Genomic DNA, 72089 nt, shown 5'->3' with positions numbered 1-72089 from the left:
AAGCAACATCTTGGACAGAGGTAAACAGATCGAAACTGGTCTCGTTGATTTTGTAACTCACCCGCCCTCCCGTTTGGATGCATATACATATCCGGAGGAGCCCATGGAGATGACGTTCGGGAGGTTCCACTTTCGCGTCGGGAAGGAAGTTATCGTCTCGAAATTCCAACCTTCTCGAAGTTTTCTGTGGAACATACTGAATCTTCGAGCTCGGCATCATCGGTCGAGTCAGGCGACGAAGAAGCATCCTCGCCACGCTTCGTCAGCACCAAGGCAAGCGAAAAACTCGCCAAGATCTTCAGCGACATGTCTTTCGAGTCGTCTGCGGACTCCTATATAAGCAGCGATTCTGAAAGCGTCGATAGCTTCAACTTCATCGACAAATCTGTCACCATTGGAAAGGTCTTCACCAATCTCTACGATGGTGTCACCGAATCCAGCAAGGCGCAGAATTCTAAATATCATCAAATTTACGTCATCGGAGAAGCAAGTCGTGAACAAGAGCAAACATCGGAGGCTTTCGACGATTTGGGAAATCCATACGTCGATCCCTCTGATTTAAGGCGAGGATTAGGCAACAAATACGTCGGGCCTACACCACGTCTGAGGGTTCAGTTGCCGCAAGCAGCATGGGACAGAGCCGCAAGAGCTATGGATAGTTCAGAACCAATGGCGACAACCGGCACGGTCGAGGAATTACAGGCATACCAACATAGACTTGCTCGAGCTGGAAGAGAATTAGAAAAACAAACAGAGGTTCTGAACAAAAGAAGGGAGGCAGCTTCCGCGTCAAGCAGGCGAAGGGCAGACCTCAGTCGACACTCGGGAACTTTAGGAGATAGTCACAGAGAAGCTCGGAACAGGGCAAGGTCAAGGCTGCAAAACATACCAGAAGCAGAAAGAGAGAATCTAGTTCAAAACCTCGACATGTCCTTTATGTCAATAGACACGAGAGGAAACATTATTCCTAAAACACCAGAAGCTGGGTATATGGCGACACAAGCCTTTATCCTCGCATCCAGGCCACCTCCTGGAGATCCAAGGGAAGCACTATATAACATGGCCATGGCAGGAGTTGGAGCCATGGGAACAGCGTTCGCATCGACGCCTCCCGAAGGATCAGCAAGGCAAAATAGTCCACGACCTGCGGTTGCAGCAGCAGCTCCCGAGAGAACAGGCGAAGCAAGGGACGCAGAAACCCAGGCAAGGGTAGACAGGGCACGACAACATAGAAGGGAACATCGACATTCTCCAGACTTAGCCGAAGAGGATATGTGTGGGCTACCATGCTTTACTAGAAGGGTCCGAAAAACTCGGGTACCTTCAGGGTTTAAGCTACCCGATAATTTCAAGAAATTCGACGGATTGCAGGATCCTGAGGATTGGCTGGTAGATTACCTCGAGACAGTAAAATTAATTGGCGGAACAAGGGCAACGGCAATGCAGAGCATTCAGGTGCACTTGAGTGGAGCCGCAAGATCTTGGATAAAGAAGCTTCCAGTAGGTTCCATCGACAACTGGACTGATTTCGAGGAAATATTCATCAAGAATTTTCGATCTACCTGCAAAAAACCTGCGACACTCGAGGAGTTGAGATCATGCCGACAAAAACATGATGAATCAATGAGGAAGTACATCCAAAGGTGGAACATCATCAAAAACTCGGCAGAAAACATATCTGATGAGAGAGCCATAGACGCGTTCGTTGCAGGAGTTCGGCGAGGAGATTTCGTGGAGGATCTGGGGAGAACCAACCCAAAAACAGTATCAGCGTTGATGGAGATAGCAAACAAGTGGGCAGATGGTGAAGACGCTGTGCACAATAAGCGACACAGGTCACCAGAGGAGGACCGCAGTCGAAATTACCAGGGCAAGCGACGATTCTCTCGATTCTCGAGTTACGATCCACCTGGCCAAATTTCGGCTGGGTTTAGATCAGGCACTGGAGGAAATAACAGAGATAACTACCAACGCAGCAGTGAACAGCGAGGTGACAACAGAGATGACTCGCGAAACAGTAGGCCAAACAACGGTCCTAGATTTCAAAGGCCCTTTGTGACCCCTGAGGATATGATGAACGGTCCATGCCAAATGCACTTCTTCGTCGACAACAACGGGGTATGGCAGTCAGGACATCTACAGAAAGATTGTCGGAACTTTCAAGCGATGATGAGGGTTGCCGCGCAAGCCCATGCTCAGGCAGCAAGTCGAAATCCCCAAGGACCTAGGAGTGAGATCCACTTGCCACCCCCCCCCCCCCGCAATCACGAAAGAAAATCGACACCAGCTCAGAATTGCGGCAACACCAGCACCACCACCATATGTCGATCCCAATTCCCATGGAGCAGTCTCGATGATTCAGAAAGGCAGACCATCGAATAGAGCTCAGAAAGTAATCTCGCGGTAGGTGTTCATGGCAGAGAAGATGCCTCCACCAACAGTCGAGTATCTCAATTGGTCGGGACAAGACATTGGTTTCACAGTTGCGGATCACCCGCAGCAAGTTCCTCGACCAGGGCAGTCAGCACTTATTTTGCCAGCAGTGATTGCAGGATTCGACGTATCGCGAGTTTTCATCGACGGAGGAAGCAGTCTAAACCTTATGTATGCAGATACTCTGAGGAAGATGAACATATCCTTGGCGAACCTCAAACCAACGGATACGCGTTTTCACGGCATCACACCAGATAAACCAAGTTACCCATTGGGAAGGATTAATCTCGACGTTCAGTTTGGCACTCGAGAGAATTACAGGATCGAAAGGCTGGAGTTTGAAGTCGTGGATTTCCCATCACAGTACCATGCTCTGTTGGGGCGCCCAGCATATGCTAGGTTTATGGCAGTACCACATTACACATATCTATTGTGGAGGATGCCTGGACCTAAGGGGCCAATCACGATTAAAGGAAGTTTTTCGCTTGCCGATAAATGTGATAAGGATTTTCATCGACTATCAGAAACCTTCGGGATGCAAGCAGAATATATGGAGTCAAAGCTCACGACAGACTATGACGTACTACCAGATGTGGGGAGGCCTAGCAAGGAGTCAACCTTCAATACAGCAAAGGATTCCAAGGAAGTACAGATCCACCCAACAGACCCGAAGAAAACGACGTCCATCGCAAATAACATGGACCTCGCATAGGAAAGCGCGCTCGTCGAGTTCCTCCGTGAGCACTGGAAAATCTTCGCATGGTGTCCAGCTGACATGCCAGGAGTACCCAGGGAACTTGCCGAGCACCACCTACACTTGGATCCAATCGCGAAACCAATCAAACAACCTCTGCGGCGTTTTTCGGAACCAAACCGCAAGGCTATGCTGTCGGAAATTAACAGACTCAGAGAAGCAGGTTTTATCAAAGAAATACATACAGATGCCACATGGGTAGCTAACCCAGTGCTGGTGCCGAAGAAAAACACGAAGGTCCTTCGCATGTGCGTCGACTTCACGTGTCTCAACAAACACTGTCCAAAGGATCACTTTCCCCTCCCAAGGATCGATCAAATCATTGACTCCACGGCAGGATGTGAACGTCTTTCCTTCCTGGATGCTTATTCTGGTTATAACCAGATTAGATTGAAAGAGGATGATGAGGTGAAAACAGCGTTCGTCACCCCTTACGGCGTGTTCTGCTATCGAACAATGCCCTTCGGGTTGAAAAACGCGGGAGCAACGTATCAGCGGATGATGCAGAAGTGCCTAGCAGAGCAGATAGGGAAAATGTACAAGTATACATCGGCGATGTCGTTATAACATCCAAAAAGGGCGACACCCTAATCGAGGACTTGAAAGAAACTTTCGACAACCTCAACAAGTTTTGCCTCAAGCTAAACCCGACAAAGTGCTCTTTTGGCGTCCCTGCAGGAGAACTTCTAGGGTTCCTAGTATCAGCAAGAGGGATCGAAGCAAACCCCGAAAAAATACAGGCCATCGTAACAATGAGGAAGCCAACAAAGTTGAAAGAAGTACAACAGTTAACCGGGCGAGTCGCAGCTTTAAGCAGATTCATCGCCAGGCTAGGAGAAAAGGCATTACCATTTTACGCCTTGATCAAACAGGGAGACAAGTTCCAATGGAACGAAGAAGCAGACAGAGCTTTTGAGGACCTCAAGCGCAAAATCTCGACACCCCCAATCTTGGTGGCGCCAAAAGAGAAGGAGCCTCTGTTGCTATATATTGCGGCCACACCCCAGGTGGTGAGCACGGTACTTGTCGTCGAAAGGGAGGAAGAAGGAAAACTCCATGGAGTGCAGAGGCCAGTATACTTCGTCAGCGAAGTTTTATCGCCCTCAAAACAAAGGTACCCTCAGTACCAAAAGCTAGCATATGGAGTATTCACAACCGCACGAAAATTGCGCCACTACTTTTCGGCACACCCGATCGTAGTGGTCAATGAAGCTCCCTTGTCAAATATACTAAATAATCCAGAAGCTACGGGTCGTGTCTCCCTTTGGGGAATAGAACTTTCCCCTCGGGACATCACGTATGAAAAAAGAAAAGCAATCAAGTCGCAGATTTTGCCAGACTTCGTCGCGGAGTGGATGGAGCTGCAAAACACAGGACCACCAGATTTATCGGGAACTTGGACCATGAACTTCGATGGATCCAAGAGATTGGAAGGAGCTGGTGCAGGAGTGATACTAGTATCACCAGAAGGCGACAAGCTGAAGTACGTTCTGAGGATGACGTTCCCAAACGCGTCTAACAATGAGGCAGAATATGAAGCCCTCATACGCGGGATGAAGATGGCGAAAGCTTGCGGCGCTACTCGACTAAAAATCTTTGGCGACTCATGATTGGTGGCTCAGCAAGTCATGAACCAATGTGACGCAGTCAATGATAGTATGATAGCATACAAGGAAGTCTACAACGAGCTCGAGAAGTTATTCGACGGATGTGAAGTAAACCATATCAGCAGATTGAGCAATGACGAAGCCGACGTTCTCGCAAACATCGGGTCGCAATGCCTTGCACTGCCGCCAGGAGTATTTTGTGAAGAGATAGCAGAGAGATCTACGAAGTCGACAAAACCAAAAAAGAAGGAGAAAAAACCCTCGGGGGCTACCAAGGAGGAGCAAGAGGAAGAAGAAGAAGATCAGGACCTGGTCATGATGATACAGACACCATGGATGCAGAAGTACATCTCATACATCCTGAAAAAGGAAATACCCGACGATCCAGTTGAAGCAAGGCGAGTTATTAGACGATCAAAGGCTTTTACCGTGGTCAAAGGGGAGCTATACAAACGAAGTATTTCGGGAGTACTACAGAGGTGCGTCACACCCGAGGAAGGAAGGATGATCCTGAAGGAGGTGCACGAAGGAATTTGTGGCCACCACGCGAGCAGCCGAGCTATTGCTGTAAAAGTCTTTCGAGCCGGATTTTACTGGTTGACAGCAATAGAGGACGCAAAGGAGATAGTACGGACCTGTGATGCGTGCCAAAGGTTTGCTGCAAAACCTCACTCACCGGCAGCAGAGCTGATGCCAATACCTTTGTCTTGGCCCTTTGCTCAGTGGGGCCTCGACATGGTAGGCAAACTACACAAGTCTTGGCCAGGAGGGAAGGAGTATATGTTGGTAGCTGTCGACAAATTTACAAAGTGGATAGAAGCGAAGCCGATAAACTCACCAGACGGGGCATCCGCAGTTAAATTTGTAAAAAGTCTCGTCTTCAGGTTTGGAGTGCCTCACAGCATCGTCACGGACAACGGCAGTAACTTCACATCCAATGAGTTCAAAGATTATTGCGAAGAAGTGGGTATCAAGCTAAACTTTGCGTCGGTTGCACACCCGCAAACCAACGGTCAAGTCGAGAAAGCCAACGGAATAATCTGTAACGGCATCAAGAAAAGCTTACTAGGGCCACTGGAGAAAGCTCGATACACCTGGCCAGAGGAGCTGCCCAGTGTATTATGGAGCATACGAACAACACCAAACACAGCGACACAAGAAACTCCGTTCTTCTTGGTCCATGGAGCGGAAGCAGTGTTACCAATTGAGGTAGAGCACGATTCTCCACGAGTCGTAGAATATGATGAAGAGGTGTCGAGAAAAGCTCTAGAAGATGACGTCGATGCACTCGACGAGGCTAGAGATGAAGTACTCTCTCGAGTAACCAAATATCAGCAGGACCTGAAGAATTATCATAGTCGACGTTTACGGCCAAGATCCTTTCAGGTGGGAGATCTAGTCCTTCGGCTCACGCAGAAAAGCCATGAAAAGCTCGAGTCACCATGGCTTGGACCCTACATCGTCACAGAAGTAATCGGAGGAGGAGCGTACAGGATAAAGGACAAGAAGACAGGGGTGGAGGAGCAAAACCCTTGGAACGTGGCGCAGCTCAGGCGGTTCTACGCCTAGAGTCGAAATATAGTCCTTGTAAAACTTCAATGTACTGAAACGCCCGCGAGTTTTCAGACGCACTCTTTTCCTTTTTCGGGGCACCGAGTGGGGCCGGGAAAGGTTTTTAATGAGGCGGGCTCGCGGTGCTGCAATATAGTAAAGATAGTTGAGATATACATTTCTTCGGCAGGTTCGGGGGCTTAGGCCTCAGACTTGCAAAATATAGTCCCGACAATATCCCGCCTTGGTAGAAAATACCTCGCGAAACAAACAAAGATACACGATAGCAATCAACAAAAATAAGGCACGGGGGCTAGTACCCGCAAATATAGCACGCTCAATACAACTCCGACGCTTTGGTTTAAAAACCTCGCGCATACAATAAATAAAGTCGACACCACGACACTTGAGGTACCAATGAAGGAAAAAATAGCTCATCAGCTATACAATATAGAACATGATTACAATATACAAGAGAGTTCTGAAAAAAAAATCAAAGGAAAAATTAATGATGGCCCAGTATGTTGTCTATGGTCATCCGATTTACAGGACGGGTACTATGTTCAGCATAGCTGCCCTTAACGAAGAATTCGGAGTCCATCCGAAGAAGTTCATCCATCATATCTTCGGCAACGGGAGTCACATGATCATCAATTTTACCGACATCCCTTTTCTTCTTCGCCATCTTGGCCAAACACTTGGAAACAATTTGGCTCATGTCAAATTTGGGATGGAAAATCTTGATCATCATCATAGCAAATCTAGCGCCAGCAGAAAGTTGCGCCCGAACAAATCCATGGATTTTAGGAGCATCTCGAAATTTCTCCATCAAACCAAGAAGTGTATCAGGTGCTTCGTTGCGAGGAAACATCGTCTTGTAAACAAGAGACAAGGTCCTAGTGCAGAAGTCCAAGAAGTCGCGAATCTGAGAGGCGCGGTCCTGAAACCTGACAATTTGCCGGGTCCGTTCTGGGGTAGCCCAGAACAGAGAACCATGGTCAAGGGAAAGGTTAACAAGGAGGTTCGTCCTAGCATTCACCCTCTCTTCTTCAGCAGCAGCATCAAGAAAGGAACCTATCAAGAAACGGTGCACGAGTTTTAAAGACAAAAATAGAAGATACGGCGAGAAGGCAGAAGGTGTCGCAAACGTATAAAAAGATGCGGCAAACATACCCGACATATCTGCGCTGGCTTAATTCATCAACTCGAGCATAAGATTTTCTCGAGCGATCGCTTTTTCAGCTTCAGAAATGGCGGTTTCCTTAGCAGCCATGGCTTCCTGCGCCTGCTGAAGCGCAATTTTTTCGGCTTCAGCGGCCTTGCGAAATTGCTCCATCATCACAAGCGTTTTTTTCTTCGCATACTGAAGTTGCTGCCGAAGTTCTTTCAATTCTTGCGACAAACTCATACCCAAAGAACCGTCGCTAAGCTCAGCATCAGCAGGAACTTTTCTTGATCGAGAAGAAAGAGGCAAAACATCGGAAGGAATAGGAGGTGGAGTATAGTTATCAAATATCAACTGAAATTAAAAGGAGGCGAGATCAATCATCAAGCAAGATAGAATTTCATTGATTTTTTGGAGTAATTACAAAACAGTACAGAGCTAGTGGGATAAGTGTCGCCAATAACTACTTTGGCGACACCATCAAAAAGAAGAAAGAAAAATAAAAAAAAAGAAGAAGGGGGAAAGAAAGAAGAGCATCTACTTGACCTCCGGCTTAGATGAGCTTGGAGCTGGAGTAGGTTTGAAGCCAAGAAAGGCAAGGATTTTCTTCGAGTTGGGCTTGGCAGCCTTAATCAAAGAAACCCATGTTTTTGTCTCCATCTTCGGCACATCTCCAACCTTGGCCCAGTCGACGTTTTGCTGGCTGCTAGCAACCAAAGCAATAGTACCTTCGACGCCAACCTTCAATCCTTCTTGGCGAAGATTGTGCCCAAGATCCTCTACAGCATTGAAGCACTTGGCCAGCTCGCCGAATGTCTTCGGCTCTTCTTTCTTCGGGAAGAAAAATGGAAATAGCTTCGCCAGCGCCGAGTCAGCATCTTCCATGCCTTGGCGTGCTTCATCTCCATGAATCTCGAGAAGGGAGAGCGTGTCAAGAAGAGCGTCGTTCTCGGGATTTTCAAGATCATAAGGTTGACGCGTCTTCCCTATGGGCGACAAGTATAGATCGTCAAAAAAGAGAAAGCATGACAGCAATCGAATAAAGAAAGGTCGAAGTACTTACTGACGAAACGGCGGCATTGCGACGATAAGCGAGTAATAATCTCATTCTCGCGTGCAGTTTGTTGAGTGATATGGTCACTCAGAGAAGTTTCCCTATTGGCATCATTTGCACCAGCATACGTCCAAAGGGGATTTTTGCGAGCCTGAAGAGGCTGCACCCTAATCCTAAGGAAGTAGGCGGTGATTTGGACACCAGACAGCTCCTTGCCTCGAGTATTTTGAAGTTGATGAATACGGGACATAAGGGCTTCTGTCGCCGTTTTTCTCTTCTTCGGAAGCTTCAGCATCCCAGGAGCGGCGGCGCAGAATTTTGGCACTTCCGTCAAAAGGGACTATGTTGTGCTCAACAGAGTTGGCACTTTCTTCGTGTATGTAGAGCCACCTTTTGCGCCACCCTTGGACAGAGTCGGGGAATTTGACATCGAAATAATCAACGTCAGTGCGGACACAGATAACAACGCCGCCTATGTTGTAGGTGGCGTTGTGGGAGCCATTGCGGCGGAGGCAGAAAATGCGCTTCCACAGAGCCCAGTTAGGAGGGACTCCGAGGAAGCACTCGCAAAGAGTGATGAAAATGGCGACATGAAGGATGGAATTGGGGGTCAGCTGGTGCAGCTGAATCCCGTAAACAAAAAGAAGGCCGCGGAGGAAATCGTGAATTGGGGCAGAAAGGCCGCGGATGAGGTGATCAACAAAACTAACCCGGTACTCCATTGGAGGGCTTGGGTAGCTTTCTTCGCTGGGAAAGCGAATGGCGTCTTCCTTCTTCATCAGGCCTAGCCTCTTCAGCATGTTGACGTCCTGGTTGGAGATCTTCGATCTCTCCCACTCAACGCCTTCAGCGGCCATCTTGGACTCTGGAGTACTGTGGCGAGTGAGGCGGCTGCGTGGTGGCATCAACGGCACCGGAGGAGCGAAGTTCGTGCGTAGGTGAAGCTCAGAGAGAATTGGGCGCAATAGAAGTTTTTGCAAAGGGGAGTAGAGGTGCGGCGCAAGCGAAGGTGCGAATGGAGGTTGAAGAAAGGTTTATATAGGAATTTGGCGAAGCAGCGCACCGTTGGATGAAGAAATCGTGCGGTGGTAAAAGATTCTGTAGATGAAGGGTAAATAAGTATTTCTACTGGGATGGAACGGAACAGGCGCTACAGTACGTGCGCCAGGAAAAGCGGAGGACGTGTGTCCCCCACTTGCACGACGTGTCAACATGGTGGAGACAATGGACCCACAAGGCAGAAAAATTGCGACTATTAACAGCGATGACATAACTTTGGCCAAGGAAGAAAAACTTCGACAAGAAAAATAAAAGAAGATTGGCGACAGGAGAAGTTATTGAATACTTCGGGAGCCTTTGATCAAATACAAGTTTTTGCCCAAATGCTCGGGGGCTACTTTAAAATAAAAAAATTCGAGGGTGACAATATAGAAATTGCGGGAGCCTATGATCAAACGCAAGCATTTGTTCATAGTCTCGGGGCTACTCCCATCGGGAGCACTGTTCGCGCACCCGAGAGATAAAAGAAGAAAATATCGAGAAAGAATGACAATATAGCGACAAGGTGCACTAGAATGTTGAGCCTACAACCAAGCACAAGTCCTTGGCTGTAGCCTCGGGGGCTACTCCCATCGGGAACGCTGTTCGCGTGCCCGATGAAAATTATCAAAAGAAAAAGGAAAGAGAGTAGAAGAAGGAAGAAGGAGCATATTTCAAGTTATAAAAATAACTCTACATGTACTCCCATCGGGAAAGCAGTATAAGTCAAAAAATTGACTCGATGAAATGTGCTATTCCAACAGCCGAATAAGCACTCGACAATATATTCTCAGAACGCCAAAAGTTGCGAATAATTTCTGAATGCTGCAAAACACTGCGAAGGTAAGACCCCAGATCCGTTCTGTGCGGCGTGGCCCCATCTCTGACGATGGTTTGCTACTTTTACCCGTATCAACAGATACGAAGAAAAATCCTAACGGACGCGTTAGGTACCCGATAAATTTAACTGGGACTCGACAGAATGGTAAGACCTTAAGCGGCACATGTCGAAGTTTACACCAGTATCCCGAGATCATGTCCAGGGACGTGATCTTGAAGTAGGTTTTTGCGGATTGCCACTAGAGCAGTTAACTAGTACCTGATCCGTGAGATGAACTAGCCCCAACTACCATTATCCCTGTACAATATAGAAATTCATGTGAACAAGTATAGACAAGTTAGAGTTGCCGAGAAAAAATAAACAGGGGAGATTTTCCCTGACTCTACGATTCAAGCAAAATCTCGGGGGCTACTGACATAGGCATCCCCAATGGGCCTGCCGAAGATAGTACCCAGGGTTTACCGAAGGCCCACTACATGAAGAATAAGAAGACTCGGAAGCCCAAAGATACTATTAAGGAAAGATAGAGTTGTAATAGGAAGTGTTGTATGTAATCTTGCGGGATGAGTTAGAAACCTTCCCGGACTCTGTAATTTGTACAATACGAATCCCTCGGCTCCGCCTCATATATAAGGGGGGGTCGAGGGACAAGAGAGATCATCGAATCATTGTTGAGCAAACCCTAGTTTTATTTCGTCGAGTATTATTCGGCTGAAACCTTCGAGATCTACTTGCCCTCTACATCGAACAAAACCCTAGTCTACTACTTGTAGGCATTGACAAGTTAATCCCTTGTCAATTGGCGCCGTCTGTGGGATTTAGAGGCGACAAGGAGCTGATCTCGATGGCACGTTCAGGATCGTCGACTTCATCGGCAGCAAGCAACATCTTGGACAGAGGTAAACAGATCGAAACTGGTCTCGTTGATTTTGTAACTCACCCGCCCTCCCGTTTGGATGCATATACATATCCGGAGGAGCCCATGGAGATGACGTTCGGGAGGTTCCACTTTCGCGTCGGGAAGGAAGGAAGTTATCGTCTCGAAATTCCAACCTTCTCGAAGTTTTCTGTGGAACATACTGAATCTTCGAGCTCGGCATCATCGGTCGAGTCAGGCGACGAAGAAGCATCCTCGCCACGCTTCGTCAGCACCAAGGCAAGCGAAAAACTCGCCAAGATCTTCAGCGACATGTCTTTCGAGTCGTCTGCGGACTCCTATATAAGCAGCGATTCTGAAAGCGTCGATAGCTTCAACTTCATCGACAAATCTGTCACCATTGGAAAGGTCTTCACCAATCTCTACGATGGTGTCACCGAATCCAGCAAGGCGCAGAATTCTAAATATCATCAAATTTACGTCATCGGAGAAGGAAGTCATGAACAGGAGCAAACATCGGAGGCTTTCGACGATTTGGGAAGTCCATACGTCGATCCCTCTGATTTAAGGCGAGGATTAGGCAACAAATACGTCGGGCCTACACCACGTCTGAGGGTTCAGTTGCCGCAAGCAGCATGGGACAGAGCCGCAAGAGCTATGGATGGTTCAGAACCAATGGCGACAACCGCCACGGTCGAGGAATTACAGGCATACCAATATAGACTTGCTCGAGCTGGAAGAGAATTAGAAAAACAAACAGAGGTTCTGAACAAAAGAAGGGAGGCAGCTTCCGCGTCAAGCAGGCGAAGGGCAGACCTCAGTCGACACTCGGGAACTTCGGGAGATAGTCACAGAGAAGCTCGAAACAGGGCAAGGTCAAGGCTGCAAAACATACCAGAAGCAGAAAGAGAGAATCTAGTTCAAAACCTCGACATGTCCTTTATGTCAATAGACACGAGAGGAAATATTATTCCTAAAACACCAGAAGCTGGGTATATGGCGACACAAGCCTTTATCCTCGCATCCAGGCCACCTCCTGGAGATCCAAGGGAAGCACTATATAACATGGCCATGGCAGGAGTTGGAGCCATGGGAACAGCGTTCGCATCGACGCCTCCCGAAGGATCAGCAAGGCAAAATAGTCCACGACCTGCGGTTGCAGCAGCAGCTCCCGAGAGAACAGGCGAAGCAAGGGACGCAGAAACCCAGGCAAGGGTAGACAGGGCACGACAACATAGAAGGGAACATCAACATTCTCCAGACTTAGCCGAAGAGGATATGTGTGGGCTACCATGCTTTACTAGAAGGGTCCGAAAAACTCGGGTACCTTCAGGGTTTAAGCTACCCGATAATTTCAAGAAATTCGACGGATTGCAGGATCCTGAGGATTGGCTGGTAGATTACCTCGAGACAGTAAAATTAATTGGCGGAACAAGGGCAACGGCAATGCAGAGCATTCAGGTGCACTTGAGTGGAGCCGCAAGATCTTGGATAAAGAAGCTTCCAGTAGGTTCCATCGACAACTGGACTGATTTCGAGGAAATATTCATCAAGAATTTTCGATCTACCTGCAAAAAACCTGCGACACTCGAGGAGTTGAGATCATGCCGACAAAAACATGATGAATCAATGAGGAAGTACATCCAAAGGTGGAACATCATCAAAAACTCGGCAGAAAACATATCTGACGAGAGAGCCATAGACGCGTTCGTTGCAGGAGTTCGGCGAGGAGATTTCGTGGAGGATCTGGGGAGAACCAACCCAAAAACAGTATCAGCGTTGATGGAGATAGCAAACAAGTGGGCAGATGGTGAAGACGCTGTGCACAATAAGCGACACAGGTCACCAGAGGAGGACCGCAGTCGAAATTACCAGGGCAAGCGACGATTCTCTCGATTCTCGAGTTACGATCCACCTGGCCAAATTTCGGCTGGGTTTAGATCAGGCACTGGAGGAAATAACAGAGATAACTACCAACGCAGCAGTGAACAGCGAGGTGACAACAGAGATGACTCGCGAAACAGTAGGCCAAACAACGGTCCTAGATTTCAAAGGCCCTTTGTGACCCCTGAGGATATGATGAACGGTCCATGCCAAATGCACTTCTTCGTCGACAACAACGGGGTATGGCAGTCAGGACATCTACAGAAAGATTGTCGGAACTTTCAAGCGATGATGAGGGTTGCCGCGCAAGCCCATGCTCAGGCAGCAAGTCGAAATCCCCATGGACCTAGGAGTGAGATCCACTTGCCACCCCCCCCCCCCCCCCGCAATCACGAAAGAAAATCGACACCAGCTCAGAATTGCGGCAACACCAGCACCACCACCATATGTCGATCCCAATTCCCATGGAGCAGTCTCGATGATTCAGAAAGGCAGACCATCGAATAGAGCTCAGAAAGTAATCTCGCGGCAGGTGTTCATGGCAGAGAAGATGCCTCCACCAACAGTCGAGTATCTCAATTGGTCGGGACAAGACATTGGTTTCACAGTTGCGGATCACCCGCAGCAAGTTCCTCGACCAGGGCAGTCAGCACTTATTTTGCCAGCAGTGATTGCAGGATTCGACGTATCGCGAGTTTTCATCGACGGAGGAAGCAGTCTAAACCTTATGTATGCAGATACTCTGAGGAAGATGAACATATCCTTGGTGAACCTCAAACCAACGGATACGCGTTTTCACGGCATCACACCAGATAAACCAAGTTACCCATTGGGAAGGATTAATCTCGACGTTCAGTTTGGCACTCGAGAGAATTACAGGATCGAAAGGCTGGAGTTTGAAGTCGTGGATTTCCCATCACAGTACCATGCTCTGTTGGGGCGCCCAGCATATGCTAGGTTTATGGCAGTACCACATTACACATATCTATTGTGGAGGATGCCTGGACCTAAGGGGCCAATCACGATTAAAGGAAGTTTTTCGCTTGCCGATAAATGTGATAAGGATTTTCATCGACTATCAGAAACCTTCGGGATGCAAGCAGAATATATGGAGTCAAAGCTCACGACAGACTATGACGTACTACCAGATGTGGGGAGGCCTAGCAAGGAGTCAACCTTCAATACAGCAAAGGATTCCAAGGAAGTACAGATCCACCCAACAGACCCGAAGAAAACGACGTCCATCGCAAATAACATGGACCTCGCATAGGAAAGCGCGCTCGTCGAGTTCCTCCGTGAGCACTGGAAAATCTTCGCATGGTGTCCAGCTGACATGCCAGGAGTACCCAGGGAACTTGCCGAGCACCACCTACACTTGGATCCAATCGCGAAACCAATCAAACAACCTCTGCGGCGTTTTTCGGAACCAAACCGCAAGGCTATGCTGTCGGAAATTAACAGACTCAGAGAAGCAGGTTTTATCAAAGAAATAAATACAGAGGCCACATGGGTAGCTAACCCAGTGCTGGTGCCGAAGAAAAACACGAAGGTCCTTCGCATGTGCGTCGACTTCACGTGTCTCAACAAACACTGTCCAAAGGATCACTTTCCCCTCCCAAGGATCGATCAAATCATTGACTCCACGGCAGGATGTGAACGTCTTTCCTTCCTGGATGCTTATTCTGGTTATAACCAGATTAGATTGAAAGAGGATGATGAGGTGAAAACAGCGTTCATCACCCCTTACGGCGTGTTCTGCTATCGAACAATGCCCTTCGGGTTGAAAAACGCGGGAGCAACGTATCAGCGGATGATGCAGAAGTGCCTAGCAGAGCAGATAGGGAAAATGTACAAGTATACATCGGCGATGTCGTTATAACATCCAAAAAGGGCGACACCCTAATCGAGGACTTGAAAGAAACTTTCGACAACCTCAACAAGTTTTGCCTCAAGCTAAACCCGACAAAGTGCTCTTTTGGCGTCCCTGCAGGAGAACTTCTAGGGTTCCTAGTATCAGCAAGAGGGATCGAAGCAAACCCCGAAAAAATACAGGCCATCGTAACAATGAGGAAGCCAACAAAGTTGAAAGAAGTACAGCAGTTAACCGGGCGAGTCGCAGCTTTAAGCAGATTCGTCGCCAGGCTAGGAGAAAAGGCATTACCATTTTACGCCTTGATCAAACAGGGAGACAAGTTCCAATGGAACGAAGAAGCAGACAGAGCTTTTGAGGACCTCAAGCGCAAAATCTCGACACCCCCAATCTTGGTGGCGCCAAAAGAGAAGGAGCCTCTGTTGCTATATATTGCGGCCACACCCCAGGTGGTGAGCACGGTACTTGTCGTCGAAAGGGAGGAAGAAGGAAAACTCCATGGAGTGCAGAGGCCAGTATACTTCGTCAGCGAAGTTTTATCGCCCTCAAAACAAAGGTACCCTCAGTACCAAAAGCTAGCATATGGAGTATTCACAACCGCACGAAAATTGCGCCACTACTTTTCGGCACACCCGATCGTAGTGGTCAATGAAGCTCCCTTGTCAAATATACTAAATAATCCAGAAGCTACGGGTCGTGTCTCCCTTTGGGGAATAGAACTTTCCCCTCGGGACATCACGTATGAAAAAAGAAAAGCAATCAAGTCGCAGATTTTGCCAGACTTCGTCGCAGAGTGGATGGAGCTGCAAAACACAGGACCACCAGATTTATCGAGAACTTGGACCATGAACTTCGATGGATCCAAGAGATTGGAAGGAGCTGGTGCAGGAGTGATACTAGTATCACCAGAAGGCGACAAGCTGAAGTACGTTCTGAGGATGACGTTCCCAAACGCGTCTAACAATGAGGCAGAATATGAAGCCCTCATACACGGGATGAAGATGGCGAAAGCTTGCGGCGCTACTCGACTAAAAATCTTTGGCGACTCGCAGTTGGTGGCTCAGCAAGTCATGAACCAATGTGACGCAGTCAATGATAGTATGATAGCATACAAGGAAGTCTACAACGAGCTCGAGAAGTTATTCGACGGATGTGAAGTAAACCATATCAGCAGATTGAGCAATGACGAAGCCGACGTTCTCGCAAACATCGGGTCGCAATGCCTTGCACTGCCGCCAGGAGTATTTTGGGAAGAGATAGCAGAGAGATCTACGAAGTCGACAAAACCAAAAAAGAAGGAGAAAAAACCCTCGGGGGCTACCAAGGAGGAGCAAGAGGAAGAAGAAGAAGATCAGGACCTGGTCATGATGATACAGACACCATGGATGCAGAAGTACATCTCATACATCCTGAAAAAGGAAATACCCGACGATCCAGTTGAAGCAAGGCGAGTTATTAGACGATCAAAGGCTTTTACCGTGGTCAAAGGGGAGCTATACAAACGAAGTATTTCGGGAGTACTATAGAGGTGCGTCACACCCGAGGAAGGAAGGATGATCCTGAAGGAGGTGCACGAAGGAATTTGTGGCCACCACGCGAGCAGCCGAGCTATTGCTGCAAAAGTCTTTCGAGCCGGATTTTACTGGTTGACAGCAATAGAGGACGCAAAGGAGATAGTACGGACCTGTGATGCGTGCCAAAGGTTTGCTGCAAAACCTCACTCACCGGCAGCAGAGTTGATGCCAATACCTTTGTCTTGGCCCTTTGCTCAGTGGGGCCTCGACATGGTAGGCAAACTACACAAGTCTTGGCCAGGAGGGAAGGAGTATATGTTGGTAGCTGTCGACAAATTTACAAAGTGGATAGAAGCGAAGCCGATAAACTCACCAGACGGGGCATCCGCAGTTAAATTTGTAAAAAGTCTCGTCTTCAGGTTTGGAGTGCCTCACAGCATCGTCACGGACAACGGCAGTAACTTCACATCCAATGAGTTCAAAGATTATTGCGAAGAAGTGGGTATCAAGCTAAACTTTGCGTCGGTTGCACACCCGCAAACCAACGGTCAAGTCAAGAAAGCCAATGGAATAATCTGTAACGGCATCAAGAAACGCTTACTAGGGCCACTGGAGAAAGCTCGATACACCTGGCCAGAGGAGCTGCCCAGTGTATTATGGAGCATACGAACAACACCAAACACAGCGACACAAGAAACTCCGTTCTTCTTGGTCCATGGAGCGGAAGCAGTGTTACCAATTGAGGTAGAGCACGATTCTCCACGAGTCATAGAATATGATGAAGAGGTGTCGAGAAAAGCGCTAGAAGATGACGTCGATGCACTCGACGAGGCTAGAGATGAAGTACTCTCTCGAGTAACCAAATATCAGCAGGACCTGAAGAATTATCATAGTCGACGTTTACGGCCAAGATCCTTTCAGGTGGGAGATCTAGTCCTTCGGCTCACGCAGAAAAGCCATGAAAAGCTCGAGTCACCATGGCTTGGACCCTACATCGTCACAGAAGTAATCGGAGGAGGAGCGTACAGGATAAAGGACAAGAAGACATGGGTGGAGGAGCAAAACCCTTGGAACGTGGCGCAGCTCAGGCGGTTCTACGCCTAGAGTCGAAATATAGTCCTTGTAAAACGTCAATGTACTGAAACGCCCGCGAGTTTTCAGACGCACTCTTTTCCTTTTTCGGGGCACCGAGTGGGGCCGGGAAAGGTTTTTAATGAGGCGGGCTCGCGGTGCTGCAATATAGTAAAGATAGTTGAGATATACATTTCTTCGGCAGGTTCGGGGGCTTAGGCCTCAGACTTGCAAAATATAGTCCCGACAATATCCCGCCTTGGTAGAAAATACCTCGCGAAACAAACAAAGATACACGATAGCAATCAACAAAAATAAGGCACGGGGGCTAGTACCCGCAAATATAGCACGCTCAATACAACTCCGACGCTTTGGTTTAAAAACCTCGCGCATACAATAAATAAAGTCGACACCACGACACTTGAGGTACCAATGAAGGAAAAAATAGCTCATCAGCTATACAATATAGAACATGATTACAATATACAAGAGAGTTCTGAAAAAAAAATCAAAGGAAAAATTAATGATGGCCCAGTATGTTGTCTATGGTCATCCGATTTACAGGATGGGTACTATGTTCAGCATAGCTGCCCTTAACGAAGAATTCGGAGTCCATCCGAAGAAGTTCATCCATCATATCTTCGGCAACGGGAGTCACATGATCATCAATTTTACCGACATCCCTTTTCTTCTTCGCCATCTTGGCCAAACACTTGGAAACAATTTGGCTCATGTCAAATTTGGGATGGCAGATCTTGATCATCATCATAGCAAATCTAGCGCCAGCAGAAAGTTGCGCCCGAACAAATCCATGGATTTTAGGAGCATCTCGAAATTTCTCCATCAAACCAAGAAGTGTATCAGGTGCTTCGTTACGAGGAAACATCGTCTTGTAAACAAGAGACAAGGTCCTAGTCCAGAAGTCCAAGAAGTCACGAATCTGAGAGGCGCGGTCCTGAAACCTGACAATTTGTCGGGTCCGTTCTGGGGTAGCCCAGAACAGAGAACCATGGTCAAGGGAAAGGTTAACAAGGAGGTTCGTCCTAGCATTCACCCTCTCTTCTTCAGCAGCAACATCAAGAAAGGAACCTATCAAGAAACGGTGCACGAGTTTTAAAGACAAAAATAGAAGATACGGCGAGAAGGCAGAAGGTGTCGCAAACGTATAAAAAGATGCGGCAAACATACCCGACATATCTGCGCTGGCTTCATTCATCAACTCGAGCATAAGATTTTCTCGAGCGGTCGCTTTTTCAGCTTCAGAAATGGCGGTTTCCTTAGCAGCCATGGCTTCCTGCGCCTGCTGAAGCGCAATTTTTTCGGCTTCAGCGGCCTTGCGAAATTGCTCCATCATCACAAGCGTTTGCTTCTTCGCATACTGAAGTTGCTGCCGAAGTTCTTTCAATTCTTGCGACAAACTCATACCCAAAGAACTGTCGCTAAGCTCAGCATCAGCAGGAACTTTTCTTGATCGAGAAGAAAGAGGCAAAACATCGGAAGGAATAGGAGGTGGAGTATAGTTATCAAATATCAACTGAAATTAAAAGGAGGCGAGATCAATCATCAAGCAAGATAGAATTTCATTGATTTTTCAGAGTAATTACAAAACAGTACAGAGCTAGTGGGATAAGTGTCGCCAATAACTACTTTGGCGACACCATCAAAAAGAAGAAATAAAAATAAAAAAATAAAAAGAAGAAGGGGGAAAGAAAGAAGAGCATCTACTTGACCTCCGGCTTAGATGAGCTTGGAGCTGGAGTAGGTTTGAAGCCAAGAAAGGCAAGGATTTTCTTCGAGTTGGGCTTGGCAGCCTTAATCAAAGAAACCCATGTTTTTGTCTCCATCTTCGGCACATCTCCAACCTTGGCCCAGTCGACGTTTTGCTGGCTGCTAGCAACCAAAGCAATAGTACCTTCGACGCCAACCTTCAATCCTTCTTGGTGAAGATTGTGCCCAAGATCCTCTGCAGCATTGAAGCACTTGGCCAGCTCGCCGAATGTCTTCGGCTCTTCTTTCTTCGGGAAGAAAAATGGAAATAGCTTCGCCAGCGCCGAGTCAGCATCTTCCATGCCTTGGCGTGCTTCATCTCCATGAATCTCGAGAAGGGAGAGCGTGTCAAGAAGAGCGTCGTTCTCGGGATTTTCAAGATCATAAGGTTGACGCGTCTTCCCTATGGGCGACAAGTATAGATCGTCAAAAAAGAGAAAGCATGACAGCAATCGAATAAAGAAAGGTCGAAGTACTTACTGACGAAACGGTGGCATTGCGACGATAAGCGAGTAATAATCTCATTCTCGCGCGCAGTTTGTTGAGTGATATGGTCACTCAGAGAAGTTTCCGCGTCGTGAAGCCTCTTTCGAAGTTCTTCGACAACAGTGGCGCTGGATTCAGCTTTCTTGCGAGCCTTTTCGCTCTGCTCCAATTTTAGAGCAAGAGCATCAGCACGTTTGTTGGCTTCTGCAAGACCAGCTGAAAAATAATCAATAGCAAACAAATTGTCGCGTTAGTGGAGATAGTACAGAAGGTGCAATCAAGAGAAAAAAGGGGGGCAGCATAGTACCTTTCAGCGAGTCCGAAAGATCACGGTACCCGACGAATTGGGTACCAAGCCGAAAGAACTCTTTCATTAAAGGCTAAGGAGAAAACCAGACAAAGGAAAATCAGATAGTGTGAAACAAAAAGGGGGATGAAAGATACAAGTCAAAATACAGACGTGAAAGAGAACAGGGAAGAGACTTACGTTATTTAATGAAGAAGTCGTGAAACCACCACCAAGTTGGGTGGGTTCTTCGACTGGTTCAACCCTTGCTCTTTTTGGTGAAGGGGCTCGGGGGCTTGCAGCTGGAGTGGTAAGCTCGACACCCCTTTGAGGCGTTGAAGTTTCATCTCCATCTGGCTGCGCTTCCGAAACAACCAAAGTGCGAGACGTGCTCGTGCGAGCAGTCACATCAATGGCGGGATTATCCCCTTCTTCATCACTGCAACAAGCAAGTTATAGCATAAAGAGACAGTATAGTAAAAATCTCGAGAGCAAATAGAAAAAGGAAACTTATGAGCTGACAAGAGCAGCGTCATAAGGATTTAAAGTTGACCCCTCTTCAGTAGGAGCAACTTCTTCGGCAGCCTTGGAGGTACCAGTATCAACGGCTTCAGACCTTTTCCTTTTGTTCCCTGGGGAAACAGCGGGAGGAAGGGATTGCGTCGATTCGCTGGCGTCAGATTCAACTTCTTTTTCAGAGGAAGCCGCAGATTTGTGAGAACCTGCGACTTCACTCTCAGGGAGAGAAGAACCCTGGTTGTCTTCAGCGACAACAGCTTGTTCTTCGACCTCTCCATCCTCAAGAAGAGGAGGAAGAGAAGCCAAAGTGGGATGGTTCTGCAGAAAAATAGCGATAACGATTATAGAGATCAGTAAAATCGACAAGTCGAAAAAAGCAGGGAAAATTCGGAACAAGGCAAAAAATTCGGGAAGACAAAAATACCTGAGGGAGAGGATTGGCGGCACTGTATGGTTCCACGCGGCAAGAGGAGGGAATAGGATCCTTCTTGCTGAGCGAGGAAATTCTTCGAATAAGCTTCTCCAAGTCCTTCACAGAAAGATCCTTGGAGAGCCTATTGGCATCATTTGCACCAGCATACGTCCAAAGGGAATTTTTGCGAGCCTGAAGAGGCTGCACCCTAATCCTAAGGAAGTAGGCGGTGATTTGGACACCAGACAGCTCCTTTCCTCGAGTATTTTGAAGTTGATGAATACAGGACATAAGGGCTTCTGTCGCCGTTTTCTCTTCTTCGGAAGCTTCAGCATCCCAGGAGCGGCGGCGCAGAATTTTGGCACTTCCGTCAAAAGGGACTATGTTGTGCTCAACAGAGTTGGCACTTTCTTCGTGTATGTAGAGCCACCTTTTGCGCCACCCTTGGACAGAGTCGGGGAATTTGACATCGAAATAATCAACGTCAGTGCGGACACAGATAACAACGCCGCCTATGTTGTAGGTGGTGTTGTGGGAGCCATTGCGGCGGAGGCAGAAAATGCGCTTCCACAGAGCCCAGTTAGGAGGGACTCCGAGGAAGCACTCGCAAAGAGTGATGAAAATGGCGACATGAAGGATGGAATTGGGGGTCAGCTGGTGCAGCTGAATCCCGTAAACAAAAAGAAGGCCGCGGAGGAAATCGTGAATTGGGGCAGAAAGGCCGCGGATGAGGTGATCAACAAAACTAACCCGGTACTCCATTGGAGGGCTTGGGTAGCTTTCTTCGCTGGGAAAGCGGATGGCGTCTTCCTTCTTCATCAGGCCTAGCCTCTTCAGCATGTTGACGTCCTGGTTGGAGATCTTCGATCTCTCCCACTCAACGCCTTCAGCGGCCATCTTGGACTCTGGAGTACTGTGGCGAGTGAGGCGGCTGCGTGGTGGCATCAACGGCACCGGAGGAGCGAAGTTCGTGCGTAGGTGAAGCTCAGAGAGAATTGGGCGCAATAGAAGTTTTTGCAAAGGGGAGTAGAGGTGCGGCGCAAGCGAAGGTGCGAACGGAGGTTGAAGAAAGGTTTATATAGGAATTTGGCGAAGCAGCGCACCGTTGGATGAAGAAATCGTGCGGTGGTAAAAGATTCTGTAGATGAAGGGTAAATAAGTATTTCTACTGGGATGGAACGGAACAGGCGCTACAGTACGTGCGCCAGGAAAAGCGGAGGACGTGTGTCCCCCACTTGCACGACGTGTCAACATGGTGGAGACAATGGACCCACAAGGCAGAAAAATTGCGACTATTAACAGCGATGACATAACTTTGGCCAAGGAAGAAAAACTTCGACAAGAAAAATAAAAGAAGATTGGCGACAGGAGAAGTTATTGAATACTTCGGGAGCCTTTGATCAAATACAAGTTTTTGCCCAAATGCTCGGGGGCTACTTTTAAAAAAAAAATTCGAGGGTGACAATATAGAAATTGCGGGAGCCTATGATCAAACGCAAGCATTTGTTCATAGTCTCGGGGGCTACTCCCATCGGGAGCGCTGTTCGTGCACCCGAGAGATAAAAGAAGAAAATATCGAGAAAGAATGACAATATAGCGACAAGGTGCACTAGAATGTTGAGCCTACAACCAAGCACAAGTCCTTGACTATAGCCTCGGGGGCTACTCCCATCGGGAACGCTGTTCGCGTGCCCGATGAAAATTATCAAAAGAAAAAAGAAAGAGAGTAGAAGAAGGAAGAAGGAGCATATTTCGAGTTATAAAAATAACTCTACATATACTCCCATCGGGAAAGCAGTATAAGTCAAAAAATTGACTCGATGAAATGTGCTATTCCAACAGCCGAATAAGCACTCGACAATATATTCTCAGAACGCCAAAAGTTGCGAATAATTTCTGAATGCCGCAAAACACTGCGAAGGTAAGACCCCAGATCCGTTCTGTGCGGCGTGGCGCCATCTCTGACGATGGTTTGCTACTTTTACCCGTATCAACAGATACGAAGAAAAATCCTAACGGACGCGTTAGGTACCCGATAAATTTAACTGGGACTCGACAGAATGGTAAGACCTTAAGCGGCACCTGTCGAAGTTTACACCAGTATCCCGAGATCATGTCCAGGGACGTGATCTTGAAGTAGGTTTTTGCGGATTGCCACTAGAGCAGTTAACTAGTACCTGATTCGTCAGATGAACTAGCCCCAACTACCATTATCCCTGTACAATATAGAAATTCATGTGAACAAGTATAGACAAGTTAGAGTTGTCGAGTAAAAATAAACAGGGGAGATTTTCCCTGACTCTACGATTCAAGCAAAATCTCGGGGGCTACTGACATAGGCATCCCCAATGGGCCTGCCGAAGATAGTACCCGGGGTTTACCGAAGGCCCACTACATGAAGAATAAGAAGACTCGGAAGCCCAAAGATACTATTAAGGAAAGATAGAGTTGTAATAGGAAGTGTTGTATGTAATCTTGCGGGATGAGTTAGAAACCTTCCCGGACTCTGTAATTTGTACAATAGGAATCCCTCGGCTCCGCCTCATATATAAGGGGGGGTCGAGGGACGAGAGAGATCATCGAATCATTGTTGAGCAAACCCTAGTTTTATTTCGTCGAGTATTATTCGGCTGAAACCTTCGAGATCTACTTGCCCTCTACATCGAACAAAACCCTAGTCTACTACTTGTAGGCATTGACAAGTTAATCCCTTGTCATCTGGGCCCACCTTGGGTCCAGCTGGCTCCCCCTTTGGCTTCCTTCGTCATCTGGAAAAATAGGATTTTTGGTATAATTTCCTTCCACAGTTGATCTTCCGAAATATTGCATTCTGACGGTGCTTTTTCCAGCAGAATCCTGGCTCCGGTGCTTGATCCTCCAATAATGATGAAACATGCAAAATAGATGAAATAACATAAGTATTGTGTCCCAATATGAAATATATCAATGAATAACAGTAAATTATGATACAAAATAGTGATGCAAATTGGACGTATCAACTCCCCCCAAGCTTAGACTTCGCTTGTCCCCAAGCGAAACTAAACTCAGTAAACAGGACCACATGTTTATGGAGTGAAGAGTCGATAAATAAAATACGGACAAGAAGCATCATATTCATTCACACAAATCATTATAGTAAACAACTTCCTCATATAACTCAACTTGAAACAAGTATAAGGTAATCGCAAATAAAGGTACATAAGAAATCATAGTTGGTGATGGCAAACTTCGTTCTTGGTCAAAGAACAGTTAACAGGTTATACTTATCTATCGAGCAGCGCTCTTATGTTAAAGTTTATATGGCACAACTTGCATACTCAATCATAATAACCTCCTCATGATCATTAATACTTTGCAAAGCTACATTCATTCAGATAAAACTTATACTAAACAAGGAAGCATAAAAGACATGATAAAGTAAATCACAATATAGATGGTTTGATCACAACAACTCAAATGCTTGCATAAGATGGAGGGAAATAGGTTTACTGACTCAACATAAAGTAAAAGATAGGCCCTTCGCAGAGGGAAGCAGGGATTAAATCATGTGCTAGAGCTTTTTCAGTTTTGAAATCATATAAAGAGAATGAAAGTAACATTTTGAGAGGTGTTTGTTTTTGTCAACGATTGGTAGCGGGTACTCTAACCCCCTTGCCAAACAGACCTCCAAAGAGCGGCTCCCATGAAGGATGTCATCTCTACCAGCAAGGTAGATCATCCCTCTTCTCTTTTGTTTACACATGTACTTTAGTTTATTTAAGGATGACACTCCCCCCAACCTTTGCTTACACAAGCCATGGCTAACCGAATCCTCGGGTGCCTTCCAACAATCTCATACCATGGAGGAGTGTCTATTGCAAAATTAAGTTGCTTACTGATGAATCAGAGCAAAACATGTGAAGAGAATTATTAATGAAAGTTGATTAATTTGGGGCTGGGAACCCCGTTGCCAGCTCTTTTTGCAAAATTATAGGATAAGTGGATGAAGCCACTAGTCCATTAGTGGAAGCTGCCTAACAAGACTGAAAGATAAAACACCACATACTTCCTCATGAGCTATGAAACATTGACACAAATAAGAAGTAATAAGTTTTGAATTGTTTAAAGGTAGCACATGAAGTATTTACTTGGAATGGCAGAAAATACCATGCAGTAGGTAGATATGGTGGACACAAATGGCATAGGTTTGGGTTCAGGTTTGGATGCACGAGAAGCATTCCCTCTCAGTACAGGTCTTTGGCTAGCAAGGTTAATTAGCAAGCATAAGAGTTGATGGAAACAAACAAATATACATGTGATAGACATAATCATGCATCTTCCTTGTAAGCACAAACAATTTTAACTTCAGAATAATAAGCTATGAGCTAACAAGAAAGAAAGACAATGAAGCAACTACATGTATTTCTCTTTTCTACTTAAACCTCAAAGTGTTGTTGCTATTGACCAATGCTAAGTTTGCCAAAACCAAATAGATTTATTCAATGCTCCCAAAGTGATACCAATACTAACAACAAGGTAAATCATATAATAGAGATTGCAAACTAAAATAAGATGTGCAATATGTAAATGATAAGACTTCTCATTAATATTCCATAACGATAACTCACACCAAGGGATACATAGACAACCAACTAAAGGAGAGATACTTCCATACTGCAACCCATCTTATATGATAACTTCCCTACTCATGATATGACACTACTTGATAGTAAAAAGTAAAAGATAGTGATAATGTGATACCGCGGCACTCCCCCAAGCTTGGAACAAACCAAGGGGATGCCAATACCGATGATGAATCACTCCTTTGGCGATGGTGGTGGTGAACTCCCGTCATCAAACTTCCAGGGAAGAGGCTCTCCATCAAGAAACGACATCTTGGTCTCGGGGATCCTGAAACTAGCAGCACGGCTTATGCGTTTAAACCTGTTTTCATACTCACAGTTTTGATTCCGAACGTCATAGAGTTGAGCTTGGAGTTGGTTGGTGGTGTCATGAAGTGAAAGGATGTCGTCCCAAAGCTTTGCAGTTTCCTTCTCGTGCTCAGCAATGAGTTCAGACACAATCTTGTGGAAGATATCCACCTCACGCTCAGCCATCTTCTTGTATTTGAAGACCTCTTGTTCTAGCTTCTCCATCCTGTCTTCCAAGCTTCCTTCTCCTTTAGGACCCTAAACATCCTTGATCTGCAGTTTTCCCTCGACGAGCGTCAACTCCTTTGGGTGCATCCTCAACTCCTCCATGTACAAGTTGTCAACGTCCTTGCAGGAGCTGCCCTTCGGAGTTTCTGACGAAGACATGATGGATCTAGATCCAGAGCAGGACCTGGCAGAAACAGCTCAAAACAAAACACATCGAGAAAACGATATACGGACCTCCAGGGGTCCGGGGGATTATATAGAATAAATTTTTACGACAAACGGAAAGTACCAGGTCGAACCAGAGTCGGAGAGGGACGACAAGGCGGCCAGACCATAGGGCGGCGCGGGCCCAGGCTAGGCCGCGCCGGCCTATGGTGGCACGCCCTCGTGCGTCTTTTCCACTACGTTTCGATCTCGTAATTTTTCATATTTTCCAAAAACAGCAAAAATATTATTCGGAAAGTAAATTGCAAACTTTTTATTACCAGTACTGTTACCTATTCAAAGTCGAGTTCTGGCGACCTGTCAATTTGTCCTTTGATGAAAGCTTCCGGTGTTTCCACTTGAATAATATCAACATCAACATTATAAGAATCGCCTGAGGTATAATGCTTGAGCCTTTGTCCATTCACCACTTGCGTAGCATTGCCTTGGAGAGAGCTAATTTTAATTGCTCCTGAACGATACACCTCCTCGACAACATATGGTCCTTCCCATTTCGAGAGTAATTTCCCTGCAAAGAATCTGAGACGAGACCGATACAATAGGACTTTATCCCCAATATTAAATTCTCTTTTGATAATCCTCCTATCATGCCATTTTTTAACTTTCTCTTTAAAGAGTTTAGCATTTTCATAAGCTTCACTTCTCCATTCATCTAGAGAACTCAATTGCAACAACCTCTTATTACCGGCAAGTTTAGGATCTTTATTTAATTCTCTAACAGCCCAATAAGCTTTGTGCTCTAATTCTAAAGGTAAATGACAAGCTTTTCCATAAACCATTTTATAAGGTGACATTCCCATGGGGTTTTTATAAGCAGTTCTATAAGCCCATAATGCTTCCTTCAATTTACTAGCCCAATTCTTTCTAGTTTTATTAACAGTCTTTTGCAATATAGATTTAATTTCTCTATTTGATAGTTCTACTTGCCCACTTGTTTGAGGATGATAAGCAGAAGCAATTCTATGATTAATACCATATTTAGCAAGAGTTTTTCTAAAACCACCATGAATAAAATGAGAACCTCCATCAGTTATAATATATCTAGGAACTCCAAATCGAGGAAAAATAATATCTAAAAGCATTCTTAAAGAGGTCTCACCATCAGCACTTTTTGTAGGTATGGCTTCCACCCATTTAGTAACATAATCAACAGCAACAAGTATATGAGTGTTACCTTCTGAAGAGGGAAAAGGTCCCATGAAGTCAAATCCCCAACAATCGAATGGTTCAATAACAAGAGTATAATTCATAGGCATCTCATTGCGTCTGGAGATATTACCAACGCTTTGGCATTCATCACAAGATAAAATAAACTTCCTTGCATCTTTGAAGAGAGTTGGCCAATAAAAACCTGATTGTAGAACCTTTTGCGCGGTTCTATCTCCGGCGTGATGTCCTCCATAAGCACTCCCATGACATTTACTCAATATTTCCTGCTGTTCATATTCGGGAACACATCTTCGCAGAATACCGTCCACTCCTTCTTTATATAAGTGTGGGTCATCCCAGAAATAATGCCTCAAGTCATAAAAGAATTTCCTCCTTTGCTGAGCTGAAAAGGTCGGAGGCAAGTACTTGGAAACAATAAAGTTAGCATAATCAGCATACCAAGGGCTGTCTCGCGTACTCACCTTTATTGCAGCCAATTGTTCATTTGGAAAACTATCATTAACAGGAACAGGATCATAAGCAATATTTTCCAATCTAGACAAATTATCAGCAACAGGATTATCAGCACCTTTCCTATCTACAATATGTAAATCAAATTCTTGCAGCAGAAGTATCCATCTAATAAGCCTTGGCTTAGCATCCTTCTTTTGCATAAGGTATCTGATTGCAGCATGATCAGTATGAATAGTAACTTTTGAATCAACAATATAAGATCTAAACTTATCACAAGCAAAGACTACAGCTAACAATTCTTTTTCAGTAGTAGCATAATTTCTTTGAGCAGCATCAAGAGTTTTACTAGCATAATGAATAACATTTAATTTTTTATCTATTCGCTGTCCAAGAACAGCGCCTACAGCAAAATCACTAGCATCACACATAATTTCAAATGGTAAATTCCAATCAGGAGGTTCAACTATAGGAGCAGTTGTTAAGGCTTTCTTTAGAGTTTCAAAAGCTTCCTTACAATCATCATCAAAAACAAAAGGTACATCTTTTTGAAGAAGATTAGTAAGAGGCTTTGAAATCTTGGAGAAATCTTTAATAAATCTCCTATAAAACCCAGCATGACCAAGAACACTACGAATACCTTTAACATCCCTAGGATAGGGCATCTTCTCAATTGCTTCCACTTTAGCTCTATCAACTTCAATACCTCTCTCGGAAATTTTATGTCCCAATACAATTCCTTCATTAACCATAAAGTGGCATTTCTCCCAATTAAGAACAAGGTTAGTTTCTTCATATCTCTGCAAAACTTTATCAAGGTTCCGCAAACAATTATCAAAAGAATTCCCATAGACAGAAAAATCATCCATGAATACCTCTACAATACTCTCGCAAAAACCATGAAAAATAGCAGACATGCATCTTTGAAAAGTAGTAGGAGCATTACATAAACCAAAAGGCATACGTCTATAAGCATAGGTTCCATAGGGACAAGTGAAAGTGGTTTTCTCTTGATCCTTAGCTTTAACAACAATTTTGTGAAAATCCAGAATAACCATCAAGAAAACAAAAATGAGTATTTTTGGATAACCTTTCTAACATTTGATCAATAAAAGGCAACGGATAATGATCTTTCTTAGTAACTTTATTAACTTTACGAAAATCAATACACATTCTATAACCTACAACTACTCTTTGAGGTATGAGCTCATCATTATCATTAGGCACAACCGTCATTTCTCCTTTTTTAGGAACACAATGCACAGGACTAACCCATCTACTATCAACAATAGGATATATAATACCAGCTTCAAGAAGTCGTAATACCTCATTTCTTACCACATCCTTCATATTAGGAATTAGACGACGCTGAGGTTCAACAACAGGCTTCGCATCATCTTCCATATTGATGGCGTGTTGGCAAATAGAGGGAGAAATCCCCTTCAAGTCATCAAGAGTGTAGCCAATAGCACCTCGGTGTTTCTTCAATATTTCCAATAACCTTTCTTCTTCAAACTTTGTAAGTGTAGAACTAATAATAACAGGATATATTTTCTTATCATCAATATGAGCATATTTAAGATTATCAGGCAAAGGTTTTAAATCAAAGACAGGATCTTCCTTTGGTGGCGGAGTTGTACCCAAATCTTCCACCGGTAAATCATGCTTAAGAATAGGTTGGCGAAGGAAAATTTCCTCAAGCTCATCTCTTTCTTTCCTAAAAACTTCACTCTCGCTATCTCCAAATGTTGCTGCAAAGGATTATTAGGAACAAGAAAAATAGATGCGCACTGTTCCATTTTAAAATCATCATTAGGCGGATCAATTTTATAAGGAGTTTTGGTAAATTTAGAGAAGTTAAACTCATAAGATTCACCAGCAAATCTAGTCAAAATTTTCTCTTTCTTGCAATCTATAATAGCTCCACAAGTATTTAGAAAAGGTCTACCAAAAATGATAGGACAATAATCACTAGCAGCAGAACCAAGAACCAAAAAGTCAGCAGGATATTTAATCTTACCACATAGAACTTCCACATCTCGAACAATACCAATTGGAGAGATAGTTTCTCTATTAGCCAGCTGAATAACCACATCAATATCTTCAAGTTCACGAGAACCAATTTCGTGCATAATCTCCGTGTAAAGCTCATAAGGAATAGCACTAATACTTGCACCAATATCGCATAAGCCATAATAGCAATGATCACCAATTCTAACAGATAGCATAGGAACACTAGCTTGCTTGGGTTTATTAGGATGTGAAACAATATTAGAAGCATCTTCACAGAAAATAATATGACCATCCTCTACATTTTCAGTCACAAGATCTTTAACTATTGCAATAGCAGGTTCAACTTTTATTTGTTCTTCAGGTTCTATAGGTTTCTTTTCACTTTTATGAACTGCACTATTTATAACAGAGTACTCCTTCATTTTAGCAGGGAAAGGAGTTTTTTCAATATAAGCTTCAGGAATAACATGATCCATAGTTTCAACTACAACACATTTATTTATAGATGAATCAATTTTATCTTTATACGGTTCATGAAACTTATCAAAATTCTTCTTAGGCAATTCATAATGAGAGGCAAAAGCTTTATAAAGATTTGCAGCAACTTGAGAATCAAGACCATAAGTAGCACTCATATTACGAAATTTATCAGTTTCCATAAAAGCTTCAATGCATTTGTAATCATAATTTATACCTGATTCTCTTTCTTTGTCGATTTCCCATCCTTCAGTATTTTCCTGGATCCTATTAAGAAGGTCCCTTTTAAACTCTTCCTTATTGCGCGGGAATGATCCAGAACAAGAAGTATCCAGCAAGGTCTTGTCTTCAAAAGAAAGTCTTGCATAGAAATTATCAATAATAACATTACCAGGAAGCTCATGAATGGGGCATTTGAGCATTAAAGACTTCAATCTCCCCCACGCTTGGGCAATACTCTCTCCATCATGAGGCCAAAAATTATATATGCGGTTCCGATCCTTATGAATTTCACTTGGAGGATAGAACTTAGAATAAAACCGGGGCACAATATCATTCCATTCTAGAGAATCCCCATCATCCAATAATTTATACCAATGCGCCGCTTTACCAGACAGCGATATAGAGAATAGTTTCTTCCTCACTTCATCCATAGCAATACCTGCACACTTGAATAAACCGCATAATTCATGTAAGAACAGTAAATGATCTCCAGGGTGGACAGTTCCATCCCCTGTATAACGGTTATCCACTACACGTTCAATAATTTTCATAGGTATTTTGTATGGTGTCTCTTCCTCACCTGGCGCCTTATCCACTACCTTTGCAGTAGTAGTAGATTTCCCAAATAAACATTCGAGAGAAGATCTCTCCATAATGAATTATAGCAGCAGGCAGAAATAAAATCAGCACTAACAGTAGAAATTTCCCTTACCAATTCCACTTACCAATAGCGCTTCACTCCCCGGCAACGGCGCCAGAAAATAGTCTTGATGACCCACAAGTATAGGGGGTGTATCGTAGTATCTTCGATAAGTAAGAATGTCGATCCCAACGAGGAGCAGAAGGTGTTGACAAGCAGTTTCGATGAAGGATTCACTGTAAATGCTCACAGACAAGTATTCAAGGGGTTTTGATGTAACAGATGAATAAAGTATGAGTAAGTAAAGTGCGAGAGTAACAATTGCTGCGAGTGGCCCAATCCTTTTTAGCACAAAGGACAAGCCGGTTTGTTTACTTATAATGACTAAACGTTCTTGAGGACACACGGGATTTTAGTCTAGTGCTTTCGCTACATATAGCTGATTAATGTTCATTGTTTTGATAAGTGTTGTGTGGGTGAACCTATGCTAATGTACCGCCCTTCCTAGGACTAATACATACTTGTGATTATACCCCTTGCAAGCATCCGCAACTACAAGAAAGTAATTAAGAATAAATCTAACCACAGCCTTAAACTCTGAGATCCTGCTATCCCTCCTGCATCGATATACTAACGGGGGTTTAGGTTTCTGTCACTCCGGCAACCCCGCAATTAGCAAACGAGTACGAGATGCATTCCCCTAGGCCCATAAAGGTGAAGTGTCATGTAGTCGACGTTCACATGACACCACTAGAAGAATAACACCACAACTTAAATATCATAACATTGAATATTACCCAACATACTTCACTACTAACATTTAGACTTCACCCATGTCCTCAAGAACTAAACGAACTACTCACGAGACATCATATGGAACATGATCAGAGGTGATATGATGATGGATAACAATCTGAACATAAACCTTGGTTCAATGGTTTCACTCAATAGCATCAACAACAAGTAGAAATCAATACCGGGAGAGTTTCCCCTATCAAACAATCAAGATCAAACCCCAAATTGCTACAGCGGTGACGAGGTGCTGCGGTGGAGATGGCGGTGATGATGATGAAGATGATGGTGATGGCGGTGGAGATGATGTCCAGCTCGATGACGGTGACGATGGCGTCGATTTCCCCCTCTCGGGAGGGAATTTCCCCGGCCGGAGAGCTCTTTTCTCTCTGGTGTTCTCCGCCCCGCAGAGGCGGCTGTAACTCTTCGCGAGGTATCCTCTGTGGCTTCGGTCTTCGGGACGAAGGGTTTCGCGAAGAAAAGGAGGCGAGAGGGGCTGTGGGGCCCCCACACCACAAGGTGGCGCGGCCAGGCCATGGGCCGCGCTGCCCTATGGTCTGGGCCCACCTTGGGCCCAGCTGGCTCCCCCTTCTGGCTTCCTTCGTCATCTGGAAAAATAGGATTTTTGGTATAATTTCCTTCCACAGTTGATCTTCCGAAATATTGCATTCTGACGGTGCTTTTTCCAGCAGAATCCTGGCTCCGGTGCTTGATCCTCCAATAATGATGAAACATGCAAAATAGATGAAATAACATAAGTATTGTGTCCCAATATGAAATATATCAATGAATAACAGCAAATTATGATACAAAATAGTGATGCAAATTGGATGTATCAAGAGGCCAGCTGCAACTTTTGCCGGTGGAATGTCGAGGTCTTGTTCGACGGGCAGGGCAAAATGTACATGCACACGGCGTGGGACAAGTTCGCCCGCGACCTCGAGCTCGAGCCCGGCTGCCAGCTCACCTTCCTCTACGAGGGTGATGGCGAGATGATCGTCAAGGTGTTCGACGACACAGCATGCCGCATGCACTACCACACCGGCGAATCCGGCTCGGACACCAATAGTTAGAATTTAGAGTGTTCTTTCTTTGCAGCGAATATGGCTACGAGCCAATTGAAACCGCTAGTGGAGATTTCTGGTTGTTCTTCCTCGAATGAACCAACAGGGCCCCCGTCACCAGCTGGATTTTCCAATTTGGGTGACTGGGTGTGCCCTCGAATGTTCTTTCTTGGCAGCGAATATACGATAATCAACACAACTGATTTCTTTTTTTTAAATGTTTTATTTATATCAACCATGGTTCAAACTATGTATTAGTTTGTGTAAACCATATTCCAAACTATGTATTAGCTTGTGCAAAATCATGTTCCAATATATAATATTTAGAACTATGTTTAAATGGAGAAGAGGAAAAAAAACAAGTAAAAAAATGCATCGCCCCACTGGAGCCACCCTAGAAGTAAACGGACGCGCGGACAAAAACAGTCATTTTAGCGTCCGCGGCGTGACGCAAACGGATGCTGGCGGATAATAAAATGCGTCGCGCCGCTGGAGATGCCCTAACCGAATAGACCGAACTGATCGAATTTTACGTAAGATTGTCCCAATCTTTAGATTTTGTGATATGTGTGAGATGTGATATTGTTGAATGTTCATAAAATTCTCTAGTGTTGTTATATTTTTGTTTAGATTGTTGAACATTTATTCGTACCAATTGATAATAATATATGCAATAAAAAACATCTAAAATATATCTAAAATGTTGCCAACATTTTACTAAATAATATCTAAGTTTTGCCTTGACAACGTCAGTCACACTGTTCGGTCATGACCGAACCCGAACCTGAATTGTTGGATACCCAAATTTATCAGGTAGTAAAAGTAACAAATATATTTCGGTTTTCATTTTTTTCTGACCGAATTTGAAATAGATCGAAAAAGAAAAACCTTTGTTAAGTTTGAAGAGGAGCGGCGGGGTCTTGCTTTTGTGGAATCTCTTTGCAAGGTTCTAGACAAAGAGGTAATTGTCATATTCCCCTTTTTTATGAAGGCACTTTGCGAGTTGGAAACGAGGCCATCAATAATGGGCGCTAAGACGTAGAATCATAAACCATAGAAAGAGTGACATCCTGCATTCGTACGTGTTGTTTTGTGCTTATGCAGATCACTTTTTTTTTGAAATGGGGATGACGCCCCAGCTTCTGCATCATGATGATGCACATAGCCATTTATTAAAATGATTCAAATTCAGTATTGTGTTACAAAACAAAGCAACGCCAAAGATTGATACAAAAATCGAAGAGCGAAAAAAGCATAAACTACTCTGAAACCACTTCAAAGTAGTCTCCTAGTATGACACCATCCAGCCTTGGACCAAATATCTTGAGCGACTATCTGGAGCCGTGTGCATTCAGAAATCATAGCATCCCGTTGTCCCTCCGGCGATAGGAGAGCCTAAAGATGTACCCAATGAGACACCATGTGGATAACCTGTAAGAAGTGAAAAGATTATTTTTTTTATTAAAGATAATATCATTTCTGACCCTCCATATAGACCAACACAAGACAGACACCTCAATACGGATAAAAGCCTTAGATTGCCTATCTACTCCTTTCAACCAATTACCAAACATATTAGTAATATTGGTTGGAGATGGAAGATCATATATGTGAAATTTACTATGCGCCAAAGAATCTTAGCTAGAGGACACATAATGAAAAGGTGTTGAATAGTTTCCTCATCTTCACAGAAAACACATTTCGTACACTCATTCCATTATCTTTTAGCTAAATTGTCCTTAGTTAATAAAACTCTATTACTCAGAAACCACATGAAAATCTTTATCTTGAGAGGAATTTAAACCTTCCTGAGATACTTTCGCAAAAAAGGGTGTGATCACTCATAAGATTATACATAGATTTAACTATAAACAAATCATTTGATGAGAGGTTCCAAACAAAACGATCTTTTTCGTCATTTAAATTTACCGTCATTAATTTGCGACACAAATATAACCATGAAGATCACTGTGTCCAAGAGAAGGAAAAACAGATGCTTATCACTCGTAGCTGGTGCCGTATTAGTTGCTGTTCAAATTCTGTTGCTGTTTAGTACTGTTGCTGTATATGCGATCGATTACTGAAGTTGTATTATGATACTGTAGTACTTTTGTGGGTTTTCGATTGTTGCAGTCCATGCTCCACTGATGAGCTGAAGAGCTATAGATAATCGACCGCTGTTGCTGTACGGCGGTGCGTTGGAGACAAAAGAGAAGCCCTGAAGCCTGGATGGTGGATGCTGACAAGTGTCGCGCGGCAGTTAAACACGTGCCGCCCAAAACCTGGGAACCCTGCCGACAATTGCATCGCACCTCCTGATGCCGGAACAGATGTCCCAGCCGCGTGTAGTACCCTCTGCTCCACGAACACACACGCCTTTCACAACCTGGAACACTCGACAGCATGCTACAGAAAGAGAATCATACTAAACCATAGAAACAGCGACATGTGCTCCAGCATCAGATAAAACTTTGACACGACTTTGTGCCACGTCAAACTCCATTAGCAGTTCTTAATTTGCAACCTAGTAAACGATGATAATTTGGACTAAACCATTAGCTGGCCAGAACCATGGGGCAGCCACAGTTGACGAGACAGATACTACTACGGAGAGGTCTTCTTAAGCTACTAACTAAGGTTGGAGTAGGATATAATGTACACGTCATTTATACCTAGGATAAGATTACGGCAGTAAGCTAGTGGGCGATTAAACAAGGGAGTGGGTCGCCGTCGCCCGCCGGTCAATCAAGGTGTTGTGATGTCGTGGATGCTCTTGCGCTTGGAGTCCCTGGTGCCGGCGTTGGCCTGGCGGATGAAGTACTTCTGCGCGTGGCTGGCCACCTGCGTGGGCGTCCGCGTCCTCACCGCGAAGCGCGAGATGTTCCGCCAGTCGCCCCTCCCGTACTTCTCCAGCCCGTCGAGGAACAGCCTGCGCACGCGTCAAGGAAGAAGAGTCAATTTTACAGGTAAAGGCGGCTGCGGTTTTGGGTCGCTGGCAGGGCGGGCCCGCGTCGCGCCAGCTGGAAAGGGGCGGCGGAGGAGGAGGAGTTGGTTGGCTTTCTCCGCGTGAACGAACGAACGAACCAATGCGGGAATATCGCCGGAGGAATCTGGAAGAGGGGAAGGGGGTTACGTACTTGTGCTCCTCCTCGGACCAGGGTATGCCGCGCCGGCGCTCATCGCCGCGGGGCTTGCCGGCGCGGCGGTCCGTGGCGGCTGACTGGGTGTCGTCGTCGTCGTCGTCCCAGCAGGTCGGGATGTCGATGGCGCCGCGCTCGATGAGGTCGACGTCGGCGACGAGGGCCTGGTAGTGGTCCCAGGCGTCCTGCGGGGTGCGGCCGGGCAGCACCCCGGCCACGCGGTCCCAGCGGTCGGGGGCCTGCTCCGGGAAGGCCACCAGCGCCGCCTCGAACGCCTTGTCCTCCTCCTTGCTCCACGGCCTTGTCGTCCTCGCCGGCGCCGGCGCGGGCTGGTGCTGGTAGTAGAGGTCCATGGCGGCGGCTGCCTCTGCTCCGGCTCGACTCGTTCTCTCCTGTGGCGACACGTTGCCCCGGTGCCAAGTGAGGATGATGAGGGGGTTGCGTTTGCGTGTGCCCGTGGACGGCCGGAGGGAGGGTTGGGCGGCGCCGTCTGGTTTTTGGTTGTTGGTTTGATTAGTTCCGCTCCGCGTGGCGTGGGAACGGGAATATATACGGGGGGTTGGGGCCTGGTTGGGCGCGCGCGCCCGTATACCGCGATTTGGGCGCTGATGGATGGAACCAGAATGCGGAATCCGGTGGTGGTTTTATGAAGCTGCGCACACGTTTTGGGCGTGCAGGCGCTCGGGTGGGTTGGGCGCCTGATCGGTGACGCGTGTCCAAGTGTGCGTGCGCGGCCACGGCGAGGGCGGTAAACGCAAAACAGGGGAGGTCGGCCGGGTCGGGTGCAGGGAATATCTCCGCATGACGGTTATGATGGGGTTGTTTCCGCGATGCGATCCATTCTATCCGCGATGCCCATTTTGGCCCGTTGTCCGACACAACAAACTAATTTGATTCGAATTATTAAAACTAAAAGCACACGAAATTTTGAATTTCTTTAATTCATTGAAATAAAATTTGCATAGGAAATAAATAAAGGAACAATTCTAAACCCTAGCTCACTGCATCGGAGACAGCGGGGCCGCCGCCTAATCCTCTTCCTCGTAGGTGGCGATGTCGGCAAATAAGGGAGGTGTACATGGCCCCTGTTATGCCCATACACCATACATCGGTTGCACGTGCTGTGGCTGAGTCGGCGGCGGTAGGTACTGCGGAGGAGGCGGTACCATTTTTCCCTTCCCACGCGGCCTCTAGTTGCACGTGCGGCAGCAGTGGTGGTGGAGGTTGCATCGAGGCGGTGTGCTACGCCACCCTGACTGTGAGCCAGACGGCCTCGTATAGCCCATCCCACGAAATCCATGAATAGTTTTTTTTCTCATTAATTCCAAACAGTGGATGTACAAGTTAATACAAAGGACCCCATGAGATAAGCAAGAACATATAGGTCCCTAGTAGTTGCAGAAAAGACCTCACTAAAAGATGTTAAAAAGCAATCTGATCCTTCTATTTCTCCACCGCCGAGCCAGAGGTCAGCGTCGCCGTCGTCGTGCCTAGAAGCGGGGACGAAACCACTTGCTGCTATGCAGACGTAGTATGCGGTAGCGGACCTCAAGAGGGGCATCACAAAGGAGGTTAAACATTCGCCGGAGCCCTTCACCGGCTTCTGGATAGGCCATGAATAGGCCTTGGATGTCGGACGGCTGTCACCCGCTACCGAGGTGATGCTCAAGAAAATCGCTTCCCAACTCCACTGCTGTTTGGCGCTGCTTACAGCTGAGGATTCTTTGCCAACACCAGCGATGCAAAATGACCCACCATCAAACTCACCACTCCTGCCACGGATAGGAGGAGGTGGGCGAAGAAGATAGGCTTGGAGTAGAACCCAAGAAGCTCGAAGCTGCAGCCAGAACCCGATCCACCACCTTACAGATGTTGAGGAAGAGAAGCAACATCCCTTCCACTCATCGCCGCCACGGCCGGCCAGAGGAAGAAACACCTTCTTCTTCAAGCACACATCAAGGTGGCCATGCCTGCGCTTATGGAACTGAGGGCTCACATCAAGAGGAGCATCAACCGCCTTCCACCTTGGAAGCCTGGCGACACCTTCTTTCCTCGACCGTCTACCGTTGCACCGATGCGACAGAGCATAGGACCCTCGACCTCCTCCCTCTTCAGCCGCGCCACTGCTTCTTCTCTTCATCCCCTCGCCGCCACGGCAGGACGAAAGAAGAGAACAAAGCAGAGCACCGCCCCAGACGAGAGGTGATCCCCTGACCTTATTTGCGGAGATCCCCGGAGCCAGGGTAGCCGTCGTCGTCTCCGACCACCGGAGAAGAAGAAGCCACCACTCCCGGATGTACCAGATCTGGCCAGAAAGATCTGATACCCTACTCCAAACTACATGCACATGTTCAAAAACCCTAGATCTACACCTAAGCACTACTCCGACGCCTCTCCTCCACTATCTCCGGGGAGAGGGCTCGGGATCGGCCCGGTCTCACTCGGGAGACTCTCAACTCACGGGAGGGGGGAGGGGGAAGAGGTGGGCTGTTCTCTAGAAGAAGAGTATCAAGCAATAATCCACGAATAGTTGGCCTCCTCCTCCTCCGCCTTCCACTGCTCTATGACTCGGGAAAAGGCCGCGAGCTCGTTGTAGTCTTCGGGCACAAGAGTCTCCTACTTGACCGCGGTGGCAGCCGTGTCATCCTCATAGTACTCACCCGGCCGGGTCGCCGTAGTCTTCACCCAGTTCAAAGTCATGCACTTCCTGGTCACCCACCACACATCGTTCTACCATCCGAGGAAGGCTTGCCAGAAATCGGCCCGCGGGTAGGTGTGATACGCGTACAGCACGCGTCCGTTGGGAACCCCAAGAGGAAGGTGTGATGCGTACAGCGGCAAGTTTTCCATCAGTAAGAAACCAAGGTTTATCGAACCAGTAGGAGCCAAGAAGCACGTTGAAGGTTGATGGCGGCGAGATGTAGTGCGGCGCAACACCAGGGATTCCAGCGCCAACGTGGAACCTGCACAACACAACCAAAGTACTTTGCCCCAACGAAACAGCGAGGTTGTCAATCTCACCGGCTTGTTGTAACAAAGGATTAGATGTATAGTGTGGATGATGATTGTTTGCAGAAAACAGTAGAACACGTATTGCAGTAGATTGTATTCGATTAAAAGAATGGACCGGGGTCCACAGTTCACTAGAGGTGTCTCTCCCATAAGATAAATAGCATGTTGGGTGAACAAATTACAGTTGGGCAATTGACAAATAAAGAGGGCATGACCATGCACATACATGATATGATGAATATTGTGAGATTTAATTGGGCATTACGACAAAGTACATAGACCGCTATCCAGCATGCATCTATGCCTAAAAAGTCCACCTTCAGGTTATCATCCGAACCCCTTCCAGTATTAAGTTGAAAACAACAAACAATTGCATTAAGTATGGTGCGTAATGTAATCAATAACTACATCCTCGGACATAGCATCGATGTTTTATCCCTAGTGGCAACAGCACATCCACAACCTTAGAACTTTCTATCACTGTCCCCTTTTTAATGGAGGCATGAACCCACTATTGAGCATAAATACTCCCTCTTGGAGTTAAGAGTAAAAACTTGGCCAGAGCCTCTACTAATAACGGAGAGCATCCAAGATCATAAACAACACATAGATAATAGATTGATAATCAACATAGCATATTATTCTCTATCCATCGGATCCCAACAAACACAACATATAGCATTACAGATAGATGATCTTGATCATGTTAGGCAGCTCACAAGACCCGACAATGAAGCATAATTAGGAGAAGACGACCATCTAGCTACTGCTATGGACCCATAGTCCAGGGGTGAACTACTCACTCATCACTTCAGAGGCGACCATGGCGGTGAAGAGTCCTCCGGGAGATGATTCCCCTCTCCGGCAGGGTGCCGGAGGCGATCTCCTGAATCCCCCGAGATGGGATTGGCGGCGGCGGCGTCTCTGGAAGGTTTTCCGTATCGTGGCTCTCGGTACTGGGGGTTTCGCGACGAAGAATATATGTAGGCGGAAGGGCAGGTCAGGAGGCGTCACGGGGGCCCCACACGCTAGGGCCACGCGGGCCCCCCTGGGTCGCGCCTGTTGGAGATATGCCCAAGAGGCAATAATAAAATGGTTATTATAATATCTTTGAGTTTATGATAATGTTTACATACCATGCTATAATTGTATTAACCGAAAGATTGATACATGTGTGTTATGTGAACAACAAGGAGTCCCTAGTAAGCCTCTTGTATAACTAGCTTGTTGATTAATAGATGATCATCGTTTCATGATCATGAACATTGGATGTTATTAATAACAAGGTTATGTCATTATGTGAATGATATAATGGACACACCCAATTAAGCGTAGCATAAGATCACGTCATTAAGTTATTTGCTATAAGCTTTCGATACATAGTTACCTAGTCCTTATGACCATGAGATCATATAAATCACTTATACCGGAAAGGTACTTTGATTACATCAAACGCCACTGCGTAAATGGGTGGTTATAAAGGTGGGATTAAGTATCCGGAAAGTATGAGTTGAGGCATATGGATCAACAGTGGGATTTGTCCATCCCGATGACGGATAGATATACTCTGGGCCCTCTCGGTGGAATGTCGTCTAATGTCTTGCAAGCATATGAATAAGTTCATAAGAGACCACATACCACGGTACGAGTAAAGAGTACTTGTCAGGAGACGAGGTTGAACAAGGTATAGAGTGATACCGATGATCAAACCTCGGACAAGTAAAATATCGCGTGACAAAGGGAATTGGTATCGTATGTGAATGGTTCATTCGATCACTAAAGTCATCGTTGAATATGTGGGATCCATTATGGATCTCCAGATCCCGCTATTGGTTATTGGTCGGAAAGAAGTCTCAACCATGTCTGCATAGTTCGCGAACCGTAGGGTGACACACTTAAGGTTTGATGTCGTTTAAGTAGATATGGAATATGGAATGGAGTTCGAAGTTTTGTTCGGAGTCTCGGATGGGATCCAGGACATCACGAGGAGTTCCGGAATGGTCCGGAGAATAAGATTCATATATAGGAAGTCACTTTCCAAGTTTGGAAATGATCCGGTGAATTTATGGAAGGTGGTTTCTAGAATTATCCGGAAATAAATTACTATGGAAGGAGGAGTCCCGGAGGGACTCCACAAACCCTAACCAGCCAACCAAGTGGGAGGGTGGAGTCATGGACTCCACCTCCTTGGCCGGCCAAGAAAAGGGGGAAGGGGAGAGTCCCTGTCCCTCTAGGTTTTGTCCATAAGGCAGTTTTTCTGTTGGGGTCTTATTCGAAGACTTTGGGCAAACCCTTGGGGTTCCACCTATATAATGAGGAGGAGAGGGAGGGGGCAGCCCATGGCTTGGCCGCACCACCCCTGCCCCCCTTGAGGCCGGCACCCATGGCACCCCCCCTCTCCCCAAACCCTAGCACCCCTCCTCCACTACTTCTCCCGCATATGCTTAGCGAAGCTCCGCCGGAGATCTCCATCGACACCGCCACCACGCCGTCGTGCTGCCGGGATTCCGAGGAGGATCTACTACTTCCGCTGCCCGCTGGAACGGGGAGAAGGACGTCGTCATCAACACCGAACGTGTGATCGAGTACGGAGGTGCTGCCCGATCGTGGCACCGTGATCAAGATCTTCTACGCGCTTTTGCAAGCGGCAAGTGATCGTCTACCGCAGCAATAAGAGCCTATTCTTATAGGCTTTGGAAATCTTCAAGGGTTAGTCTCGTTCATCCCCTCGTTGCTCCCATCTTCTAGATCGCATCTTGGCTTGGATTGCGTTCTCGCGGTAGGAAATTTTTTGTTTTCTATGCAACGAATCCCTACAGTGGTATCAGAGCCGTGTCTATGCATAGATGGTTGCACGAGTAGAACACAATGGTTTTGTGGGCGTTGATTGTGGTGACCTGGCATACCACTGCATGGTGTAGTATGCAAGTCTGATATAACACCAATGAAACACCGTTCCACTAGTATTATATCGCTCAGAGTGGTACAACAGAAACATATGCGGGTCCAAGGTATGTCTATAGAATTACAACAATGACTCTGTTACATAAGATCATCACAGCCTCCTACTTTACAATGAGGTAAAACTGCAAATAAACTCCAGAAGAACGACTCGTAGTCTAGTCTTATCACGAACTCTATATGTAGAGTATTTCACTAGCTAAAGAGGCTATGACTAGATTCTACCTAAATAGGACCTAGGTTTAGGAAGCTAGTTCCCTTCTACTACTTAATCTAGGTTTTCTCCATGGTAGTTGTGGTGTTTGACTCTTCCGGCAGGTTCCTGTCCCCTTGAAGTATTTGTAGACTCCTCGGTCTTCGAGTTGCACGGTAGATCCTCCTTCGATGGCTCCATATCTAAGAAGGGGATTTAAGAGTGGGATGAGTACGAGCGTACTCAACAAGTTCATTATAGGAAAGAGGTGTTTAATGCACTAGCTACAGCATTAGACCAGAAAGTCTAATACCAATGCAAGTTTTCATAACCATTTCTTCAAAAGGTTGCTTTTATTTAGAAGAACTATGTCCGTCAGCCTTCACCGGTTTACTAGAACTTCATGGAGCTCCTTTCCGGCAGCGTTCGCAGTTCCATATCCCGGAACAGGGAGTGACAGGTCACGGTTCTTTACACTCTGCAGAGGTGTGTTGCTTTACCCATAAGAGATCTTAACCTTGGTGCCAACCGGGCAATTTCCCCGTCCACACTTCCTATGGTGTGAGGCCCGGTATAAGGTCTAGCCAATCATGTTCCTCCGCTACCTCGAACACCCACCCTTTGTTGCATGCCCCGACCCTGGGTCCTCGCCGGTCCCATTATTCCCGTAATTTCAGGGTGGACCCCGACCACGACGATGGGCCAGGATCGAACCAAACTCCTTCGCCGGTAGCTGCAACCCATCATAGACCGCAATACCGTGGGGACTTAGAATGGGTTCCCCACCCACAAGTTGTTCCGCAAGCCGCAACCGCTACGGTATGCACAGCATAACCGTGGGGACTTAGAATGGGTTCCCCACCCACAAGTTGCTCCGCAAGATACAACCGCTACGGTAAGCGCATCCGTTGATGAACGAGAGGTGGAAACACTTTTGACTACTCCGTCCCACTCCGGATCTTATGGTTAACACGGATATTACGGCACAAGAATCACTGGCGACATTTGTTGTTTAATCCTAGATGGATATAAACCCGTGCAATGGAACCTCCACCATATCAACACAATCCATGGTTCCATTGCCCACCACATAGTCATATTCATAGTTATGAAAGTAGTGGTTTTGATTTTTATGCAATAATGATAACCATAATACTTTGCAAGTAATTTGATAGAAATACTCAAATGACATGAGCAAGTGATGAACTTGCCTTTCTTGACTGCAAGATTATGCAGGCAAGGTCTTCGATACGCGGTAACTCCAAATTCTGAAATAGCATCATCGTCCGGTAAGGACGATGTTTAAAAGATTGCCAAGGATGCAATAATGCATAAGTATGAGATGCAATCGTTCTAAACGTGACTTAACCCCGATGATTTAAGATTAGTGAGTTGAAATGATTTGTTTAGGGTGTGTTGCACTTTTAGAGTGATTCACAAACAAGGTTCTTATTCAGGTGTGGTTACATGGTATCATACACAGGTAGTAGAATGCATAATAACAATCATACACACCAAGGAATAGTAGTTGTATAGTAAGTAAAGGGCAGTTGTTAATTTTAAGTCTGATAGGGTATGGTTGATGATTACTTATTATATAATTCAAAAGAATAACTTTTGAAGAACATGTTCTTTAATAAAGAACAAGTATAATAATTAGGTTTGTGATTTTCTATGGTTTACTATGGTTCAGGTTGGCTTCAGGATGAGTATTAGATGGATCCCAATAAAGTTGGATTTATCAATAACTAGGGCTTGTAAGGTTGAGTTAAGCCTAGGCATTCTAAGCAACTATTCATACAAGGTTGCTATCAGGACTGGTTCATCTTATTGGTGATAGCCAGTTAGGGTTTATAGGTCCTTATAAGAAGGGTTGATGATGATTCTTTATTTACTTCAAAAGAATAACTTTTGAAGAACATACTTCTTAAGTAATAAGAAGTATATCAATTATATTGAGGTTGTTTAGGTTTGCTATTTCATTTCCTAAGTAAAGAATTATTGGCTCCTAATTAGGATGGTTCATAATTATGAAGTACTTGTAGGGTTTAGTGGCCTATGGTTATGTAATGATAAATATTGGGCCTAGATGCTATTTGGTTTATCACAATGGTGTGATGCTAAGCATGGATGAATAAGGATGATGGTTTTGACAGTAGAAGCTAGGGTTTAAACTTGGTTGATCCTACTTGATCAACTAGGTTTAGTGATATGCATACATGGAATACTAAATTGCTAATGATAGGGTTCTATATTTTATGTGGACATAGGTATGTCTTTTAGTTGCTAATGGTGGCTCTATGATTTGAATTAAAGTACCATGATCACCGGTTCTAACCTAGGGTTTAGGTTAGAAGCAATTTAGGTTTCATATTGATTATGGGAACTAGGGTTTGGTGCATAGTTGAATTAGGGTTTTAGGGTTCCCCATGAAATGATAAGGTTGTAACATCATTTCATAATGAATTAGGGTTTGCTATTTACCCTATGGTTCAATGATTAATAACTTCATGGTAAAGTTGAAGTTATTATTAACTTGGAAATAAAAATAATATTGAAGTTGGCATTTTATTCTTTTTAAACAATTAATAATTAGGTAATTATTAATTAGGGTTTAAATCTCCCTAATAAAGATTTAACAAATAATAAATAAAGAAAATTAGATTTCATGTTTTTCTTTATTTATTTATTGGTTTTTTTATTTAATTTGGATAGTTTTCCTAATTTCTGAATTTTAATTATATTTAGAATTAAATTAAAGGCTTAATTAACAGGTATTAAACAAGTAATTTTTTTATTAAAAATAAAAATTTCATATTATATTTTTATTAAATAGAATATACTTTTATAAGAATTTTGATGTCTTATTCTTATTTTTCTGAGTTTATATGATTTTTCTATATAATTTTAAAGTTGCAGTAATTATTGAATTGAAAAAATAAAATAAAATGACTAAACCTACCCGGCCAGTTTACCCACGCAGTCACTGACTGGTGGGCCAAGGCCACGTCACCCGCCACGTCTCCTTTGACCGAAGTCAAAATGGACGGGGTGACACAGGGGTGGCCGGCCGGCGGCCAGACGGGGACTACGCCGGCGATCTCCTGCTCGCGCGGACGGCCGACGGTTTTCATTCGAACCAGGGGATCAGGAGGAGTCTAACGGTGGTCTTGCTGCTAGCTATTGACTACTGGAGCATGGCCGGTGGCGAAGTACGGCAGCGGCGGAGATATGCGCATGGTAAGCAGGCTCTGCGAGGCATGATCGACCAAGTCGAGTACACCGGCAGATTTAGTGACTCACCGTGAGCATGTAGGACTTGACGGCAAGGCGAACGGTGGTCCGAGTCGCCGGAATTAACAGCTCCGGTCATCGAAGAAGTTGAGCTCGACGGAGATGCTCCAGGGTGATTCGGTTCGATTCCTCGAGCTGGTGGAGCAAGTCGAGGACGGCGGTCATCATGGCGGTCACGGCGAGGCTTGGGGAGGCTTCGAACGGCGGCAATGAGGATGGCCGGGGCGAGCTAGGGTTCCGTCTGGGGAGGATTTTGGAGCAGAGAGAAAGGGGAATGGCTCATTAGGGTTCCTAGTGGCGGCGCGGCGATCCTTATAGACATCCGGGGGCGGCGGCACACATCTTGGCGCGGCCGGTGGCCGTGGTGCTGCCACCGAGCAGCTTGCTCGATCGAGAGGTTGAAGACGATCCCCTCCCTCGTGAAATATCTGGCGAATGGTTAAGTTGGGTTGGGCCATTGATGGACTGCTTTGGTGGGCCGGATTGTGGGCTGGTGCTGGGTTGTGCTAGTGGGTTTGGCAGCTGGGCTACGTCGGCTGGTAAGCCAGGTAAGCTCCTTCTTATTTTATTTTCTGTTTTTCTAATTTGAATTCTGTTTTGAATTCTCTTTTGCAGGTTTTTCTTATTTCAAGTAGATGGAAACTAATAAAAATGGTTAATAGTAATATGTTTTGGATTAGGTTTCTATGTGTGTGCATTAACACAAAACACATAGTTAACAGTATTGGGTTAAGGATAGAATATTTCATATATTTTGATTTTATAATCCATCTATAAAAGGTTCTAAATTATTTTCCAAAAGGGCCTTACTAATTATCTAGTGATGGTTATTGTTTCATGTGGTATTTCTTTATAAGAAATTATCTGCAAAGTAAAGACAACTATTTGGTTTCTTGTTTAGGATTATAGTTTGATGGGTATGATTTCATGTGCCCCAATATCTATAAATATTGGAGATTAAGGTTGGTTTGTTCCCATGGCTATTGGTATTACCTTCTTAAGTCTTGGATTTGAATTATTAGAGTAGATCTTACTTCATTCAGGAGAATTTTATTTGTTTGAGAAAATAGTTGGGTGTGCCTCAATATACATGGGTTGAAACTCAAATGTGGACTAGATTTTATTTATGATCACCCAAGTGATACATAAAATAGAATTAAGATATGGTTTTGGGTTTAACTTGTGATCATCAAGTAATTCACAAGTTAGTTTGAGATATGGTTATAAGTTCTATATGTGATTTAACACCATATTACTTTAGCTATAGTTGCTCTTCCTCACCACACATAGGATGGTTCAATCCAAGATCATTTGGATTGATATAAGGCTGGACTAGACAAAGGTTTGTTATTATTCAGTTGTCTCCCTAATTTATCATATGGAAAATGGTTTAGGTTTTCTAATAGTTCCCCTATGATTTTATGTGTTGGATATTATCTTCTTATACTATTAGGATTTAACTTATCCTCACATACCTCAAGAACATGATCATGGTTTAGGCATGATCAACTTGTCTTTATTATCTCTACCTCAAGTTTTTAGGGTTTATGATCATTACCCAACTTGTAATGATCAAAGGTTTGGCTTCCTTAAGTATCTCTTATGAACTAGTTTCTCACTTCCAAGATCAATCATTGTCTAGATCAATCAAGGTATAGCACTTCTAATTTACCTTCTTGTATGGGTCTACTATGATTGTCTCTTTGGTTTATATCCCAGGAGAATGCCTGAGATATTATGTTAGGGTTCTACTTAATCAATGATGATATTATCATCTGGGTATATGGGTAGTTCTCTCTCTTAAACTCAAGTGTTGCCTCAAACTGGAGTGTAACACCATAATTGATCTCTCTTATATAAGAATGGATTATTCTAGGTTATGGTGTACTCCTAATACTCTAGTTCAATGGTTGTCCTTTATTCTTAAATAGATAAAGCTATGTTTTGTATGATTGGTCTCTCTCATTTTGGAAAGGACTTTAATACTAACTTAAGGTTAGGCTCCATAGGAATTGATGTGATCATCGATATCTATGTTTAACATAAATGTTTTCTCTTTCTAGGAATGTCTTGAATAATATCCTAGGGTTCCTCTTAAAGATGATGATTTGAGTACTTGGATGTATATCCAAGGTTTAGCTCAAGGGTTGTTATTGCTCCTCTAATAATTGTTATAGAACTCTCACCTCTCTAGGTTTGATGTACAATAATATGGAATAGAGAAAGATATATATTTCTAGAGTGGATCTCCTTGTTATGTTTCCAAGAATGAAATAATATGAATACCATGAGGTTCATGGTAGGATCATGGATTTGTTTAAGACATGGAGAAGATAAGTGAAGAATGGTTTCTTCATTTATTGTTACTTAATTTCCATTTAAATGGATGTTCATATGTTATGGCAAGGAATACCATATTGTGATCTTTAATAAGATCAAGTAGTTGATCCTTGATTCATATGTTCTTGTGTTGGTTTTAATTTCATTTGATCTAACCCCTTAGATCAACTTATCTCTACCAAAAACAAGATTTTAGCAAAGTCACATTGAGGTTTATAACACTTGACTTGATGAGCTACTTCAATTCCACCAAGATCCATTGAAACTTCAGTTACTGTGACTGTTTTTCTTTAAAGCGCGAAAATTCCCCAGATTTTCTATGCATGAATGCAATGCACACATCTGTTTCCTCTATTTTTGTAACCCCATTACCTGGGATATTACATTGATGCTCTTGTTGTCTTTAGTTTGAGTACTTTGCATCTTTGTGGCATAGTGGGATGAAGCGGCTCGGACTAACTTTACATGACCGCGTTCATGAGACTTGTTCCTCGTTCGACATGCAACTTGTATTGCATAAGAGGCTTTGCAGGTGTCTGTCTCTCCTACTATAGTGAAGATTCAATTTACTCTTCTATTGACAACACTAGTATCACCGTTGTGGTTCATGTTCGTAGGTAGATTAGATCTTACTCGAAAACCCTAAACCACGTAAAATATGCAAACCAAATTAGAGACGTCTAACTTGTTTTTGCAGGGTTTGGTGATGTGATATGGCCATAATTTGATGATGAATATGTATGAGATGATCATTATTGTATTGTGGCAACCGGCAGGAGCCTTATGGTTGTCTTTAATTTTCATGTTGAGTAGTATTTCAAAGTAGTTGTAATAGTTGCTACATGAGGTGAACAACCATGAAGACGGCGCCATGGACCTTGACACTACGCCGATGATGATGGAGATGATGCCCGTTGATGATGGAGATCATGTTCGTGCTTTGGAGATGAAGATCAAAGGCGCAAAGACAAAAGGGCCATATCATATCACATATGAATTGCATGTGATGTTAATCCTTTATGCATCTTATTTTGCTTAGAACGCGACGGTAGCATTATAAGATGATCCCTCACATTAATATCAAGATAATAAAGTGTTCTCCCCTCGTATGCACCGTTGCCAAAGTTCGTCGTTTCAAAGCATCTCGTGATGATCGGATGTGATAGATTCAACGTTCATATACAACGGGTGTAAGCCATGTTGCACACGCGGAATACTTGGGTTTGCTTGACGAGCCTAGCATGTACAGACATGGCCTCGGGACAACAGAAACCGAAAGGTTGAACACGAGTCATATGGATGATATGATCAACATGTTGATGTTCACCATTGAAGCTACATCATCTCACGTGATGATCGGTTTTGGTGTAGTGGATTTGGATCGTGTACCACTTAACAACTATGAGGGATGTTGTATTAAGTGGGAGTTCATTAGTAATTAGATTAAAACATGAACTAATTATCATAAACATAGTCTGAGTAGTATTTTGAATTAATTTTGTAGTATTGGCATCCGTTTACTACTATGCACTAGTCTTGTAATTGAGATAGAAATACTGTTAAAATCTGACAAAGAAACTTTATGGACTGGTACCGTATTGTTAAAGAATCAAGAAGTGATTAAGTCCTATAGCAAACTTTTAGTAAACCTCACATTGTTGATTCAAAGAGCTATGGTTTCAATTAGTACATAAAGTTATCTTGTCTCCGTGAAACTCGAAGTTCAAATATGTTTGAAAAGTAAGGAGCTGAAAATTTAGTTTTCAGAAATAATCAAGGTATGAGATATATGAGATATCTAAGACCTTATTGCAAGATGATAGAATATAATTTGGTGAGACTACATAAACTCATAAGTTTTATGGGAATGTACGAAGGTTGAAGACGCAAGGCGTCCCAATCCTCCAACTATTGGGGCACTAACAATATTCGCATATCCATGAAGTTATCATCCTTAGTATGCACCGTTGCTAAGACTCGTCGTATCGAAGCATCACGTGATGATCAGGTGTTATAGATTCTACGTGTGCATACAACGGGTGCAAGCCAGATTTGCACATGCAAATACCAAGGTTAAAACTTTATGAGCCTAGCATGTACAGACATGGTCTCAGAAAGTCATAATGATACAATGGATAAAATTATGAGTGAAATTGTTCATCATATTACAAAGTTACTAATAGTGAAATCCGGAACACTTGTCATATGATGATCAACTTCAAAGTAAGAACCTCAAGGTTATTGGTATTTGACCAACAAACCGAGAAGTTATTGAAGTTGATGTGTTTTTCTGAATAATGAGGAAAACTAAAAGAGAAACTACAAAAGATTATTGGCAGAAAGAAAGAAAAGACTAGAATGTCTAGCTCAGGTGTATATAAATGATATACATGTTATGGTTATATTCCTAGTTAGGTCACACAATGAAATTCTTGGGTATTTGTACCATATTGGTTGGTATGAAGTGTCATACAAAACAACGCAATACAAGAATACAATGGCCTAAGTGACTGACAAGGAATATGATAGGAATGCACGTCTGGAACAAAAATAAAGTGTTATTATGTTCGTCGTTGGCATTATATCTAGCCCTTAGAATTTATAATAAAGAACTTAATAATTGTTATTTTGCTCTGGTCAAATGAAAACAATGAGTTGTTCAAATTATGACATTACTCCATATACGATGGATAAGTTATTATAAATCTTAATGGTGAAACACACACATAATACTGACGCTAAAATGCCATAAGGCAAATGATTTGAATTCCACTTATTTGTGGAACCGCCATTTAGGTCATATTAGAAAGGAACGCATGAAGGAACTCCATGCAAATGGATTTTTGGAGTCATTTGATTTATTGAATCATTTGGCGCTTGCAAAATCTTTTCTAAAAAGTAATGACTGAAATACCGTTCATAGGCCAAGAGTTGAACGGGCAACTAACTTAGTGAAAACATACATGATGATATATGTGGTTCACTGGGCATAGTTGTGTGCGGGAGATTCTTCTACTTCATGAAAACTTTCAACAATGAATTGAGTATATGTGGATATATTCAATAAGGAAGAAGTTTGAAACATTTGAATGGATTCAAATAAATTTCAGCATGAAGTGGAAATCATCGTAATAGAAAAGTCAAATATCTATGATTGGATCATGGTGAAAATATTTGAATTACGAGTTTTAGCAAACATCTAAGAGAGTCATGAAATTGTTCTACTACTCACATTTCTTGGAGTATCATAATGATGGTATAGTATTCGAGAGATGTATCCAAACCTTGTTGGATCAATGATGAGATAAAATATTAATGCCATTATATTTTTTGTAGATTATGCTTTAGTGACTACCGCTTTTACACTGAATAGAGCATCATCATGATCCATAGAAATGACACCATACGAGTTATGGCATGGGTATGAACCCTAATAGTACTTTCTTAAATTTTGGTATGCATAGCATAAGTAAATAAGTTTACAACCAAAATCGGATGAATGTCTTTGTTGGTTATCCCAGAGAATTGATTGGGAATTCTTCCCACTATGGACACAAAAACAAAAGTCTTTGTCAATGTTTCTTATTTTCAAGAAATTGTTTCTAGCGAAATTTTTGAGTGGGAGGATGATACGTCTCCGACGTATCGATAATTTCTTATGTTCCATGCCACATTATTGATGATATCTACATGTTTTATGCATACTTCATGTCATAATTATGCGTTTTCTGGAACTAACCTATTGACGAGATGCCGAAGGGCCAGTTGTTGTTTTCTGCTGTTTTTGGTTTCAGAAATCCTAGTAAGGAAATATTCTCGGAATCGGACGAAATCAACGCCCAGCATCTTAGAATCCCCGGAAGCATCCAGAACACCCGAGAGTCGCCAGAGAGGGGCCACAGGCCCACCAGACCATAGGCCGGCGCGGCCTGGGGGTGGCCCGTGCCCCCCTATGGTGTTGTCGCCTCGTTGACCTTCTGACGCCGCCTCTTCGCCTATTTAAGGGTCCTCGACCTAAAACTTCGATACGAAAAAGCCACGGTACGAGAAACCTTCCAGAGCCGCCGCCATCGCGAAGCCAAGATCTGGGGGACATGAGTCTCTGTTCCGGCACGCCGCCGGGACGGGGAAGTGCCCCCGGAAGGCTTCTCCATCGACACTGATGTCTACTTCCCCCTCCTTTTCCTGTAGACAGTGTTGGGCCTCCAAGAGCAGAGGTTTGTAGAACAGCAGCAAGTTTTCCCTTAAGTGGATCACCCAAGGTTTATCGAACTCAGGGAGGAAGAGGTCAAAGATATCCCTCTCATGCAACCCTGCAACCACAAAGCAAGAAGTCTCTTGTGTCCCCAACACACCAAATAGGTGCACTAGTTCGGCGAAGAGATAGTGAAATACAGGTGGTATAAATAAATATGAGCAGTAGCAACGGTGCCAGAAAATAGCTTGCTGGCGTGTAGTTGATGGTGGTAGTATTGCAGCAGTAGTAACACAGTAAAACAGTAAACAAGCAGCGATAGCAGTATTTAGGAACAAGGCCTAGGGATTACACTTTCACTAGTGGACACTCTCAACATTGATCACGTAACAGAATAGATAAATGCATACTCTACACTTTTGTTGGATGATGAACACAATGCGTAGGATTACACGAACCCTCAATGCCGGAGTTAACAAGCTCCACAATTAATGTTCATATTTTAGTAACCTTATAGTGTAAGATAGATCAACATAACCAAATAGATCACATCAATACCATCATAGTAATAGTTAACTTCACAATCCACAAGAGATCATGATCATAGCCTACGACAAGAACCACATGGTGCACACACTAGTCACCTTTACACCAATGCAGGAGGAATAGAATACTTTAATAACATCACTAGAGTAGCACATAGATGAATTGTGATACAAAACTCATATGAATCTCAATCATGTAAAGCAGCTCATGAGATTATTGTATTGAGGTACATGGGAGAGAGATGAACCACATAGCTACAGCGAAGCCCTCAGCCTCGGGGGTGGATTACTCCCTCCTCATCATGGAGGCAGCGATGGCGGTGAAGATGGCGGTGAAGACGGCGGTGGAGATGGCTCCGGGGGCAATTCCCCGTCCCGGCAGGGTGCCGAAACAGAGTTCTGTCCCCCGAATTGGAGTTTCGCGATGGCGGCGGCGCCCCTGGAGTCTTTCTGGAGTTTCGTCAAGCGGTGTCGAAGTTTTAGGTCACGACGGCTTAAATAGGCGAAGAGTCGGAGTCGGAGGGGCCACGGGCTGCCCAAACCATAGGGGGGCGCGCCCCCCCCCTTGGGCCGCGCCGCCCTAGGGTGTGGGGCCCCCTGGCTCTCCTCCGACTCTCCTTCGGTGTTCTGGAGCCTTCCGGGAAAATTAGGAGGTTTGGCGTTGATTTCGTCCAATTCCGAGAATATTGCCCGAACAGCCTTTCTGGAACCAAAAACAGCAGAAAACAGCAACTGGCCTTTCGGCATCTCGTCAATAGGTTAGTTCCGGAAAACGCATAAAAATGATATAAAGTGTGAACAAAACATGTTGGTATTGTCATAAAACAAGCATGGAACATCGGAAATTATAGATACGTTGGAGACGTATCAGCATCCACAAGCTTAGTTCCTACTCGTCCTCGAGTAGGTAAACGATAAAAGATAATTTCTGAGGTGACATGCTACCAACATAATCTTAATCATACCATTGTAAAGCATATGAGATGAATGCAGCGATTCGAAACAATGTAAATGCAATGAGTAAACAATTGAATCATATAACAAAGACTTTTCATGAATAGTACTTTCGAGACAAGCATCAATAAGTCTTGCATAAGAGTTACTCATAAAGCAATAAATTCATAGTAGAGACATTGAAGCAACACAATGAAAGATTAAGTTTCAGCGGTTGCTTTCAACTTGTAACATGTATATCTCATGGATAGTTGTCAATGCAGAGCAATATAACAAATGCAATAAGCAAGTATGTAAGAATCAATGCACAGTTCACACAAATGTTTGCTTCTTGAGGTAGAGAGAGATAGGTGAACTGACTCAACAATCTATATCTATACCTACTAATAAAGGAAGGAAGGTTTCTCCCCAATTTTTTCGTCCGTTTTTCAACTACCCTTACTTTTCAGCTGAATTTACACGCAATGCCACCGCTAATGTTACAAAACGGTTTGCTTTGTAGTCGCATAAACGAGCTCGCTCGCGCCGGCAGACCGGTACATCGCGTCGTCCGCCACGCAGACGCAGACCACGCGCTAGCTCAGCATTTTTTCCGCCTCAGGCCCGACCCACCTCGCCATGCTCTGCAGACAAAAGCGCTAGCCCTCCAGCGCCCCGCCTCCATGGCCGACCAGCTCCACCCCGAGATCTCCGACACGCCCCGCCTTGCGGACTCTTCGCGGCCGCCGCCGTCGAGCTCGTGCAGGAGGGAGAGGTGGAGGAGGACAGGGAGAGGCAACGGGAACAGAGGACCTGCGGTGGTCGGTGTCTGCAAGCATAGCAGCAGCACCGCGGGCGACGGACCATGACGGCAGGGGTGCGCGCGGCTTTGGGCGGAGCAGGTTCGGCGCGGCGCGGCTCCAATCAAGCCCATGGGCAAGAGGCTGGGGTCCGACAAGGAGGAGCTCCAGGCTTGACCGTGGAGATCGAGGGTGGCGCTGGAGCGGCCGAGCAGATCGCCCTTGGAGTTTTGGGCTGAGGTAGTGCGGGCGACAGGGAATAAGCAGCGGGAGGGAGGGGAGGCCGTCGTGTGAGAGGAGCGGGGAGGAGGGAGGCGAGCTGGCTCGCCGGCCGGGACATAGTGGTGCGGGCCGCTGAGACTGCGCACGCAGAGCGGCAGAGAGGAGGGACGACGTGCCGCCTGGGAGTAACAAGCAGAAGCTCCATTGTTTAGTCTAAAGATCCGATGGTTCAGGAATGAATTAAATAGTATCTATGTTTGCGGTGGGAATGAGTTAAAGGAGGAACTGCAAGATGTATCATCCTCCAGATCGTGTAAAGACGATGGAGGATCTTGACGAATTTGGGGAAAAAAGAGGAAAATTACAGTGGTGGAGGAGGGAGATTGGATGGAAGAAGCAGGCGCCGCCCCAGTAACATTGGATTAGAATGGAACGAAATCAGAACGGAGCTTGGGCGGGGGTGGTGCCTGTGCCTCTACGAGGCGGCAGCGACTCAGCGTGTGAACCCACCGGCGGGGATGAGGAATTCTGGCTCGGGGGCGGGGAAGAGGAATTCAGGCCGAAAGGTAGAAGGGGGGATTGAGGAAGGAGCCGACGGGAGATCTCACGAATTGGACAAATTTGATGTGCCCAAGAGCGGCTCCCGGCGATGCTCGAAGCTGGAACAATATAAACGTCCAGGCTGATGTTATGGTGTAGCAGGAAAGAATGGGAGAGCAGCGCGAGGGGAGAGAGGAGATGAGCGTCCTGGCAGTGACAGCCAAATTGGCTTCAATCTGGAATTTGAAATCCACGGGAAAGACAAAATCATATCCTCTCTTGCTATTTGCAGCTGAGCACTTTTGCTTCAAGTTATTTACATACCCAGGTTAATGTGTACTGTACATACTTTTGGTAGGCAATAAAGCCATCACCTTATCCCAAAAAAAATTATGATCCCTGGATCTTAGTAAATGGCGTATGCGCCAATGAAGTAAAAACACTGTAATCCTTCCCATTTTTATATCTTGCCCTTTAATTTGCTTGGGCATTAGGTATTCTATGCGGCCTGTAAAATAAATGCAGGCACCATAATAGAATTTTCATGATCAAAAACCTATTTTTTCGCAGCAACGTGCGGGCATTTTTGCTATACTACCTAATATATCTCTAACACTCCTCAACCGAATCTTCGCTTGAGCCTGTCTTTTAATTATTTTCCTTTGAACCTAACATCTGGGTACGTCCTCTCCGTAAATTGGTGCTGCAAGTTTATTATAGACTTTCAATAATCTAGATCTGTATGCATGGTACATTGTTTTAATAGATGTTCTCACATTGTGTTTTCCTATTTTTCTTGTAACCGGTGATACAAAAGAAAATTGGGACTTAGCTTATCGAAATTAATCTTTATACAAAGTGTTTCCACCCTTTTTTTGGTGGTTAGAGATCGGATGTTTATGATGGGGAACTAATTTTGTACTATACGTTTTCGTGCTCTATAATATTTTATTGGGGAATCAAACATGAAGTTAAATCCATATATGTATCTCTTGTATGCTGATGATGCTGGAGAAGGTAGGAAAAACATATTGTTGTTGAGAACATATGTGTTATTAATTTCATCCTAGGAAATTAAACGAGGAAAGCCTAGGGGTGTGTTTTATTTTTCATGATTTTTTGTACTTCTCTATGTCCAAAGTCAATTGGGATGTATGTTGCGCACTGGAAAAAAAAAATCTAAGCGGTTCAAATTATACTCCAGGCAACACCCCAAAAAAGATAGACCTTTTGCATATTATAAATTTCAAATATGTAAAACATATGTTTGAAATATATATATTAAGGTGTATATCCAAGAAGATAAGCAGACTATGGCTATCCGAGAGATGCAAGGTTATCATATGCGTGTTAACTGAATAATTCTATGGTATATACCTGTTTCGAAGCCCACACAGCCAAGCTCTCTCAACTGTAAAGCCACCATACAGATGCCAGTGAGGCGTGCCGTCAATTTTTTGGTCTACTTAACAATGTAGCACTTGATAGCAGATGGAAAATATGTAAGATAGCATGGCTATATTATTCTTCAATATTCTTAAATATATGTTGGCAATGTAGCAAAGAGCAGTTGAAATTGGTGTCCGGAACAAGTCAATGTGAAGTCTACATTCTTCTTTCATTGCTATTTTCGTTCGATTAATCATGTTTTTCATAAATAGGAGAAAATGAGGCCACCTTTGTCAAATGTGTCACAAGGAGTTACATCACGAATGATTTCCTGGAACAGTTGAGTTTTTATTTCTCCCGGTGCAACGTACGGGCAAATTTACTAGTCTATACCTAATAATAAAGGGAGGATTGTTTCCTTGGTCCAACACTTTTTTGGACAACTTTACCCTCCCACCAAAATACATAATACATACAATGCCATGGTACCTCTTGGTTCCTAAGTCACCTAACATAACGGGACAGCCAGGAACGGAGAGGCTCAAACGGCGGGAAGCTATAGCAGCGGAAGGAGGTTGAGGCGGCAGGCAGCCTCGCTCCCGACCGCTTGCGTGCCCACAAACCCTCGCATAGCTCATGAAAAAAAACCTAGATCGATCCCCGTAGCAGGCAACACAGAGGGCAGGCAGGTGCGGGGCGTCTCCTCCGCTTCTCCGAAAGTAACATACAGAGGGAAGGGGAGGAAGAGCATTGATGGGGTGGAGCACCGCCGATCTGGTCGGGGGCAGAGGAGAGGTCCCTCTCCTGCCACTGTGACCTCGGCAAGACTCCCAGCCACGCCGGGGATGGGAGGAGAATGGTGGGAAGGTGATGAAGGGGATCCTGCCCATCCTTGGCCGGCCACGCGGAGGATGGGATGACGCCGGTGGAAGGGGAATAAGGGGAGGACAGGGCCAGCGGGGATGCCTGGGTCGGGGCAGCGTGGTCCAGGAAGGAGATGCGGTAAAAGAGAGAGATGTGCCTGTAGAGATTGCAAAACCGAGATGAGATTCAGATGTTTCGCTGCTGACCCCAGTTTTTGTGTGTGTTTGTGCTAAACTGCCGCTGATTGCTTTGGTGTTTGTGCTTCGCTACTACTGCTGATTGCTGTATAGTATGCCCCTACTAAAACTCAGCGTGGTGTTGCAGCCTCTTTGCACCTGCACATGCTGGAGACGCGAGTATGTATGTTCCTTGCTACATAATTTTCTACTCATCTTGGTATTAAGCATATTTAGAATGGATGCTGGAAACTGATTGCACACTATCTCTCCTTGTAAGATGATTTTTTCCTTCCAAAGTGTAAATTGAATTTACAAATTAATTTGGTATGCGGCATCAACTTGAAATTCTGAATGTTTAGCATGTATATAAAACATTGGCGTAGGACACCGAGGAAATCGGATATTGCTGGATAGTATGCCCCTACTAAAGGTCAGCGTGGTGTTGCAGCCTCTTTGCACCTGCACATGCTGGAGACGCGAGTATGTATGTTCCTTGCTACATAATTTTCTACTCATCTTGGTATTAAGCATATTTAGAATGGATGCTGGAAACTGATTGCACACTATCTCTCCTTGTAAGATGATTTTTTCCTTCCAAAGTGTAATTTTAATTTACAAATTAATTTGGTATGCGGCATCAACTTGAAATTCTGAATGTTTAGCATGTATATAAAACATTGGCGAAGGACACCGAGGAAATCGGATATTGTTTTTCTAGAAATATGGTTGACTTCAAGCTGGATCCTAGATGTTGTGCAAAGTATAGATGACAATACTTGATTTAGATGAAATATATATTTTCCTTTTAATATTTAACATATTTTTCACTCCAAGAATTTTCTGCTTTCCATTTTCACGGATCGGATAACTTCATTATTACAAAATTACATATATGAGTGCTTCATGCTTCCGAATGCTCAACAAATGATAATGGCTTCATATATTATGTCATAATGAAAATTCAGAAAAAAAAATTATGTCATAATGCTTCAGAAGATCATTCTAAAAAGAAAGCCGAACTTTGCTTCACTTTACCGAGTTAGTGATAATTTCCTCCCAAAATAAAGGAAAAACAATATGCAATGGTAGAATATTAGATTGTCCCATGGGTCAAAATATTAGTGATCTGAATCTTATAACCAATTATTGTTGACCTTGATCAATATAATTAGCTAATTGATAAATTTGTTTATATTTTATTTTGCAATGTGTGACCAGGAGGTAACAACTATACAACTATGACGTTCACAAGGTCGAAGGCATAGGCGTCTTCTAGCGGCATGAAGAGTAGATACGCGGAGTATGGGCTCGCTAGCTACCTTTCTCTCACCACCTGCCCGACCGCGACCTCCACGGCTCCACATGACCCTGCTCCAAGACCACGACCGGCACCCACCACTCCACCAGCAACCTCTCTAGTCTCCACCATGACCCTCTCCACCAGGCCAGGACGACAGCACCCACCGCGACCACAACTGCAGCCAGCCCGCCGCCAATCTCCTCGTTCCCGGCGCTGCTCCTCGCCGAGATACCACCAGATTCCATGTCGTTTCCTTTTTCTTGTACTACATGATTACCGATCCAAGATCCAGATCCCATGTTTTCTTAAATGATCCAGATCCCATGTTCATTGAAAGAATATTTTTTTTACATGGATTTGCTTCACCGCCCGGTGTTGATTCTTTTTCTACATGGTCAGTACCCGATCCAGATCTTGTTGATTATTTTTGCACATCGCCGGCTGGGTCGATTCTTTTGCTTCACCTCAGATTTTCTTCCCCGGTCCGTCCACCCTTTTTTCAAGATTTTTTTTCACTTCGTGATCTTCCTTTTCTTTTTCGATCTGCTTCTGCACGAATTTTCTTGGATGCACAGAGGTAGGGAGCCATCAATTTGTGTTTTTCACGAGTCAATGATTTGATTTTCATCTCCGTGGAATCTGCACAGGATCCATTTTATTTGTCAGAACAATATTCTCTTCTTTCTCACGGGCGAGGGAGGCCTCTGGTTGCAAGATGCAAGATCTGTAATTGGGCACGTGGATTTGAGGTTGGTTTTTCTTGTTACTTCCGTCCGCTAAACTCATTTTATTGAAGATTCCCATTTACAATCTGCCATCCAAACACATTAATCGGAGTAATTTGATTGTATATTCGAAATTTGTTCCCAGACTTTCTGTTTGAACATGTACTTTTGGTGAATGTCATATCAAATTGCAATTTGAGATTTGTTCATTAATATGTATTTTTGAGTGGATGTCAGATCGGGGTCCAGAAGAAGGATTTGCATATCTGGATGCTCGATCTGGAATTTCCTTTGGAAGCTATAGTGTAGTACGATTGGCTGATTCCGGTAATTTTGTTTCATCGCCTGATTTTGATTTTGTTTGTGCAGGGTGTGTTTCCAATCCAGATCCCATAGTCATTGAAGTCCACCACTCGCCCATCTTCCTACTGAACAACGGCAAGGCGGCCCGCCTCGGCCAACCAGCGAGCTGCCCCAGATTCCTGCTCGGCGACCCTGCACCCGCTCCGGCCGGACCAGAGCACTGCTGTGGCGCAGGCCGACGGATTTCTCGAGTTGAGTGGACGGGCGGGCGGGCAAGGCCGTCCATGGCGGCGGCAGATGGGGACGAGTGGTGGCCGTTCTGGTAATCTGGTCCATCCACGCGCGTCTGCAGTGGAGGATGGACGAGGAGCTCCTGGTGGCCGCCCGTATGGAGGAGCTCCTAGTTGCCGGTGCCCTCCACCCCCACGCCCATCTCCGTCTGCAAGTTGTGGTTCAAGGAGCGTGAGATTCTTTATTTCTTTCTGCCTGGCCTTGGTGATACTGATGTAATTCCCCTTTTTCTGATCTTCACTTTGCATTTCGTTTCTGATCGTACACTGTTAGATTTTGGGGTTTGCTGTGTGCTTAGGCACATGTATTTGAGGATGAATTTTCTTGCTGTTTCGTAAGATGGGTTAGTCGATTTGTTTTTAATGATTCTGTAAATTTTGAAGCTAAAATGTTAGGATTTGCAGATTTACTTGAGGAACTAATGGTGACCACGCTGAAGCTAAGTGTATGTATTTTGTTTGTAAGTGAGGTTGGGCATTATACAAAAAATGTTTATTGAATTTTGAACGGGATTTTGTTCATTCTCCGAAATGGCTTTACACTTTGGGAGGAAGTTTATCATGATCCTGACGGACTAGAGGTGCACAAAAACGAAGAAGATTACCTAGTTTACCACTTTACCAGAAACAAGTCAAATGCTCCAATATATTTTTCATTATCACTGAAAGCGGGGAAATGAGGACACATAAAGTACATGGTAGCACTATACAGGGGAGCCCACCTTCCTTTTGTCAGGCGCACATGCAAGGCTCGAGCTAGTGCCGTTGGGTTCCCGTTAAGTGACAGTTAAAGATGGACACCATCCAACGGCTGATATGGTATGCGTAGCTACCACCCCGGGTAGTAAATCCGCGTCGATATATATATATATATATATATATACCAGCACTATTCTGCAACCGGTTGCAGAATAATATTCTGAGCACCGACTTGTACTTTCCTGGACACAAGGTTGTACTTCCCGGATGATAGGGTTCAACTTTCTGTCGAACTTACCTGAACTTCCCGTTTTCTTCATAGGTACTGATTATACCTCGAGTTTCTCAACCATTTGTCGGAACTATGCAAATGATATACCGTTAGATAGATAATGAAAAACCACAACTTTTTCATGTTCACACTTTTCACAGATTTTGGACGGTTTAAATTTAATTTTGAAAATACGAAAACACTTCTAGTTGGCCAGAAAACGAACTTTTAGTTCGATTTTCGAATCGCTTATCGAAACTGTGCAAGTGATATACCGTTGGAAAGATAATGAAATTGCGCAACTTTTTCATGTTTTAAGTTTTCTCAAAATCCTCACAGTTTTTGAACAATTTTGAAAATACCGAATTTCGGACGTACTAAAAAACGAGCGGACAGTAATTTGGATAAATTTTTTCAACCGTTTGTCGGAATGATGCAAATGATATGGCGTTGGAAAGCTATGGACTAGGTGCAACTTTCTTATTCTAATTTTTTTCTCTAATTTCTTACAGTTTAAGAGAATAAATTGAATTACTGTCCGCCCGTTTTATGTGACGGGCACCGAATGATTTCCCCGCGATTTCCATTCGGAGTATTTAAACAATGAAAATGATATACGGTTGGAAAGCTGTCAAAATGGCGCATCTTTTTTGTATTTACCATTTTTGCCAAATCCGAACGGTTTAAAACTAATTTTAGATGTTTTGAAATCATGTTTCCGGTATATTTTGTGGGATAACGGTTTGAATTTGATGGCTTAGATCCATTTATTTGTTGTAAATTTTGTAGGTAATTAAATTAGACATATACTCTACCATATAAAGCTTTTGGTGACAATGATTGAAGTGGTTGGTGATTAAATTGATGAGATTTGGACAATAGATTTCCGCCCCGTAAAAACAGAGCGTAAAACAGAGCGTTGAACTTCTCTCGACGTGAACTTGTACTTACCGGGAAATAGGGTTGTACTTCTTTGTGCGGTTTCATGAAAGTATTCAGTAAAATAGAGCTATAATTTTCACCACACAAAATGCTCAGCACAACCACGCGCATATGAACTTCCCGTGACATGTCCTTGTACTTCCTGGCCTTCGTGGTTGTACTTCCTGGAAATGTTTTGATACTAGTGCGTTTTACAAAAACTAGCATGTGTGCTTCGAAATGATAATTTTAGATTGTCCCTATATTCTATTTAAGAGATTATGTACTTCCTGGATCCTAATATTTGAACTTCACAACGTTGCTATGTGAACTTATGTGGAGGGTATTATCTTGATGTAATTACCGCTTGTACTTACTATTGTGTCCGCATGTACTTCTCAGAATCGTTGCTCGTACTTCCTCGTAGATGATGGGATTATTTTGTTTTTTTTCTAAATTTGGACTATATCGGGTTTCTTGTACTTCCTATATTAAGTGGGTTTATTTCTCGTGTCGAATGGTTGTACTTCTCATTGTCAAATATATGAACTTCCTTACGGGTGATGGGATAATTATTGTTTTTTATACAATTGGATTTTGTCCGCCATGCCTCTCATCGGTTTGACCCGTGCTTCTCGCCGGAGATGAAGGATGGTCGAGCAGCGCTCCCCCAGGCTCCATTACGTGCACTGCCTATGGTGGAAAATTGTACTGCCGATAACAAGCGATTGTAGAGAGGAAGAAGAGACAAAGAAACATGGCATCGTTTTTTTCCCTAACAAATACACGAGAACTGCTCGCAACTATTGCTACGTGTGTTGTTGCGAGGATAAGCTGCTGCACTTGCGTGTACTGCAGAGCGCCTGCGTGTACTGCTGCTACATTCTGTCACTGAGACGGGGGTGTACAACACGACCACGCGTGCTCGTGTGTTGTCTGTAGCGAAAAATTATACTGCCCATCTTCAAGTATGTGAACTGTTCGAAATAGAATGATTGAACTTGTAGAAAATTCAGCTCGACGCATCTAATTGGTTGTTTGTTTTGGGCACCCACGATTGCTACTGGCTGAATGCCTGGCACTAAAGAGACTACAATCGGGGATGTGCCAACCAAACTTACCGGCCGGGATCTTTACCTGCACTTCTTTTCTGAATGCACAAACATTGTTTTCTTTCCAAAAGGGAATGATTTCTTTAAGCTAAAATGGGTGAATCTTCTCCACCGCACCAGTACGGCCATGTTTCTATCATTATCTTCTCACTTAACTTTTTTCTTATGCATCAAAGCTAATTACAGTAGTACTACAAAACAACAACAGCAGATTTGTTCATTTTTCAGAGAGAAGTACAAAGGCAGCAAAACCAGCCACACTTCCACAGCTGAGCGAGCGTGGCCAAAACAACACCACGAGAGGCGCTTGTACTGCCTCGTTCAGTGATATACACACTTCCTGTATATACAAAGTTGATCTGCCGCAGAAACAAACATTGAATAGGCACCATCTTCAGAAGCAGAGAACAGTGGCACATGCCGCACATCACGTGAAGCAGCGGCAGACCATAAACGAGAGAGAGACAGAGACCAACAGAAGCAGCGGGCGGGTCACGCGATGTGGCTGCCGGTCATCTCGCCGAGTGCGCATATAATACTGGGAAGATACAGGAGCAGCCGGCTGGTAGCCAGGGGAATCGAAGCGCGCACCGGGGGTGAATGGGGATGGCGGCGATGCATACCGGGACGGCGCGGTATGGGCGCTGGGTGTAGGACGTTGCCAAGATCTTGGAGACGCGGTGATTCACGGGGGCTTGTGCAGCATCGGTTGGGAGAGCAGATACGAGGGAGAACGGCGACAGGAATTTGGGGCAACGGCGTGCACAAGGGGTGGAGCTCACACGTGTGAAGCGGCGGCGCAAGGGCCCGCCCAGCAGCACCGTCGGGGACCATCCGGCGGCGGCGCGGGGGACCATCCGGCGGAGGCGCGGGGCCCGTCCGGCGGCGGCGCGGGGAGCGTTCTGGCCCGCGGCAAGTAGAAGCATGGGATCGTGGATTTGGATGGTTGGGCGGCTGGAGGTAGGGGATCGAGTTTGGACGGGTTTGTTCCGTTTTTCTCTGTTGGCTGCCTATATAGAGAGAAACGGTGCTCAGAATATTATTTTGAGCACCGGTTTCAGAATAGTGCGACCCTATATATATATATATATATATATATATATATATATATATATATATATATATATATATATATATAGAGCCCAACTATTCTCGAACCCCCCTTAAGAGGGGTTCTAGAATAGCTATTCTCGAACCCCTAGTTCCTAGCCCAACCTAACCACCCACAAGCTTCCGTTCGGCCTGAAGAAACCTACCGACGCGAACGTGAACCTCCCCCAGTTTATTCCTTATCGAGAGGAACCGCGCCGCCCGGACCAACTCCCGCCCGCCTTCTTCCCGGCGGCCGGCCCCAACTCCCGCCTAACCTTCTTCCCCGGTGGCCGGCCCTAACTCCCGCCCAACCTTCTTCCCCGGCGGCAGCCCTCATCCCACCGCCCACCGCCCGCCTCCTTCCCCGACCGTAGCTCCCGACCACTCGCGCTGGAAAAAATCGAGGCACCCAGCCGTACTGCCCCCATCTTCGCCGGCGCCGGGAGCTCGCCACCACATAGGCGCCGCCTCCCGCGAACGTAGAAGCCCGGTGGCGCCCCTCCTCCCAGCTCGCGCGCCACCCATCTCCTTCCCTACAGATCTTGAGCCTCCCATCCCATCCCCTGCAGTATGCACGCCGCCGCTCCCAAACCCTGACCTGGCGCGCCGCCCTCCCCTTCCCTGCAGCTCGCGCGGAGCCCTTCCCCTGCAGACCACGCGCCGGCAGAGAACATGCACAGGCGCCGGCAGAGAACACGGACTCCTCGGACGCCCTTCCGTGGAGACCATGCACCGATGATGACCAGGGGATCGTCCGGCCTGTCCCCTGTAGACCACGCGTCGGAATCCACGCCGCCCTTGTGCTCTCGGCCGCCGCCGGCTAGGAGTCACCCCACAGGCGCCACTCCTCCCTAGAGTTCGTCGTCCCTGCCTCGACACGCGCCACGATCGGTCTCTGTTTCCCCCGATGTGAACTGCCTCGATGGGCCCTGGTGCCCCTGCAGCGGCAAGGTCTTCTACTCCTGCTGCGATGCTGGCTTGCTCTCTGCTACGATGGCGTTCTCCAGGTCACTGACGCCCTCATCCAGGTTCGGTTCATTGCTTTTCTGATTGCAGTGTTTATTCGGGAAGTGTAGTTCAGTCGCTAGTGCTGTTTAGTTCACCTCGTCACTGGACGAGTCATCGCCCAACTTCTCAGACTTTCACGACCTTCTGCTGCAGGATGCCATGCTCCAGGCTAGAGGTCCACTTGTCTTGAAGGTTGATGATTTCTGCTCTAAAATTCAGTTCCATTTTTGGCAGTGCTATGATATGAACTCGTGTGAGCCTGCAACTGAACTATTACTAGTCTTGGAATTGTTCTAGTACTATATCTGTATCAATTTGATACGTTGTGAGATATGAAAAGGATTTAAAACTGATTAGTTATGAGACACAATGCTAGTTTGCTCGTTATGAGACACAATGCTAGTTCCCTTGTTTCTCTTTTATTTCTTCTTAAACAGTGCCTCCATAAAATGCTAGCCTGGCCTCCATCTCTCTTGATCTGTGTCCATGGTGGCAGGGCCCTGGTTCATGATGGCTCGTTGAATCGGCGTCCTTTTTTCTTGTAATTCTGTAGGTTGTGTGGAGAATCGTTTGAGAGTTTAATCAAGTTGTTGGTACAGATTCCGGCCTAGAATTTCACTTCATTTTTTGATTGATTTGGTGCTGGTTGATTTTAAAATTGCTGTTGAGGTTGTATTGCTTCTGAACTACCTTAGGTGTGTCTGAAATTTATATAGGCTAAGTTTGGATAATTACATCACACAAAATAATTTCAGAAGTTCACTTTTCGATATGAGAAAAGTTCATTACTTGTTTCTATGACGATGTCTTTTTGGAAAAATAGAACATGAAATATATGCCTTTGCTATCGATGTGTGTCTAATAGGAAAATAACTCAAGTTCACTTTTTGTATTGACAAAGTTCACTTTTATATTCCCATGAGTTAGGGGAGCACACGGTCATTCTCGATTTGTTGCTCGGCTAGTGGAGTCCATGATAAGTTCAGATGTGGGAGCCTACAGTAATAATACTACCACCTTCCAAATTTAGAGAATTTCACTATAGCAAAGTTGGAAATTCATCATATGCGTTGGGTCTAGTTAAAAATCATAGACTGCAGTTGTGAAGTTCTCTCTCATAAAGTTTGCATTTCCTTCTCATGAAGTTCACTTATTTTATCACGGAAATTCAGTTCGTTTTATTTTGTCTCCTGTTATGAATTTTTAAAGGTTATTGCCGGTATCCAAACTCAGAGATGTATCACCTTGTTTCTTTTTTCATGGGGACTCAAGTGTGTTGCCACTACAAATTCCTGTGGTGTCCCAGTCTCAACTTCTGCTGAAATTCCTTAAAAACATTGTAAATGCTTGCTAGGTAAATCATTGTTGAATCATTTCATTTAATATTCATAGATCCTGGTTATCTCCTGCAATTTATAATTTACGTACGAATTCAGAAAGTTCACATTTTTTATGTACGAAGTTCGGTTTCAGTTCTTTTCAAATATGTAAAACAAAAATTAAGCTCATGTAAAAGTCAACATTGCAGGGCAGAGAGTCTGGCTTCCTGCGTTGCCTCTGAACTACTGCACGGTGAGCTGCACGAGGCAGATTTCGAGTTGCATCAGGCGGTGGTGGATGGGAGGTCGGATAGGGGCCGCCGGTGTTGTTGTGCGGGGAGGTGCGCCGACGCTCTGTATTCGAGCGTATCATCTAAAGCACAGGTACTGCTGCTACACCATAGCTGCTCCTCCTCTCAATACTTATCCATTCAAGAGTTTGCTAAAAGTTCAGTTCTTCTATGAGGGGAAGCTCACTTGTTTATTTCCTTGTATTACTCTACATATGTATGCTTATGCAAACAGTTTAGAGGACAACTTACCATTTTCATGTACTGATTATAGAACATTACGATTGCTTTGAAAATATAAGTTCACCATATGCACATATGAAGTCTACTTAGTTTTGTTTTGAAGTTCGTATTGCCCCACCCTTCTGAATTTCTTCGTTTATATTTCTAAACCTCATTGTTGCATCCCCTGCTGCTGCCGATGCACCGCAGTACAGGCACAACCACTTAAATCGCGAGAAACTACCGAATATTTTAACTTCGTACTTCGTAGAGTATTTCTTCAATTTCTGTTGGTTATGCATGCGTGAGATAATTTTATAGATTGTGTGTGCTTGTTTCGTTTGGGAAAATTTTGGACGTTAGCATTAAAAGAAATTTCAAAAGTTCATTCTTTGATATTTATAAGTTCATTATTTGCATTTGAGAAGTGCACACGTAGTGTTGTTTCCTCAACCTTAAAAGCAAACACCAGCTCTTTGAAAAAGTATATGTTTTTAATCGTGAAATGCAGTTGATCTGCATGCTGAAGTTTGGTGTTTTGTTTACTATAAAAGTATCCATTTTATATAAACAGAAAAACAAAAATATCTCTGTTTGTACAGTGGAAGTTCACCTTACATAAATTATCAAGTTCGCTCTCAGTTTAGTTCACTCCCAGGCTAAGTTGCTCTCGAACTCGCTTATTGAAATAGTAAACTGCTATGAGTGTATTGCGGCTGCCGTCTTATTTTTTTTTGTTACGTATGCTGTGAACTTTCATCTCTGGAGGTAAAAAAATATAGGAATCTGTTGATGTTTGTTTTATAATCATGATTGAAGTTCACCTCCTTTTTTCCTGGGAGTTAGCCTTATCCATTTTCGTTCTCTGCATGCTCCAAGTTCCTGCGCCGATGCCAGCTAACTGGAGGTTAAACATGGCATAGGTTAGGCGTAGGGTGTGCACCCATAGCTTGCCTCTCCGGTAGAGTGGGAAGCAGGTTCTCACGGCGGAGTGCACAGCAAGCAAGAACATGGTTAACAGCTAGCAACAGCACGGTTCAGTTAATTACAAAACACAACTACATGTGAACCAGCTATTCTCCTTATATTTTGTTTCATAGCTCCATGTAGACTCCACTTTCTGTAGAAGTTGTCAAAAAGTCATCACTGGCAGTACACTTCTATCAAGTTAGAGTTATGCACTCGTTAGGCCCAAGAAGGTATGCTACCGTGTAAGTAAAATCAAAATAAAAAAGACACTTCTTTCCTACTGGATCCGTGTGTAGATGAGGTTCCATTCTTGTTGTGCTACTGGTAAGAAGTTAGCTCCTCTCTCCTGTCACAGTTCTCTCTATCAATTGCCAATTTTTAATGCTTCGTAGCATGGTACTTGCCTTACTTGCATAATATATGTTGCTGCTTGTTGAACCTACTCATTTGATTTGTTTCTGATCGCAATGCAAATAAGCACATACCCATCACTATTTTCTGTGTAAAGAGAGATACGATATTTGTTCAACATAATATACACAAAGTTACACGTTAACAATCGATACCTGCTTGTTTTATGTAAGTGTGCTTCTCTATTATGCAATCTGGAAGCATGTATTAGGTTGTTTTGTCTCCTGCTATGTTTCTCTGTCACTGTTTGATTTGAAAAAATGCTTAGCATTTTGCCTGAGAAGTTCAGTTTGTCTAATATTCTTATGAATTTGAGTGCTAGGAGTTCATGATATTGATCTCTGTGATTGATATAACATTATTCAGCTATGTTACCGTTTTCTTTTAAACTTCCATGTAGTAGATTGTCTAATATGTCAGAAATTGGGAACTTCTTTTAAATCTGCTGCCCCCATGGACCAGGTCATGCACACTATGCCTTTGTGATAGTTGTTGGTAAAATAAAATCGTAGTAAGCATCAAGATAATTCAGAAGTTCTGAACTTTTTAGAAAGTGAAGTCCAGTTCGTCTCATGCTAGAAGTTCATCTTGTGTTTGTCTCGCTGCAATTTGTCATCTGGTAGTGTGCATGGCTTAACTATCTTAATTTTACTAGTTGTCCTGATATTCAGTATTCACAAGCTATAAGATGTCATGTGTGTGTGCCAATTCATATATTATTACTTATGTATGAAAAAATCACCTTCACAGGGCATGAGCACTCAAATTCTTCCTGTTTTATGTCAGGTGATTTCATCCGGGAAGTTCACCGTGCCCCCATTGGAAGTCCACCGTGCTCAGAGCTCGCGCGTTGCCCCTGCGTACGCCAGAGTCCTACCCCCTTGTTGGAAGTGCAGGTGTGTATAAATAGGCAGAACACTGTTCCAATATTGTTCCAATATCAGAATCACACGGTGTTACATATATTGTGGAAAACATCGATACATAGTGAAGTTTAGATGATGAACATCTGAAGTTCACTTGATGAACATTTGGTCATTCACTAACAAAAATTTTAAACATCACACTTGCAGTGTTTGGTTCAAAAGTTCTGTTATTTGGGACACAAATCTAACCGGCAACAACCTCACCCATAAAAATGAAAAAGGAGCAGTTCCAGATGGACGCCATCGAAGTTCACTGCTTAGTTAAATCACCTCTTGGGACGGTTCCTTTCTTCCCCTGTATGTATTTGATATAGAGACAGAGGTTGATCCTTCTACGGAAGAAAGGTAGTTCACATTGTTCACCAGTGTGAGTTCACTTGATATTTTCTAGGAGTTCATTTTCTGACTGACGCTTTAGTTCAAAAGCGAAACAGAGAAGCTACATTGCTTTGAAGTTCACCTTTGTCTCTCTGAAAAGTTCGGGTTTAAATTACTAGGATGTTCCCCTTTTTTGACTAAATAAATTATCTTTTGGTTGAAAGAATTTGATTGAACCTGCACAAATAAATTTAGTTTACCATAAAAAGGAAGTCCACTTATTAAACAACAGTAGCTTGTTAGCTTAAAAAAATAGAAGCTCAACAGAGTATAGCTTATTAGCTTCAAAATTCCCGAGGTTCAGTTTTGTATTCTTACGAAGTTCTGTTTAGTATTTCTTCTGAAATTCAGTTCAAAGTCATGTAAAATCAAAATTAGAAACTTCACATTCTCTATTACATACATTACACTTCTTCTGTATTGGTCAACAGGATGCAAAGCTGTACATTCGGGCAGTGAACTTGTATTTTTCGGCCATTACATTTGTGTTTTTTGGAGAGTACTTAAACTGTGATTCCAGGGAAGTTCTATTTGTACATATGTGAGGTCCATTTTTTGTGGCAAAAATAGTCCTGGAAGTTCACCTCAACTTCTTTCGGAACCTCACTTGGTTCTTGCACGAAATTCATTTTTGTAAGATAAAAAATGCGGATGTGGTTATGAAGTTCAATTTTATTTGCTAGGAAGTTCAACCGATTAAACAAACAGGACTTTACTCATTTTCTAAAAACAATCCAGTATATTACATTGGATTTATTTGTAAACTGCATTGATATAAAGTTCTGAACTAATCTTTCTTTTTTCTATCTATGCAAAAGAGTTCCTGCTAGTCATGCCTAGACTCTTGGCGGTGCCACTCTGAACTCGAGCTCTCCGCATAGCCACCGCCGTCCATGGGACAGACGCTTTCGCAGGAGTTCACATGCACCGCCACGAAAGTTCATACTGCTCTATGCAGGGAGCATGTGCAGCTCCATCTTCAGGTTTGTGAACTGTTGATTTCTATTTCTGGAATAATGCTCTGTCTCTCTCTCTTCTTCGTGTTGTTCTCTGATTTCTATGGTTGTGCGTGCGTGGGAAATTTGTACTGCTGCTGTGTGCACTCGATTATTCTGCTGCTCTCTGTACGAACATCAATTTATGCCTTATATAAACATTGGAAGATTAGTTTTGTATGTTCTCTCTGTACAAAACGTGAACCCATTTATTATGGTACTGTGTGCACTCAATTTATTATGTCAAACAAGTTGCCCACAAGGAATTTGCATCTGTTGGAAGTTAAATTTTCTTTGCTGGGGAATACACTTGGGTGCGGGTAGCTCACTTCTTACCTCCTATTTATGTTGTTATGAAATGATATTATGAACTGCCCGTGCTATGATGCTTCCTTCATGTATTATGTGGAGAAAGATAAGTGGAAGCTTTCTCCGTATGTAATGAATTTGATGCTTCCGGTGTGGTGCACAGTAAAGTTTTATCCGTACTGGGCTCAAAAGTAGCATACTGGAAGAGATTGGTAACTGCAGTCGAGAAGAAGTTGATGTGGTTTTATGCAGTTTCATCTTCCTGATTGTTTCATGCAGCAAGTAGTTCAATATTTTCTTGTCTGAAGTTTAGTTCAACGAGTTCTTTTGTCTGCTTTGAGGTTTAAACAAACGAAGAATGCGTGGAAGTTAACCTTTATTTTCCTGAGAAGTTCAATTTGTCTCTTATGCTTGTGAATTTGAGTAGATGTTGCACTCCAATGATATGATCGGTAAACATAAACTCTCAATGATATGCTAAAATTTATATTTGGAGGTTTACTCTGTATCCTTGAGAAGTTCATTATTGGCGTATAGGTTGTTACTAAGTTGGCCACGTGCTTTGTTTCATAACCCAAAGATGGCTCACTGATGGTTTATCTGATCTTTTTCTCAGGTTCTA

General features: G+C 44.3%; 1 protein-coding gene and 1 long non-coding RNA gene across 3 annotated transcripts; one reads left to right on the top strand and one right to left on the bottom strand.

Annotated features, from left to right (window-relative positions):
* Positions 1 to 35782: 35782 nt before the first annotated feature.
* Positions 35783 to 37072, bottom strand: LOC127344328 (transcription factor DIVARICATA-like). Its single transcript, XM_051370566.2, has 2 exons — positions 36458 to 37072; positions 35783 to 36249 (listed from the first exon to the last, which is right to left on the bottom strand). The coding sequence occupies exons 1-2, from the start codon at positions 36811 to 36813 to the stop codon at positions 36066 to 36068; spliced, it is 540 nt and encodes a 179-aa protein (XP_051226526.1). The 5' UTR covers positions 36814 to 37072; the 3' UTR covers positions 35783 to 36065.
* A 22200-nt stretch (positions 37073 to 59272) lies between these two features.
* LOC127344329 (uncharacterized) lies at positions 59273 to 60955 on the top strand. 2 transcript variants are annotated; one of them, XR_007877924.2, is made up of 3 exons: positions 59273 to 59976; positions 60190 to 60279; positions 60340 to 60955. It is a non-coding gene; the product is annotated as an uncharacterized lncRNA (long non-coding RNA). The 2 variants fall into 2 exon arrangements; XR_011754285.1 differs by having other exon boundaries at positions 59273 to 60279.
* The last annotated feature ends 11134 nt before the right edge of the window (positions 60956 to 72089 follow it).

The sequence above is a fragment of the Lolium perenne genome, chromosome 3, assembly GCF_019359855.2.
Source record: "Lolium perenne isolate Kyuss_39 chromosome 3, Kyuss_2.0, whole genome shotgun sequence".
Taxonomy (NCBI): domain Eukaryota; kingdom Viridiplantae; phylum Streptophyta; class Magnoliopsida; order Poales; family Poaceae; genus Lolium; species Lolium perenne.
This window is presented reverse-complemented; position numbering and strand designations above follow the sequence as displayed.

Coding starts and splice junctions, on each gene's coding strand:
- LOC127344328 (XM_051370566.2), bottom strand. CDS start 36,813: ATGGACCTCTACTACCAGCACCAGCCCGCGCCGGCGCCGGCGAGGACG. Junction 36,250..36,457: donor TGGTCCGAGGAGGAGCACAA/GTACGTAACCCC, acceptor ACGCGTGCGCAG/GCTGTTCCTCGACGGGCTGG.